Source organism: Henckelia pumila, chromosome 2 (assembly GCF_033568475.1).
Source record: "Henckelia pumila isolate YLH828 chromosome 2, ASM3356847v2, whole genome shotgun sequence".
Classification (NCBI taxonomy): Eukaryota; Viridiplantae; Streptophyta; class Magnoliopsida; order Lamiales; family Gesneriaceae; genus Henckelia; species Henckelia pumila.
In genome coordinates this window covers 179,124,940-179,197,028 of record NC_133121.1, presented here as the reverse complement: position 1 = coordinate 179,197,028, position 72,089 = coordinate 179,124,940, and the positions used below count along the sequence as shown (strand labels likewise).

Here is a 72,089-nt window from a genome sequence, read left to right as displayed (position 1 = left end):
GAACTTCCATAAACATATCCTATCTCATTTATCGCTTTATTTCTTTTACGCATTTATTTACCGCATTTATTTTTGATTGCTTTAAGTCTTTCGCTTGCGTATTCGCATAATCACTTTAAATTGCTAAAGTTGTCAATAGAACCTAAATCTCCCCCCCCCCCATTAGGTTTTAACAAGTGGTATCAGAGCCACACTTTTGAAAAATATTTCAAAAAAGGCTCTATGGCAAATCTAGCGAGCGATTATGTTCAAGGGCAATCAATCAATCGTCCTCCTCTTTTCAATGGCATAAACTACGGATATTGAAAAAATCGAATGTCCCTATATATTCAATCCGTAGATTATGATCTTTGGAAAGTTACGGTAAAAGGTCCCTACAAACCAATGAAAGAGGTTGAAGGGATTAAAATTCCTAAGGGAATGGATGACTTTACCAAGGAGGACATGCGATTAATTTCTCAAAATGCTAAAGCTATGAATATTTTGCATTGTTCTTTAGATATGAACGAGTACAACCAAATATAGATGTGCTCCTCCGCTAAAGAAATATGGGATAAATTGGAGATATGCCACGAGGGAACCAACCAGGTCAAGGAAACAAAGATTGACCTCCTAGAGCTCAAACATGAGACATTTGAGATGGAAGCCTATGAAGATAGCGATGAGGAGAAAGCCAAAATATGCCTCATGGCTAAGGATGATGACATCGTCTCCGACAACGATGACAAGGTACCTTCCTATGATGAACTATTGCATGAATATCAACTCATGTATGATATGACTAAATCTCTTAGAAAGGAAAATAAAAACCTTAAAAATGAATTAGAATCTAAGGAGCATGAAAACCTAAGATTAAAGGATGACATAGCTACCTTAGAAAATTATTTTATAAATTCAATGTTAGTAGTAAAAAGTTGAATAATTTACTAAGCATGCAAAAATGTAGCTTTGATAAGGGTGGAATAGGGTATGGTAAGAAATCAATAGATTTTACTAGCCTTATTGCTAAAGCCAAAATGAGATCACCCCCTACATGCTCTTATTGTTGTAAAATTGGTCATGCTAGATATAAATGTAGATCATTAAGATTTCAATATGATCAAAAGAGCTATATGAAATGGAGGCCTAAGAGTACTTAACAACTCATCAGTCGGCATTATGAGATCATGATCTAAGGGAGTTCATCATAGACCGGTTTAAACTGCCGTGACTTGCGACTGGTCTTCCTGATAAACGCTGCTATGTCCAAGGAAATAGGTTTTCAAAGAGGTCATAGCCCTACCTACTACTGGGAGCACTCTTAGAAAGTGGCGATGATGTTGCTATGAGAGACTGAACTCTTAGAAGTCTATTTTGTATCTCTCTTTTCTAACACTGTGGACCCAAAAGAACTAAAGGGTACCAAAATCAAATTCTTGTAGGGAAATAGGAAAACTGTTCTTCCTAGCATATGGTATCTAGATAGTGGATGTTCTAGACATATGACGGGGAACAAGGAGCTGCTCCAATCGATCAAACCAAGGGAGAAGGGATCTGTCACCTTTGGAGACAACAACAAAGGAGTTATCGAAGGAATCGGCTCAATAGGTATTTCTAAATCCTGCTTAATTGATGATGTACTCCTAGTGAAAGGACTTAAGTATAATCTACTAAGCATAAGTCAATTGTGCGATAGAGGTTATGAAGTCAAATTCACTCCCCAACACTGCACTATATCACTCACATCTGACAAATCTATAAATTTCAAAGGATATAAAAGTGAAAATGTATACAAGGTTTCTTTAAATAATTTATCTTTATCAAACATCAAAAGCCTTGTATCCTTGAATGTTGATGACAACATTCTTTAGCATAAACGACTAGGTCATGTTGGTCGTAGTACCATAGAAAAACTTTTTAAACTTGACTTAGTTGTTGGTATGTCAAAAATCAATTTAAAATTAGATTCTGTTTGTGATGCGTGTCAACTTGGCAAACACACAAGGGAATCTTTTAAAAGCAAAAATTTTGTATCAACTTCTATGCCCCTTGAACTTCTTCACCTAGATCTATGTGGTCCCTCGAGGAACGCTAGCCTAGGAGGGAAGCTTTATGCATTTGTCATTGTGGATGATTTCTCACGTTACACGTGGACATTGTTTTTAGCCCACAAAAATGATGCCTTTGATTATTTTAAAACTTTTGTCAAACGAGTTGAGAATGAGAAAAATCTTTCTATAAAACAGATCCGTAGTGACCACGAAACTGAATTTCAAAATGAGAGTTTTTCAAACTTTTGTGAAGAGAAAGGCATCACTTACAATTTTTCTTATCCTAGGACTCCTCAACAAAACGGGGTCGTTGAGAGGAAAAATAGGACACTTGTGGAGATTGCAAGGACCATGATATGTGAGCATTCTCTACCAAAATATTTTTGGGCTGAAGCAATGAACACTGCTTGTTACATTATCAATCGTGTATCAATAAGGCCAATTCTCAAGAAAACTCCATATGAATTATGGAGAGGGAGAAAGCCTAACATTTCATACTTTCGAGCTTTCGGTTCCAAATGCTATATTCATAATAACGGTAAGGATAACCTTGGAAAATTTGATGCCAAATCCGACAAAGGTATTTTTCTTGGATATTCTACCTCAAGTAAGGCTTTTAGAGTATTTAATAAACGTACCTTACTTGTTGAAGAATCTATGCATGTTGTATTTGATGAATCTATGTCAATAGTCTCTCGCACTAACAATGATGATGTAGAATTACTCGAAGAAGAGATGGCTTCATCAAGTCTAAATGATTTAGATGTTTCTGTTGAGGAAACACCACTTCCAAAGGATTGGACGCTTCACAAAGATTATCCTATAGATCTTATCATTGGAAGTCCTTCGAAGGGAGTAACCACTCGTTCTTCTCTTAATAATATTTGCAATCATCTTGCTTTTGTTTCACATGTTGAACCTAAGTGCATTAATGATGCTTTATTAGATGATTCTTGGATTATTGCTATGCAAGATGAATTGAATGAGTTTAAACGTAATGATGTTTGGAATCTTGTTCCTAGGCTGCATAATAGATCTATTATTGGCACTAAATAGGTTTATAGGAATAAACTTGATGAGCATGGTACTATCACTATGTTGGAACACGGTCGTTCTCCGGATAGAAAAAGAAAGTGATACCCGGTGCAGCGGAAGTTTTAAAATTTTATATGGAACGATTCCATATCATGGGTATCAAATTCCTACGATTAAAATTGATAACATAAAATTTAAATCATATAAATTTTACCTTAAAATTTCGAAGCGATATTATGGACACCAACAGATTAAACTGCTCTTGTTGTATATCCCAGGAACTGATGAACGAACTTTTCTTCAATCAGGTCCACGAACAGAAGTTTAATCCCTCTGATAGACTGCACTAGAAAGTCTATCAGAAGTTTCTACGAAGAAAAATAATAGATTTGATCTGCTAATTCAGACTGCAAATTCAAAATTTGCAGACTGAAATTCTCGAACACAGTAGAGGAGGGGGGCGGCCGAATTCTCTAGAGAGAGAGAGAGCTCTAGGGTTTCGAATTTTTATGCCTTGATTGTGTCAATTTCTGTACTGCAATAACTTATTTATAATGTGGGCTGCTAACAGCTTAGGGCCCATTAGTCATAAGTTCAAGCCTGACAATCAAAGCCCGCATGTTCAGAAATTAATATAAAATTTATCGTGACTCAGATTGATAAACCAATTTCACCAATGTGCACAGAAACCATTTCTGCATCTTTTAAATTCAAGACAAATTTTCTGAATCCGAATTCAGTGGTTTCCAAAAATGTCCATCAATATGTCATTTTAGGAAATCTTACTCCCTCTACCTTTAAATAAGAAGTCCTACTTCTTTATCCACTAAATTTAACTCTTTAAATTTAATTATCTCAATGGGGATTAGAAATCCATTACTTGTGTGACCCTCAATGGTTCAGGGATACAGCTAGCCGTGGGCTCACAACTCCTTGTGACTCGGAACAATAATTTTCGACTTGCCCATCGAATCATGGTAAGAGCGTCTAGAAACATCGCCCCATGATTCCCTAGGTATCACTGATAGTGCCTGCAAGAACCATTAGATTTTGGTTAGCGTACAGTACGGTCCCTTCATCCATATATCCCAATCGAATCAACAACCATTGGTACATCGAGAGTCGTTCGAGATTCGATAACTATGCAATGCATCTTGAAGATCAAATAGTGACATCGCATGTGCTACTAGGAAACCAAGTAACCTAAAACACATCATGTACTCTGGCCAGAGATTCGTCACACTAATATCTCCTCAGATTGCATAGGATATCCACACTCGTAAGTGTGCGGTGAATCCTTGACAACAAAGCATCGACTCCTATATATGTCGTAACTGTACCCAATCCCGACACCTGATGACCCTAATAGAGTCGGTAAACGAGTCAAAGCACAGTACTAGCATATAGAGTCTCAATGATGTTTCAAGTAATAAGGACTAATGGTGTACAAACAAAACCGCAGACTATATCCACTCGATAAGTGATAACCACTTGGAAAGTCCGAATAGGGTAGTTCGATCATTCATCATATGAATATCCATTTGCATGCTTCGAACATCTCTATGTTTCATACCAATGAAACATGGTACTCGGCATCGCAAATGCTAGTCTCAATCTCGAGCGATCCTTATCCTTATTTGTGGACGGCTCAATTGACTAGGAACTGTTTAGAATATACAGTGAACATAAGATGTATTTCATGATAGTGATCTCTCTATATTCACTATCTCATCTTACTTTAGTATATTCAAGGTCTTTATCAAAATAGCAAAATTATATCATTATATAATAATAAGATAACGTGAACGCCATTTAAAGAACGTATATTATATTAAACAAAGATTGTTTACAAAAAGAGACTCTCAAAGCCCTTAGCCACAAGTTGGCTAACGGGGCATCAACTCTTTCACACTAGAAATAAAGCTAGGCTTGTAGCGAAAGGTTATAGTCAAGAAGAAGGCATTGATTATGATGAGACATATGCTCCTGTTGCTAGCCTAGAATCTATTCGCATGCTACTTGCTTTTTCTTGCTCTAAAAATTTTAAGTTATTTCAAATGGATGTTAAGAGTGCATTTCTTAACGGTGAATTGAAAGAGGAAGTTTATATTGAACAACCTGATGGTTTTGTTGATGCATTATTGCTTGATCATGTGTATAGATTAAACAAAGCTTTGTATAGTTTGAAACAAGCTCCTAGAGCTTGGTATGAAAAACTATCAACTTTCCTTCCCTCAAATGGTTTTTCGAGAGGAAAGATTGACATTACTTTGTTTACCAAAAATGTCAAAGATGATTTATTGATTGTGCAAATTTATGTTGATGACATAATTTTTGGTTCTACTAACGAAACTCTTTGTCAAGAATTCTATAAGTTGATGCAGGATCACTTCGAGATGAGCATGATGGGGGAACTTAATTATTTCCTCGGATTGCAAATCAAACAGTGCAAGGATGGGTTCTTTGTGAACCAAAGCAAATACATCAAGGAGATTCTAAAGAAGTTTGGGATGGAGAACACAAAATCATCATCCACACCGATGAGCATAGCAATCAGACTCGAAAAGGATGAAAATGGTAAATCTGTAGATCAATCTTCCTTTCGCAGTATGATTGGCTCCTTACTTTATGCTACTGCTAGTAGACCGGACATTATGTTTAGTGTTTGCTTGTGTGCACGATTTCAATCATGTCCAAAGGAATCACATTTGTTCGTCTTAAAACGCATTTTCAAATATCTTTCAAATACTCCAAATCTCGGCTTGTGGTATTCGAAAAATTCTTTCTTTGATTTAAAAGCATATTATGTTGCCGACTTTGGTGGATATAAGGTGGACAGAAAAAGCACTAGTGGAACTTGTTTCTTTTTAGGAAACTGTTTAGTTTCTTGGTTTTCGAAAAAGCAAAATTGTGTTGCGTTATCAACAACCGAAGCCGAATATATGGCTGCTGGTAGTTGTTGTGCGCAAATTATTTGGATGAAGCATCAATTGCTCGACTATGGCGTTTCTTTTTCAAAAATCCCTATTTTTTGTGATAACACTAGCTCCATATGTCTTACAAAGAATCCGATTCAACATTCGCGAACCAAACATATTGACATTCGTCATCATTTTATTCGTGACCACATCGAACGAAATGAAGTTGAACTTCAATATGTTGACACGTCAAATCAAATTGCTGATATTTTTACAAAACCACTAGATAAAAATACTTTTATTCGTTTGCGTGGTGAACTTGGCATGATTGATTTGTAATCACTTGTGGACATAAATAAATTTAATGTCATATTAAGGGGGAGCTTAATATAAAATTCGAGCAACTTAATTTTGGATAATACAAATTAATTGTATTTATTCAAAGTTATAAAGCTCACATTTTATGTGAAATTTATGTGTTGCATTTTAGAAATTATATTCAATTATCATGTTTTGCATTTACTTTTCCGGTCTTTTTGATTATCACAAAAAGGGGAAGAATTAATTTGGTTAAATACTTTAACTAAGGGGGAGAGTTAGTTCGGTTAAATGCATGGAAAATAAAATTGGTTATTTGATAAACAAATTTTTAATTCTCTTCTTAGCTAATTGTTTAATTTAGGGAGAGTTTTATTCATGCAATTATATTGTGCAAATTTAAATTATTTATTTAATATTGTACATTTATTTCTCCTATTTAACCAAGTTTTGTGATCATCAAAAAGGGGGAGATTGTTACGCCTTAAATGCATACAAATCTCGTGTTATGAGATTAATGTTTTTAATGCATTAACAAGTCTCATAATATTATGTTTTGATGATTACAAAACTCGGTTAATTGTTACTAACCATTTAAAGTGAGATTTTACAGATTAGATTTATTGATGATTAAATTCTTGGAAGCTATTTTGAAGCTATACATGTATTTATAAAGACTTGTATTGCTCATTGAATGAATGAAACATTGTTAAGAGATATGAAGAAAAATACAAGAAGAAGCCAAAGTATGGAGCAGCAACTTTCGAAACTTACTGGGAATTTTCTAGGCATTGAAATCCAATCTTCACCAGTCATAATCGTGATGAGGAAGTTTTACATGTGCTGTCAAAATTTGAGAGCAATCCAACGGCTAGATATGAAGTTATGATTTTTCCACAAAAGTTGTGCAGTACCTATTTCTGCAGAACTTGAAGTAAAGGATGAAGAATCAAATTCTGAAATTTACTGGACATGCTTGAGACATCCAAATCAAATCTCCACCAACCAAAATTAATATCAGGATGTTTTAAAACTTATATCAAAATTTCATATCAATCCAACGGCTATATATGGAGTTATGATTTTTCCACAAAGGTTGCGCAGTACCTATTTCTGCAGAACATGAAGCAAATGATGAAGATTCAACTTCAGAAATTAACTGGGATTGTTTGAGACATCCAAATCAAATCTCCACCGATCGGATTTAAATTTAGGATGTTTTACAACCTATGTCAAAATTTCAGATCAATCCAACGGATAGATATGGATATATGAAATTTTCAAATTTGTTGCACAGAACAAGTTCAAAAACTTGATGAAGTGACTTCCGAAAATTACTGGTCGTTAAAATCAAATCTTAACCGTTCAAAATGAAGATCCAGATGTTTTAAAGCTTCAGTTCAAATTTCAGATCAATCCAACAGTTAGATTGGAAGATATGATTTTTCCACAAAATCCGCTCAGTGTTGGAAAAACGTAGGCAGCGGCGCCGAACACTTTTTTTCACTCCTTGACTTCTTAACACACGCTCCAAGCACTCAAATCAGATTCAAATCTTTGCCAACTATAAATAGAGGCCATACAAGTTCATTTGGAGACATCCCAACTCATTTCTTCTCTCATTTGCAAGCTATCTTCTCACTATCAAAGTGTTTGTGTGATATATTTGAGAGTATTTGTAAAAATAGTTTGTGAGTTGGTTGTGCTATTGTTGTAAACACTTGAGTGTGAAGCCAAGTGTGTTGTGCTATCGTTTTAAGCACTTGAGTGTAAAGCCAAGTGTTTGTGTTGAGGCTATCCTTGGAGCCCTTAAGGCCAAGAGTATCGAGTTGTATCGGCGCGGTGATCGTGTCAAGTTTTACGGCTATCCTTGGAGCCATCAAGGCCAAGAAGTTGAAGTGCTAGTGAATCCTTGGTTAATCGATCTTAACCAAGAAGGGGAGACGTAGACGATTTATCGTCTAACTTCCATAAACATATCCTATCTCATTTATCGCGTTATTTCTTTTACGCATTTATTTATCGCATTTATTTTTGATTGCTTTAAGTCTTCCGCTTGCGTATTTGCATAATCGCTTTAAATTGCTAAAGTTTCCAATAGAACCTAAATCCCCCCCCCCCCCCCCCATTAGGTTCTAACAGTTACTGAAATGAAAATGCTTGAAAAAACATTTTCCACTTTTCACGCATCGAATATAACTCTATAACAACAGTATAGAGTGCGTGGATTTTTGAGATATTCTGAACTCATCGCATGTCTTCTTGTGGCGGAAAAGAACAATAGTATAGAGTGCGTGGATTTTTGAGATATTCTGAACTCATCGCATGTCTTCTTGTGGCGGAAAAGAACAACGAATTGTTAGTAAGAAATCATCAATCCCAACCACTGGTTCAACGACATTTCCAGAAGTAAATGTCGTAATTAAAAATGAAAATCAAAATCAAAGGCATAGACAAGATTTTTGTCGTGGACGAGGTCGAGGAAGTGGGCGTGGACGTGGACGTGAACGTAAAAATTATCACGGTCGTGGTCGTGGCCGTGGATATGAAAATAATCGAGATAGTTATTTCAATAACTCATTTCAAAAGAACGTCACGAACCATCCACCAAAAAGGCAGCATGAAAATACGAGTGAAAATGAAAATCACTCAAAAAGATCTGAGAGTGTTTGTTATAGATGTGGCACTCCAGGACATTGGCCACATATTTGTCGAACCCATGAGCACCTATGTAAGCTCTATAAAGAATCGACAAAGGGGAAAGGAAAAGAGACCAATTTTGTTGAAAATAGTGACCATTTAATTGGTTCAACTAGTTTCAATGCTGCAGATTTTTTGAATGATTTTGAAGACATTGATTAAAAGATTCGTGGGACTAGATTGTAATAAATTTGTATTTTTCATGCATTCTTGTATTATAAAGCTTGTTATATTTTGCATTTGTATTGTACTTAATTTTTATTTATTGCATTTTTGTGAAGTTTGATATGGAAAATGCTATGAGCAAACATGGAAATAATATCATGGAAATTTGCATACCAGATAGTGGTACAACACACACTATTCTGCGAGATGAAAGATATTTCTTGGAAATAAAACCAACGAAAATAATGGTGAATACCATATGAGGTCCTGTAGACTTGATTGAAGGTTGTGGTAAAGCACAATTTTTGTTACCAAATGGTACAAAATTTCTGATAAATTATGATTTATATTCACCACAATCGAAAAGAAATTTGTTGAGTTTTAATGACAAATATTCTCATGGATATGATACTGAGACGATAACTGATGGAAATTAGAAATATATGTGTCTTACCACATATAAATCAGGAAAGAAATATGTGGTTGAAAAATTATCAATGCTCCCTACTGGATTGCATTATACACATATAAGGCCAATCGAATCAAATATGGTGGTTAATAATTCTTCATTATTAACCAATTGACATGATCGATTGGGACATCCTGGTTCAATAATGATGCGAATAATTATTGAAAATACACATGGTCATCCATTGAAAGACCAGAAAATCTTTCAGAATAATAAGTTTCAATGTAAAACATGTTCTCTTGGAAAACTTATTATAAGACCATCGCCAGCTAAAATCCAAACAAAATCACCCATATTTCTTGAACGTATTCAGGGTGATATTTGTGGGCCAATTCATCTATCATGTGGACCATTTTGATACTTTATGGTATTGATCGATGCTTCTAGCAAATGGTCACATGTATGCTTATTGTCAACTCGAAATGTGGCATTTGCAAGATTAATGGCTCAAATAATAAAATTGCGGAATCAATTTTCCGATTATACAATCAAGAAAATAAGACTTGATAATGCTGGAGAATTTACTTCCCAAACTTTCAATGACTATTGTATGTCAATGGAAATTACTGTTGAACATCATGTTGCTCATGTTCATACACAGAATGGATTAGCTGAATCATTGATTAAACGTCTATAACTGATTGCTAGACCAATGATTATGAGAACAAAACTCCCTATTTCTATATGGGGACATGCAATTTTACATGTTGCGGCATTAATTCGCATCAGACCAAGTGCATATCATAAAATCTCCCCATTGCAGCTTGCATTTGGTAAAGAACCAAATATTTCTCATCTGAGAATTTTTGGATGTATGGTGTATGTGCCTATTGTACCACCTCAACGATCAAAAATGGGTCCTCAAAGAAAAATCGGTATTTATATCGGTTATGATAGTCCATCAATCATTCGATATCTTGAGCCTCAGACAGGCGATGTGTTTATAGCACGCTTTGCTTATTGTCATTTTAATGAAAAAATCTTTCCAATGTTAGGGAGAGAAAAGAAACACATCGAAAAAAAAATAACATGGTATGTACCATCATTGTTACATTTGGATCCAAGGACCAAACAATGTGAGAAAAATGTACAACAAATTGTGCACTTGCAAAGAATTGAAAATCAAATGTCAGATGTATTTGCAGATACAAAAGGGGTAACACAATCATATATACATGATGTAAATGCCCCTGCTCGAATTGAAATTCCAAAGAAACAAATTGAAGACACTCATGATGTCATAAAACGCTTGAAGCGTGGAAGGCCAGTCGGTTCCAAGGATAAAAATCCTCGAAAAAGAAAAGGCATAGAGAAGCACGATGATCATAAAATAAAAAATGGTGTTCCAGAAGAAACACCTAATGATGAAAATGTTCTGTCAGAACCACAAACTGACGAGAATCGTGAAATCTCTATCAATTATATTAATACTGGAAAAATATGGAACCGAAAAGACATAGAAGATATTGATGAGATATTTTCTTATAATGTGGCTTGTGACATCATAAATGAAAATGAGGATCATGAACCAAAATCTTTTGGTGAATGTAAAACTCGTCATGATTGGGCCAAATGGAAAGATGTCATCCAGGTTGAATTGGATTCGCTGAATAAACGTGTTTTTGGACCTATAGTCCTCACACCTGAAGGTGTAAAACCTGTTGGATACAAATGGGTTTTTATTCGAAAGCAAAATGAGAAAAATGAAATAGTCAGATATAAAGCTAGACTTGTTGCACAAGGTTTTTCTCAAAGGCCTGAAATTGATTATGAAGAAACGTATTCTCCTGTTATGGATGCAATTACGTTTCGATATTTGATTAGTTTGGCAGTGTCTGAAAATTTGGAAATGTGTCTTATGGATGTTGTTACAGCTTACTTATACGGATCACTTGATAGTGATATATACATGAAAATCCCTGAAGGATTTAAGATGTTTGAAGCACAAAGTTCAAAACCCAGAGAATTTTATTCTGTAAAATTGCAAAGATCATTATATGGGTTAAAAAAATCCGATCGAATGTGGTATAATCGACTAAGTGAGCATTTGATAAAAAAAAAATATGTAAATGATCCAATATGCCCTTGTGTTTTCATCAAGAAAACAACATTCGGATATGTAATTATTGTTGTATATGTTGATGATTTAAACATCATTGGAACGAATAAAGAAATTCAAGAAGTTATGATGTACTTGAAGGAAGAATTCGAAATGAAGGATCTTGGAAAAACCAAGTATTGTCTGGGTTTGCAAATCGAACAAAAAGAATGTGAAATTTTTGTTCACCAGGCAAATTATACAGAAAAGATCTTTAAACGTTTTAATATGGATAAATCAAATCCATTAAGTACTCCAATGGTTGTAAGATCATTAAACATAGAAAAGGATCCATTCCATCCATGTGAAGATGATGAAGTTATTCTTGGTCCAGAAGTATCATATCTAAGTGTCATTGGTGTCCTTATGTATCTTGCAAATTGCACTAGACCTGATATATCTTTTGCTGTAAATTTATTGGCAAGATTCAGTTCATATCCAACAAAGAGGCACTGGAACGGAATTAAACATATATTCTGTTATCTACGAGGAATGACAGATTTGGGACTTTTGTACTCAAAAGACACCAATCAAAGTATCATTGGTTATGCTGATGCTGGATATTTATCCGATCCACATAAGGCACGTTCCCAAACCGGATATGTATTTACTCGTAGAGGCACCGCAATTTCTTGGCGTTTACAGAAACAAACACTCGTAACAACTTCATCAAATCACGCCGAGATTATTGCATTACATGAAGCAAGTCGTGAATGTGTATGGTTAAAGTCAATGACCAAACATATTCAAATTTCATGTGGATTGACAGTAGACAAGAAGCCTGTGATACTATATGAAGATAATGATGCATGTATTGCTCAAATGAAATAATGATACATCAAAAGTGACAGAACCAAACATATCACCCCAAAATTTTTTGCCTACACTCATGAGCTTGAGAAGAATAAAGATATTGATATCTGTTACATTCAATCAAGTGAGAACTCATCAGATCTCTTCACAAAGGCACTTCCCACTACGATATTCAAAAAACATATATACAACATTGGGATGCGCAATCTACAGAATATGTGAAGAATCACTCATGTTAACATGAGGGGAAGTTTATGTGGCTGCACTCTTTTTTTCTTACTATGGTTTTTATCTCACTGGGTTTTTCTTAGTAAGGTTTTTAACGAGGCAATATAAAACACGTAATGAAGACAATCATCACCACAAGGGGGAGTGTTGAAAAATATATTATTATTATTATTATTATTATTATTATTATTATTATTATTATTATTATGTTAAATATTGAATGTTGAATGCTGAATATTGAGTTGTAAAATGTGGAAAATTAATGTGTGATGATCTAGATGATGATATATTAATTTTTGGACTAATCTTAAATGTGGATCTATAAATAGGTCTTCATTTGTGATGAAAAATACAATTGAATTGAGAGAGAAAAATATTGTAAAGTGTAGAGTTTGATATATTTTGAATTTTGAAGTTTTTATTTTTTATCAAAATTTTTTATTTTTTAACAACAAATATAATATTTTTAAATATTGTTATTTTTGTTCGTGGGAGGCTGAGGCCATAAAAGATGGCAGCCTCATGATTTTGAGTGCACATTCTTCTTGTCCCCTCTCTCGCCTGAAGTGCTTCTGCCACGCACTTGAAATCCTCTCTTCTCCCTCCCATTTTCCAACAATTTCTCTATGTTTTCAAAGGCCAACTCTTCAAGAAATCCTGAAACCAGTTTCGAAAATCAATTGGATTCAGCAGAAACTGAAAAGAGTTGAAGCAAGTCGGCAACTTTCTTGAAACATACCCCCAAAAATCCTTGGTGGGTCAGCATTTTCTTGCACCGAATTTCATTCTAAACCAACATTTTGGATCTGTCCGCGTCACAAAATCAGCTAAAGATTTGGTTTTTCCTCTGTTTCCTGATAAAAGAGTAAGTATTAAAGGCAGTTCTTGGAAATTTCTATCAAGGGTTTTGATTCAGGTTTCAGATGTTTGATTACTGGTAGCTAGCCAAAATGTCTTGGATTCAATCAGCGTTTGGAAGCAAAGTCAGTCCGATAATTCTCTTCATCATTGTAGTCTTAGCTGTTGTGTTCTTCATCCTAGCCCTTCTCCATTTACTCATAAGATTCCTCCTCAAGAAAATATCTCCAAATCCCACGAATTACCCAGAAATCTCCACTTCTGGTGCTTTTCAGAGACAATTACAGCACCTTTTTAACTTACATGATTCTGGTCTAGATCAAGCCTACATCGATTTGCTTCCAGTGTTTCTTTACAAGGACATAATGGGCTTGAAAGAACACTTCGATTGTGCTGTTTGTTTGTGTGAATTCTCAGAACAAGACAAGTTGAGGTTACTCCCATCTTGCAGTCATGCTTTCCACGTTGATTGTATAGACACATGGCTACTTTCAAATTCAACTTGCCCACTTTGTAGAGGTGTAATCTTGGCACCTGGATTTGCTTTCGAGAATCCCATGTTCTTTTGCGATGACTCGAAGGAAATCGAGTGTGGTAGCTCGAGATATGCAAGTTTTGTAGGGGTTCCTAGCTTGTTAAAGGATAAAGAAGATGACACCAATGCTGCTATAAGTGAAAAGAGGGTATTTTCAGTTAGGCTTGGGAAATTGAAGAGTGCAATTAGTGATGGTAGAATCAAGGAAAGTGAAGTTGGGGAGACTAGCAATAACAATTTGGATGGTAGGAGGTGTTTTTCAATGGGTTCATTTCAGTATGTGGTTGCTGATTCAGAGCTGCAAGTGGCCTTGTCCCAAAGGGAACATGAGGCTGAGGGTAGTAGTGATTTGAGGATTGTGAAAGGGAGAGTGGGGCATAGTGGGAATTTCACATCTCATGGAGATGCTGTTACTGGTGGTGGTGGGAAGAAAATTACTTGTGGGACTAAAGGTGAAAGCTTTTCTGTTTCCAAGATTTGGCAATGGTCCAAGAAAAGTAACAAATTCCCTAGTTCAACTAGCGCACATGATTCCATCTCCACTAATGTGTGAGTTTACATATTAACAATGGAGTTTTAGGTCGAACATGGCACGAGCGTGAGCAATCGTTCATTCGAACGAAAAAAAGAACATAAAAACCCGCCAATTTCAGTTCATCTTAACATCATGGCGTCCTATATCGTTGCCCCGTTCTCGAATTCTAGGACATGTCTTGAGATGATCAAGTTGAGGTCATTCTTTTAAGGATAGTAGACTAATTTGCTCTGTTTTGCTTCGATTATTCTTTTAGTAGTAAGTAGTTAGCGAAGCCATATGTTATGGATCCTTTGTTATGTGTGTTTCTTTTACTTTTTGTTTTTTTTTACCTTCTGTCATGCTTTATTTTAGCTTTTATTTTGGTTTCTTTTTATGCAATTGTATGTATAGTGAATGATGCATCTTTTTTCACATCCCACTATGTGGATTGACTTATGGCCAAAACTTTTTATCTTCAATTCAAATTACATAATATTCTCGTACACGCTCTCCGCTCTCGGTTCCCAAGCCTATGTTATAAGTTCGACTGTTCATGATATTATCTTATAAATCAGTGCAAACACGTTACAAATCTAATATGTAAAGATTAGTAGATATCATTTTTTTTAGACTTAAATATTTGCACCAAGGATAAAATTTCTTGTTTCTTGATTTTTATTACATCCCAAAACATGACCATAAAAAATTCCCCATGCCATCATCTCACTAGTCTTAGAAATATATAATCTTTCTAGAAATTTTAACCCTCTAAACCATTCAAGTTAAAGTGGGGTGATGTAGCATAATTAGATGCTACTTTTTGGTAAAATAAAAAAATTGGGTGTTTCTGGAAACAAAACTTAGTCACCTTATCCACTCACTACAACTAGAGTGGCATGAAAAACTAAGGTTGGTGGGATCTATGAAAAGTGGTAGGAAGGCACTCTTGTGATTATGGGAGACATTGTTGGACATATGGGGTCAGGAAATAATGGTTCACCTCATAACTCCTTTTGTGAACTCGGTTGATTAGACCGACGATGATCGTTACTCTAGTCTAATAGAAGATTTATTCGAATTTTTTGTATAATTTTTCAAAAATATTACTCTAGTCTAATAGAAGATTTATTCGAATTTTTTGTATAATTTTTCAAAAATAATGATATTTTCGAATTGCCAAATCGTTATGACATTATTATTATAAGAACGTATAATTCGAAAATGTATTTTTGGCCCTCTATTTTATCTTGGATAGCAGTCATTTCACATTTGACTCATTTCATATTCGTATGGCTAAGCGATCTTGGAAACGATTGTTTTCTCCTTTTACACAAATAAAATAAAATAAAATTTTTGACGTATAATTTTCTAAAATTTAAATTTTGCTCCCCAAAATATCATTTATGCCACAAAAACAATAATACAACGCACATGATATAATTTTGGAAATAAAGTACATAATATATTTTAGAAACCCTTTTCAATTTCAATTTTTTTTTTCAGAAAATTACAAAAAAATTTGTGAGACCGTCTAATTTGTCAATTTTATGAGATTGATCTTTGATCTGATTCGGCTTATGAAAATTATTGCTTTTTATATGTGAAGTATTAAATTTCACAGCAAAGATATCAATATGTCTCATAAATATAGTTATGTGACATCGTTGTACAGGATACTTATTCAGATGAAAAATGAGAGATGTTGAAAAAAAGAAGTGTAAAAATTCCGATTCCATAGTTGAACGAGCTATACACGTTTGTTTAGAGGATTTCCATGACACAGCTCCTCCACCGATGGTGAACACATATCCACTTGTGGACTTAGAGTCTTTTGTGTCGGATATCCAATTTGCATCACAGTATCCTTCTAGTACGGAAGGATATGTGCTATAATGTAATCCATAGTCCATTGAGTACTTTAAGTATTTAAACACTCTTTCTAATGTTTTCCAATGATCATGACTAGGATTACTTGTAAATCTACTCAATTTATTTATTGAGTATGCAATATCAGGACGAGTACAATTTGTAATATACATTAGACTCCCAATTATCCTTGCATATTGCTGTTGAGATACGGGTTCACCTCGATTTTTGGATAAATGTAAACTTAAATCCACTGGTGATCTTAACGGTGTGACGTCATATGCGTTGAATTTCGTAAGTACTGTCTCAATATAATGAGATTGTGTTAGGACAATTCCTTCAGGCGCTTTTACAATCTTAATTCCTAAGATAACGTCTGCTTCTCCCATATCTTTCATATCAAAATGTTTTGTCAACATTTTCTTAGTTTTCATGATTATATCATGATTACTACCCATTATGAGCATGTCGTCTACATATAGACAAACAATTACATATGAGTCATGTGTGCCTTTTATATAAACACATTTATCACACTCATTAATCTTGAATCCATTTGACATCATTGTTTTGTCAAATTTTTCATGCCATTGTTTAGGAGCTTGTTTTAGTCCATACAATGATTTAATGAGTCGACACACTTTTCTTTCTTGACCGGGAGCAATGAATCCTTCAGGTTGTGCCATATATATTTCTTCCTCTAACTCACCATTTAAAAAGGCCGTTTTAACATCCATTTGATGTATTTCGAGATTATTTAAAGCAGCAATTGCTATAAGTACTCGAATAGACGTTATTCTTGTAACAGGTGAGTATGTGTCGAAGAAATCCAACCCTTCTTTTTGTCTAAATCCTTTGGTCACTAACCTTGCTTTGTATTTTTCAACAGATCCATCAGCTTTGTATTTTCTTTTTAGGATCCATTTGCATCCTAAAGGTTTGCTTCCCGGTGGGAGATCTACTAACTCCCAAGTATGATTTTGCATGATGGAATCTATTTCACTTTTTATGGCCTCTTTCCAAAGTGGAGCATCAGGACTGGATAGCGCTTCACTTAAAGTCCTTGGATCATTTTCTATAGCATAACTTAGAAAATCAGGACCAAAAGTTTTAGCTATCTTAGCTCTCTTACTACGCCTTGGTTCTTCGTTTTCATGAGTTTCCTCATTTGTAGATTCATGAGCTCGTTTAATAGAACTCGTTTCTTTCTCTTCCTTAGAAGGAAAGATGTTCTCAAAAAATGCAGCATTCCTTGATTCAATAATTGTATTTTCATGTATATCAGGAATCACTGACTTGTGCACTAGGAATCTATATGCACTACTGTTGTTTGCATATCCAATGAAGATGCAATCTACAGTCTTAGGTCCAATCTTCACTTGTTTTGGCTTTGGTATTTCTACTTTCGCCAAACACCCCCACACTTTCAAGTATTTGTATGAGGCTTATGTCCTTTCCACAATTCGTAAGGAGTTTCATCCTTCTTTTTATGTGGAATTTTGTTAAGTATATGATTTGCCGAAAGTATTGCTTCCCCCCACAAGTTTTGGGGAAGTCCAGAACTTATTAGCATGAAATTCATCATTTCTTTCAAAGTACGGTTTTTCCTTTCCGCAATGCCATTAGATTGTGGTGAATAAGGAGCAGTTGTTTGATGAATAATGCCAGATTCATTGCAAAATTCTTCAAACGGAGCAACATATTCACCTCCTCTATCACTGCGAATTTTCTTGATTTGTTTGCCTAATTGATTTTCGACTTCAGTCTTATAGGTCTTAAATGCTTCAAGAGCTTCATCTTTGCTTCTTAAAAGAAACACATAGCAGAATCTTGTGCAATCATCTATGAATGTAATAAAGTACTTTTTCCCACCTCTAGTTTGTACAAACTTTAAATCACAAATATCGGTGTGAATTAGTTCTAGAGGTATTGTACTTCTTTTCACTGTGTGAAAAGGTACTTTAGTTAATTTAGCTTCAACACATACTTCACATTTATAGTTTGAATCAATCTTAGTCCTTGGAATAAGATTTAGTTTTCCAAGTTTTCGCAAAGTGTTGAAGTTAACATGTCCTAATCTAGTATGCCATAAATTAGAACATTCAATCAAGTAATTCAAAGCATTAACTTTATTACTTTCAAGATCACGAATTACAGTCATTACATTCATTTTGAACAGTCCCTTTTCTATATATCCTTTTCCTAAGAACTGTCCATTTTTCATGATTACAACTTTGCCGGCTTCAAACACTATTCTAAATCCGGCTTTGACCAGTCTAGACCCCGATACAAGATTCTTTCTTATGTCCGGAACATGGAGGACATCGATGAGAGTAAGCTCTTTTCCCGAAAGTCATCTTGATCACCACTTTGCCTAGTCCAACGATCTTAGAAGTAGCATTGTTACCCATATAGAGCTCTCGTCCACTTATAGGAGTATACTTCGAGAATAGATCCTTGTCAGCACAGACATGTCTTGTAGCTCCAGTGTCGATAAACCATTCTTTGGGATGATCAACCATGTTAGCCTCAAAGATTACTGCTGACAAATCTATCTCGGACAAATCAATAGGCACAGATTTGTGTAGGACCACATTTGCCCGGTATTGATTGTCCTTCTTCGGTAAGCGACAATCCTTGGCTTTGTGGTTCGACTTTCCACAGTTCCAGCATGTGCCTTTCCACTTCTTATTTTTCCCTTGCATCACATCTGAGATATTGATGTAAGATAAATTTTTTCCACAGCCCATGGACGGTTGCATCCCTTCGATGTGGCCGCCGAAAAGTTCACGTCCGTTCACAAGGAAAGATGCACTGATTCGGATGAAAGGCCACACTGTTTCTGCATGTTCTGACATGCAAAATAAATATTTAATTTATTTGTCTAAAAAATTTAAACAGGTGCCAAGCCAAGCCCGTGGCCGTGCCGGCCGGTCGGACGGCGGCGCGCGTGTGGCTAATGGTTCGAACCTAGCCTAGAGCCGCCGCGTGTGGCTAATGGTTCGAACCTAGCCTAGACTAGGTCCGCTCCCTTTAACAAACATGGGTATCCCTTGGGACCCCAACCCATTGTTCAAACTTGGGCATTATATATTGTCATCCTTTCCCTTATTTTACCAATGTGGGATAATGAGCATTTATCTCATTCACCACTTTCCAACACATTTTCCAACAAAAAAAAGGGAGAAAAGTGAAAGCAATTTGGCGGGAAAGAATTTATGCAAAGTTGAAACAAGTTAAGTTTTCCCAAATACCTTTATTTCTTTACCATCCAATAGATCTTGGGAAAAAGCACTGGTTCTGTTTCTTTTTGTGACTGAAATCTCCTTCGGGAAAGATGGAATGAGATGGTTACTAACATCTATCTCATTGTTGTCCCACCAAAAAGAGGTGCAAATCTCTACACATATATATACTAGTTCTTTTGACAAGTTGTGTGCACACATATTGCGTGATCACACATTAAATAATTTTTTTCTCGACGGATTGAAAAATTTGTTATAGTTGAGTCTCAAATTTGAGATATTGATGTAAGATAAACTATATATAATTTATTATTATACAATAAGGTTTAACACGACGTGTAATTCTAAGCGTACTAAAGTTTATTTACAGTATAAACTTGAACGAGTATAAATGGGACGAGTTTAATATAGAGTTAGGTTTCATTGTCATCCTTACTTAATAGAAGTGGTGTTTTTAGGGGGGAAAAATATGATTAATTTGTTTTGGTGGATTTCACAAAATCAGAGAAAACTTCACAACCCCACTTGATAATGAAACCCAAGCAATCATCATTTTTTAAAAAAAAAAAATCATTCAATCATGATATATTGATGGAAGTAGAACCAATTTAATTTATTTAAGATAAATATTTCTATCTTAGAAGACTAATAAAATCTTTGAGAGAAGCAACTTTGAGAAAACGACCTTTGAACCAATAACACACACGTGCATCCATCCATATGAATCAAATGTGATATTTATTTTTCTTTAATTCTTTCTTCCCTGTTGCATACGCTTGATTGATTTGTCTCATATGCTGGCAAAATTTGTATGTTATTGGTTCAAGACGATGGGGACAACGAGTTCCATGTGAAGAGCAGTGAGTACAAGATTGGAAGATAGTGAGGTGGTTGGCACCACCAGTTCTTTAGGTCCATGTTTTGTGCTGAGAGGGTGTGCAAATTGTCTCAATTTTTGGCATGTATCTTCGACAATACGAGTACCAATAGGGCGAGTGATTTTTTTCACATGGCAGTGAGAACTTGTAGCGTTAACTTTTTGTTGCGCATTAGACAAACATTCAGACTAACACAATATCAGACTAACATAATACCATACAAATCACGTTAAGTTTTTCAATTTTTACTGGATAAATATCTGTGTTAACGCAACAACTTATAAATCAACACTAGCTAAGTAAATTGTACTGTGTAAGCACTATGCAACAAGCTTGCTTAAGAGAATATTAGTAAGAAAATTGAACTTTTGATCATTGGACAAGTGTTCATTTACTCCAACTCGGACACCTCCTTCGAATTTTAGATGGATTGTTCTTAAATTAATGGATTTTAAATCTAAGAATACAAAGATAAACCATTTCAGTACGATAAATTTCAAATATCCTAAAAATAGAAATCATTTGAAATTTATTTCTAAATCTTTGCCACATCAGCATCTCTTCCTTCACATCAAATGATCCAAACACAACTGATGAACCTAATAAAGAAGATGACCTAACAAAGAGTTTACATTTTACAATTGATTTTTTTCCTCCGCGTAAGGTAGTATTTAAGAAAGCTTTAGGAAGTACTTCTTAATTTTTTCTTAACAAAATTTTCAATGTTTTGTTAAGAAAAAACTGATAAATGCTTCCTAAAAGCTCTCCCAAACACTACATTAGATTATTCAACTCTCCCCTGCTTTTGGCTGAAAAATTTCACCTTATCTGTATAGACACTGCTCTAAAAATGCATGTAAATCTCCTCTAGATCTTATCATATATTGATAAATTTTCACCTTTAGATCTTTCTTGAAACCATGCCTGTACAAGTAAGATCTAATTTACTTTGCTTGCCCTTATCTCTCGGTCAGCATCAAATATTAGCCACAATATACTCAACATTCTAGAACGTTAGGTTCTTCTTCCTCCCTTTCTTGTAAGACACAATATTCGAGTTTCGTCCGACTAATACTCCAAGCTGGATGACTGACTTCTTGACACAACCCGTTCGGGTGCGATCAAGGATTCTTGCTTTTTGTTTGGCGAAAACAAACGCCAACCTCAAAATTTTAAATTGCAGGGAATGAATTTATGCTGGAAAATATAGTCGGCCACGCCAAAGAAACTTGAAGAGAGGGAGCAATTTGAGAAAAGTGGATTTTTTAAAAATCATAAAAATTAAATTTTCAAACTGAAAGGGGAAGGCATAAACCCATGGATCCACCAAACCAACCAGAAGACCCTACATAAATCCATGCGGGTTCCAGAAGATATAAGGGCTCCCACCGCACTCGGTGTAGCATAAATTTTTCCATGAGCTTGAGAATAAGAACGATAGTGATGTTCCCTTGTAAATCCAAGAATTCCATGAAATACGACAAGAGTTGATGATCCAATTGACAAATCTATATTACAAATAAGCGTTTCAAGGAATACATCAAGTTAATCAAACAAAATCAGAAGCCATCGCTCAACGAGGGAAAAATTGGTACCTCCTCCTACGCATCCTAAAGAAGGCCAATCTTTGATGCCACAATCGGTTTTAGAAAATTTTCGTATACAAATCACAAATGTACATAAAACTAACTCAATAGAACGCCAAGGGCCTTACCGCCGGGATAATTTAATAAAATACTCAGCTTCAAAACATTGGGATTAATTAGAAAGTCGCTTCACCTCGATGACAAGTTACCAAGAGTTCATGCATATTATCGATGTCCATTCCAACTCATAAATCGCGGGGGAAGTTGTTGATTTGTCCTTCCTCCAAAATATCTTTGTCATTCACCTTGTAACTTATCCTAATGCGCATGATGAGGGATTTCTGAAAAACCAGAAATAGCAACCAAACAATATAAATATAAATCAATTCACATTGCATCAGCCTATGAATCAACTTATTATGATGGTTTCCACAGAACTTTTCAGACACATGGTCTTATATGACAGAAAACATAAGAGTTAAGTTAGATGAGTGGCAGAAGATAAAGAAGAATACATATAAATCCATGCACGTACCTTGCCATGCTGGCTGTTTGAAACTCGCAACTTCTGTGTGATTGATCCATTCCCACTTGCAGGAAGTGTAACGCTGCTAGCTGGTTCCAACTGTAGTTGAAGAAACTGTGGACCAAATAAACAAATATGATGTATCGATGGCCAGAAAATAAAGGCTAATCAACCCACATTTCCACTAGACTAATTTTTTTTTAAAAAAAAATAGAAGATGCAAATTCTGCATGTAGCCAATTTTGGACTACATAACAAAAACAGGGTTTGAGGCAGAATGACCGAAAGGAGAACTATTGACACAAGAGACCATAACCAACTAAATATTCGACAGCTATTGAGCTGGTCATGTAGTGTAGGTGAATAGATTAAACACCAAGACATAAGCAATGACAACTCCACATCATGCAAAATAAAGAGCATGCAAGGAAATAAAATCTGATGTTAAGGCAAGATAGGATTCATATCATTTTCAGTCTGCCGCGAAGACAGCGGGCGAAGGAGACAGTGGAACAACCAGAAAAACGAAGTGAGATAGAAAGTTCAAATGATCGATCCCTTAAATTACCTTTGGGACAGCAGCCTGGAATATAAAATTAGAGAAGACATTGGGCAACTTGTTGATAAATTGAGCCTCAATTACAGTTGTCTGTGGGTTCCCAGATTCCTTTGAGAAGCTGAAAGTTGCTTTCAAGGAGCTGCTTTCAAATGCAACAATTGATGGATAGGTAGAGTCGTTGCCTTTTGCAACTGAAAGAAACACATCAAGCAGGACCATACTAACTAAGCCAATGGGTTCCATAGATAGATGAATCAACAATGAGATAGACTGGTGGAACGTACCAGGTGCAGATGGGTTGGATCCGAAACCATCCAACAAATTCATCACGGAAGAACTTCCTAAAGGGGAGGAGGCTTGTGCAGAAGGGGAAGCCAACTTATCTAACACGTCCAATGAACTTTTGCCATTTTGACCAGATGATAAAATATCAAGAGCAGGCGAGCTACTTTGAGCTGGAGGAGTTCCGATGGACAAAAGGTCCAGCAAAAGATCAGTGCCACTCTTTTGGATTTGATTAGTTCCTGAAATTTTGAACGCAAAAACAAATCGATTAATAAGAAAAGATTTCCACGAGAAAGAACTCTAACCAATTTTAAGACTCTGACAAGTAAAACTTCATTCTGCAACAATAATGCACATTTCTTGACAGAGCTAAAAAATTGACCTATGATATTGAATAAATATTTCATGTGTGTTGGTTAAGACGCGGAACTCTGTATCATGTGGTTGTCAAAAAGAAAAAAAGTCATGTACTCTAGAATCTACCGCTCAACTATTTTTTGGTTTTTAAAATCCCCCAACAAGTGAAAGTAAGTGACCGATGTCTTTGATGCACGAACTTCAAAAGACACTTCACAGATCATAAATTGCAAAATATCTTCGACTAGTTCAGAGCACTCTTAGCTGGCCATTGACTCGCATTTGCACTAAAGCAAAATCAACCTTGCTGTGAAGACGCTGGTGACAGATCGACACCAAGAAGATCCTGAAGAAAATTTCCATCAGACGGGCTAGCTGCTGGAATGTCATCTGAACTAAGATCAAGCAAATCAATAAGAGGAGCTGAAGTTGGTTTGGCAACTCCGTTTGGAAGTTTAAGGGCAGCTCCTTGTGAAGTTGAAACAGCAGGTGGTACAGAGCCAGCTCTCCTCCCACTGTAGGTTGCCTCGTCAAGTACTGGCATCCTTTCCACTAGTGAAGACCTAAACAAAATTCATCCAGCATCCTCTATTACGGAGAACCGAAACATAAGTTCCTCAATTTACAACAAAACCTCTTTTATACCTGATTTTTGAATGCTTCTCAATCAAAGAATTAAATTCCATCGCTCTCTGTTGCAGTTCAAGTACAAGGCATCCTTTGTATTGAGAAATTATATCATTTATCCTCCTGATATTAGATAAATTCTTTCCACAAGTTAATTACAAAAGTATAGACACGTGCTTTTTTTTAATTACAGTACACACATTTTTTTAAAACTGCTCATTAAGTTCAGAATATGATAGGCCATATGTGATGGTGATCTGAACCCAGAAACGTAAATCATATCAAATAAAGGTCCGAACAAAAACTAAACAAATAGGTAACATGAGGAAATGTGTCAATCTGTTATCTTACAATTCGATCACTCAGAATGGAGAGTATGGTAAATTCGCCATATTATTTTAAGTTGCATCATTTGATATTTTGAGAACTTAAATTTTTGGCGAAATTCTGGACATAAGATAAAAATTTTGTCGGCATCAGGATTTTTTGCGGCAAAATTTATCAACCTGGGGGGTGGGGGCGTGGGGGCGCTTTTCAGCTAATTAATTTTACAGGGGAGGTTTTAGCTACATATTTAATAACACAATGAATTTGCAAATGAGGTTTTTAGCAAATGTGTAATAACACGTGGTCTTTCTGCAATATAATTTGGAAACTGTAGATATGCACCATAGATTAGAGTCTATCAGATCTTGCAAAAAAAGTATGAATGACATACTTCGAACATGAAGGAAAATGACTTGACAGTTTCAACAAAGAAATCAAGCACATGGCTTGAGTTGTGAGATCCGAAGAACGGCGTCCAATTGCAGTTTCAACAATATCCACCGCATCAGCCTCAGTTACCTGCTCCAGAAAATAAAATTGTTAAAATATATGAAGAAATTCTGCTGTCAGAGCAATACTAACAAGATTGATGCTGCTGTCCCATGACCTTACCATGATATGACACATATGTTATTCAATATCATGTCCAAGTGTGTGGCTCTCATGGAAGGAAATGCCAATATATGGTTCTAGCGTTAGATAACCAACTGACAGAATTGTCAATTTAAGGATAGAATGTCAATCTACTTTCACATTGGTTATATCAACAAGGTATGCCAGAAAGTGTAAAATATGTAAAAGGCCCAGAAAACAGCCAAAATTATTTACAATAAAAGCATCATGGTAAAAGGAACTAAGCCACACAAAAGCTACAGATTGCGCACTTCAGATCCATTAAAGGTTCAACATAACACTGCGACAAAGAAGATAATTCTTCTTAATGATCTCTCAATGGAAGAGCCGCTTGGACATGTTTTATGAACATTGGTTAGAACAAGGCAAGCTGACTAGTTTGGCTACATCGCAGATGCATACAAAGGGTACAAGTTCGATGCAAGTTTTATGAGCAGTACTTCGAAATTTAAAATGGTACAAACTCACTGTGATGGGGTCTTCCATATCAAGAACTCCACTATTATGAACCAACATCTCCCCATATTCTCCGATGCACCAAACAGTAACTCGAATGAGAGTTTCCTGGTAAAGACATGGCAGAATAGTAAAACACAAGTCAAAGTACTTGATCAAAAGCCAATAAAAATTCACAAAGCCTTAATATCAGCCGAATTTGGACATACCTGTTCACTTGCTGTTTGTACAGCCTTGTACAAAGATCTCACAGAATACCCATGCAGGTTAGAAGCATTAGTAATTACAACAATAAGAGAATGCCACACTTCATCCTTCACAAAATTTCCAGCCTGCAAGACATATAACACCCATTGACTCTCTTCCTGAGAACACATCATTTATACAAGACACATTCAGATAGAATGGGCCAGGCAAAGCCCTCCCTTGACAAGACATTTGACCATAGCAAGTCTGGTAGATGTGGGTTTAAAGAATAGAGACTAGAGAGAAGCCCATTATTGAGTATGTGTATTCTAGAAGACGTAGGAAGAGTGCATGTGGGGCAGAGGAAATATAATGTATAGGGGGTGACAGAAAATCATTTAGTCACTTTTCTTGTCGTGGGTTTATACTAGCTATCGCTAGCGAGTGAGGCGAATACTTGTATAGAGCCATAATTCTATCAAGGGAATATATACATACCATTACCTACATTTATTTCACAAAACCCGTCTCCTTTGATTTCTTTGAACTTAACAGTGAATATGGTTGGTGGTAGCAAAAGTTCAGCATTTTCTCAAACCTTAAAATCTCCGAGAAAATTTAGTATTATCACCATTTTGAATGGGACTTGTATCATTCACACCCCAGAATTGAACCTGTGCACTGAACATGTTTCATCTCAAGCATCAACTTGAGGAATGAATCTTCCGATTCACAATGACAATAATCATTCAAGCAGTTTTGTTATGCTTAAAAAGCAACTCCAAATTAACATCCTGTTATATAGCGCTTGCATTTTTTATACACCTACACAACTCCTATTTGTAGAGGTTACAATTCCTCCACTGGCGGGATTAGAACATTATTTCTTTCTGTCAATCGTCAAGACAAACCTCAAGCTTAGAGCCAAAATTTGAGTACTATGAGTACCTCTGACAGCACCTTGAGCATTTGATCAATATACCATATTTTCTCTGGGGAGAACCTGGAGCACCACCACAGAAGGTTAGATTAGGCAGCGAATAGCTTCAATAAACTGGAAAAGGAATAATAGATTTGTAGAATTTTCTATAAATGATGTCGATTCAATGCATCTAATCACGGATGGTGAAGGCCATAAAACATTCGTGAAATAATCGACAGCACGGAGGCCCTAATACAAGTTACAGAAATGGAAAGATAGAAGGACGAAGTAAGGCTTTAAACTAAAAATTTATTTCTGGAAAGAGAGAAAAGAGCAGAAATTTCAGTTACTTGATTGCATAGCAATATGCCAGTGCAAACCATGTTGGGGCCATTGAGGCCTACCTACACCTCTACACGTATTTCTACACAATTAGCGCCCCCCCACCCCTTGATTTCCTTGGTCCCGTCTGTGTCTAAATTTTACCAAATCTTTTGGGATCATGCCATATTCTTGTAGCTTGGAATTGAAATAAAAAAACTCGCATTTAGTTCATATAAAAATACCAATTTAAACTCCCGGAATTATGACATTAAAAACCTCACATACATGGAGCATACAGGAAGATACAAGAAAGCATTGATCACATTACAAGCCCAACATCGTGGACCGAGGAGAGTAAAACTTGATCATAAATCTTTACACGTTGGACTTACTTCTCAACAATGGAGCAAATTTTAGACGTTAGATCTCCCTTGAATTCTGGGTCACTAATTTCAAGATAGTCAATCAAATCTTTCGTCAAAGATTTGACATTACTTTCATTTACCAGAAGGTAAACAAGCTCGAGAGCTCTTTTACGGATTGAAGCATCTGAATCCTGACCCAAAAAAAAAAACATACATGATTTGCTGAAAGGATAGATTTCGATCAAAATTGCCTACACTGAGAAAAGGAGAGAACATTCATTGATACAAATTTGTCACATGGGGTTTGCTGGAGGGAGAGTATCACTAGCACAAAACTAAATTCAAGCACAAAAAATGCTTGACTCATCCAAACATGTAGGAATAAAGTAATACACAACCAAGTCGTCAAACCTTATAGACCATATCTAGAAGCTTCAAAGACAAAAACAACGGTCATGGGTGAATATAAATATCTCAGAAACGCCTTACTCACTCTCACAAGTTACAACAGATGAAATCAATTGAACTATTTAAGAGAATTGAAAGTTAAAAATCCTATATGAAATGGCAGCCACAAGATACCTTCACACATTCCAAAATTGTAGCTCGATGCCTTTGCACTGCTTGACTGTCCAAGGAAATAGCTTTCATCAACATGTTCAATGCAACATACCTGATACAACAGGGTTTCATATTAGTCGGAGAAAAAATGATCAAGAAACAAGAAACCACATACCAAGGTTCTTTTTGACAGCAAGACTAAAAGAAAGATCCTCAAGAAGAAATAAACTTCAGAAGTTAGATGCCAATCTCTTAAATTAAGGTAGGATGAGAGTTCTTCCTATTCTAACTTACCTGGTTGAAATAGAAAGCATGAATGTGTTATTTTCATATTATCTCATGAGAACTTGGTTGAATGATCACATCCTAGTAAAAAAAAAAGATTAATAATTCCAGCTGATTCATACTAATGAAAACAACTTGTGGAACTCAAATGTAAAGCAACCTCAAATTCATTGACTCAATAAAAAATAAATTGGGTCAAACACAATGAATGAGGACAACCTGATATTGTTGTCGCGACTGGACAAAAATCTTCCCAATATATTGATAGCTAGCACCCTTAACCCACTATTATCTTCAATGCTCATTATTGTAGCGACACATTCATAGAGGATGGCATTCCCTGCATTTTTGTTTGATTCAGTTTTTGTTGCCACCTACAATTACAGGGAAATCAAAACTGAAACTTTGATCTGAGAACACAGCATCCCTTGCAAAACATTAAATTGAATGAGTTCAAGTGTTAGTCAACGACTCATAATTTTTTCCAACAATTATCATTATGAAAATTTCAGAGTGGTAGACTAATAGTAGATCACGTTCACTTCTCTGTAATTTTCTTATTTTTCGTAAGAAGTCGAGGCACAGAGTATTTGACGAAGTTTATGTTCCCAAATCTATCTGCCACTCAGATTTTAACTCTTTAACTATGAACAATAAATCAAGATTCGAAGTAAGACCTAGAAATTGAGAATTGACCACAAAACTTCAAACCGATTAGAGGGAAAATTTGCACCGACATTCAATCGTACATGATTTGCCTCCATGGACAAAAATATTTGCAATTTTGCACCGCATTACAAATTTATAAACCCATCACTAATTCATTCTGCAGCATGCTAAAGTTAGTAATTGTGAAGCACATTAATGGATTGGTCTCATGTGAACTAGCATAGACTGTGAGAAATAGCGTCTAAAGACCACTCTTACCTGAGCAAGAATATCATTCATCGCATCACTGGTATCAACGTCTCCTTGGCCCAAAACGGACAAAAGCTTGAGCAATCTAACATGAAGAAAAGGATCTGTAATCCCTGAAACATCGTACTCTGGTGCATATGGACTGTTCGAAAGATCCTTAAGAAGTTTGACCAAGCCATCAATGCATTTCTAAAGCCACCCAAAAGGAAAAGGTAATTTGTAAAGTAGGAGAGTTTTTCACATTTTCTTTTCTAAACAAACTCCAGGGTAAATATATAGCTGGCTAGAATTACCGTTCTGAAATACTCGAGAGCCTCAGTACTGATTTTACACATATCCGTACAAAGCTGGACTCCAGTTACTAACACTCCATGGTGCTTCTCTTTCAATAAGGCAGCAGCAGGATTCATAAAATTTTCTGCTAGCTCTGGAACTTTCTTTATAATCCTTATAGAGCATAATGCTGCCTACATCATAGAGAAAGTAGGATTTCTAATAAGCAATGATTAAGGTCTTGCATGAAAGATTTGAGAGAAACATAAACAAATTGAATGATAAATTGCTATAAAGTGGTATCATCTTCATTTTTTTAATGAATGATAACAGTGCGTATAAAACAGATCTTGATATTAAATACATTAACAAGAATTTCATATATCAAATTCAGTGTACTAATTTTAGGAATTTCTAATATCAACTTCAGCTTAGCAGAAATCAGTAACTAATGCCTAGAGCTAAGAAACTTTCTTAGATAAATTTGTGTGCCCATGAAAGCAAACAATTATTAGTCTTATACTCCGACAATAACTGTATCCTGTAGCTACTGCTGAGCCCAAGTCAGACAGCAATAAGCATACAACACTGATGTAAATTTGGAGTTTAGCTTCAGAAACTACACTCCTTTGCCGAAAAACAATAATGATCTTTTTTATCATTCAGCAATTTGTTCCAAAATTATTATTCATAGGAATATAGAGTTCAAAGTTTTATGCCACTGTCATAAAACATAATTCCATAATCGTTTAGATAGTTTCTAACTGAATCTTTAAATTGAAGCAAGGACTTCTTAACTTTCAAAAAGTTTAACTCAACATTTAGTAATTTTTTTGTTAATAAAAAACCTACTTTCTTCCTGATATTAGGATCTCTAAACTGGAGCAATCTTTCAACTTCTGGAGCAAGATCACGAGCCATTTCTGCTGAGCAGATATTCCCCAAGGCACAAAGAGCAAGTCCGACGATGTACTGGTTGGTGTGATTTAGATCTCTGTGCACAAGTTAAGGCATCTGAACATATAGAAACTTTACTAATATATGCAAATAAATGAACCATCGGTAAGGACTTAGCTAAAATATAAAATGCAGAAGAGACAACCATGCCCTTTCACATGTTAATTAATTATTCTTCCCATTAGGTAGTGCAAATCCAAGGAGAAGTTAATAGCTTCAAAGCAAACAAAATACAAAGGAAATTAAATTTTAAATGGATACTGTTTTATTGAGTTGGTAACAAGCATAAGAACTTCCTGTCTTTCATCAAGAAGAAGCATTAGGCCAAGATATCCTATTCTCTTCTCAGGGAATCCTGAATGTGCAATTAACTTCAAGCATTCCATTTGACCAAAATGTGTTGGGTAACCAAGCATGTGTATGAACATGAGCTTTGCCAAATTGCGATGCCTATAATCTTGGTCACTTTCACTAATTGCGGCTCGAATAGCAGCACATTCTTTTCTCACAACAGCACGTTCTTCTGCTGCAGTTTTGCATGCCCGGATTGCCCGAATCATGTCCCTTCAGCAAAACATCAAGGGTAAAAAATTATGTCTTAACTCATGCCACAAAAAATAATCAGCCATAAGAAAGAGAGGGGAAAAAATCATCACAAGAAAACAAGAAGGCAAGAACAATGGCATAGACCAAGGAGGATGTGGAGATAAGATGGAGGGAAGATAGTCCAAGAAAAAGAGAGTATAAGAAGAAATCATTTGCCTCAGTAATCAAAGTGACCATCAAATTAGATTAAAAATTTGTCTGATTACAGACTAAGTTTACTTTTAAACATCTGCCAGTCCTGCCTGAAGACTTGGATATGTTACAATAAGAAACAGTACCAGTAGATTTCGGCGAAAATGAATTCCAACTAACTAGCCAATTTCCTTAATCTAGATTAAAATCCTACTCATCCCAAAAAGCCTCTGCTGTCATCATAAACGGTAGATCTCTTGCTCCTTTTGAGTCTCTAAACATGAATAAATATTGAGTCATGAATGTGTGCTTCACCGATACATTTTGTAGTTACTTCAATTTTTTTTTACAGCCAGCGTCTTTGTTGTTTGCATTTCCTCGTCACAAATGATATACCCTAAAATTTTCCAACATGTGGTATTGATCTTTCTCAGAGCAATTCAGTAACACATAATGCATCTGCTTGAGTGTCGACCTCCTCAAAGGACACCTCAAAAGAGTGATCACACCCATCATTTTACACATGTTACAGTAAGAATGATGCCGCTTTTCCAAAGTTGCAGCAAATTTCAGGGGACACCATGCCGGTATTTTTTATCCCATCATTTTTCTCTTTCTCAACATCAACAAATACTACTTAATCTACACATCCTCCTCAATTCTTCAGGAACAGCATGCAGAAATCGCAGGTCACTTTAGCAGTTAACATGCAATCCTAATATTCAGATTTCATACTGCATGTACTCGATTGCCGAAATATTTTTCAATTTATTGATCAATTAATCGTTTCACTCCTACTATTATCCTCCTCTTCCGACAACTTTCATCCAAGCAGTTTTTAAAAATTTGCTACTATCGAACAGAAAACAAACACCACATGAAAGGTTTTATCCACGTCCTAAGCAATGATAAAGAGGATTGGCAACACTAAACCCGAACATACACAGACTTTAACAACTCAAATCTCCAATCACGCTACAGCCATAACTAAAATAAAACAAATCCCAACCATCACAACGAAAATCAATCCAAAGTACACTTATCCAATACACAGAAGGCGGAAATCGAACCAACCTCAAGCGAGTGCCCGAGGAGAAAGGATTCATGATTGAATCCGTTTTGAAGCCCCGCGATAATTCAACTAGATCCAGTTGCAATTCGGAATTTTCACTCGGATTAAACTTGAATATCACCGAAAACTTTCTCAGATCACAAGGAGACGAAAAACGCGAAGCTGGAAGATCTGGAGATGAAAAGGGGCGAATTTCAGCTGCTTCGAATCTGGAGAATCGTAGTGCGGAATCAACTGTGCTGAAATGGTGGAAATCGCTCTGTAACGCTGAAATCAGAAATGCACACTGAAATTTTCCACGCTGTCTGATTGGAGAAATATCACTTTTTCAAGTCGCATCGGTAAATAAAAATATATTTACTTATTTTTAGTCGAAAACTGATAATAAATTCTATCCAATAATATTTTTTCATTGAACGAATTAAATATAATACATATTGTAAAATTGATTTATGACAGAGTCTCATATAAGAGTTTTTTTTATATATATTTAAAGTAGTCTTAGATGAATATTAATTATCGTGTTCAATATTATATAATTCATTATATCGAATTGAGAAAGTTGACTCATGTATTAATATATAAAATAATTTATTTATTTATTATTATTATTTTAATATGATGCAATTGAATTTGAAATTTATTAATTAGTGAGGAAATCTAGTCAATTGATTTATTTTTTAGATAACTATAGTATCTAATTTGAGATGGGTGTAGGTTATAACCATTTTCATATGTTAATTTGATTCTATAAATTATGAGGTTTGGAGTTGGATTTTGATCTAGAATTAGGAGGAGAAGAGAAGCTAACCCAATATTTTGGTTGCATCTCAAATTTCGGCTTTATTTATTAATTTCACATTTTCTAATGTAATCTTTCAACGTTTTTTTTTTCTCTTCTCAAAGTACTGCATTATCATATTATATTCTAAAATAATATATTATATTTAATTTTAAAAATATTCTAACAACAAATAAAGAACTAAATAATTAATATTCTTAGATATTGTTTGTTGCATTTGATGAAGGTGGATAGAAGCATATTTTTTTTTTTGTATTAATATCTTCATGAATGAAAATGTTACAATTATGTTATTTAACAATCATAATTGATTTATTATGATATTGTAAAATGTAAAACAATCATGCAAGTTAAAAACATATCAAATTATATATTATTAATCTTTATAAATTAGCCATCTTATTTTATCACATATATTACTCATCACATTCATGACACCATTCCAAACGATAATTTATATGCAAGGTTCTAACAAATGAGAAACTTAGAGATCAAATTTCGAGTTTTTTAAATTTGCGCGAGATTAACACGAGTTTAAACATAAAAATGGGTTTCAATTTTTTCATTAATTCAAAAAATAAATAAAATGATACAATTAGCATAAATTTAAGATTAAATTAAATTAAATTAAAAATTTAAAAAAGATTAAATGAATAAATTTCTGGTTCTCAAGAACATAAAAATATTAAAATTATATTGATTTAACAGTTTCCTACAATTCTATAAAATAATATAATAAAAATAAGTTTATTATCAATTAATATGTCATAATTATTATATTCATGATTTTTTTTTTTTATATACTAGTATATTCATTCGAAAAAGATAAATGGAATCTTGTGTTTAAAAAATTGTTGTTTAAAATTTAAGTGAGATTAAACATCGTTTAAACAATTTTTTAGAACATTACTTATATGACATAAGATCTATTGGTTAAAAACATGCATATTTCTGGATAAATTTTGACCGGATAATTAATAATACATTATTATATTCCTCTAATATCTATTTTTTCTCGCTATGTTCATCAAACTTTTCACGTCATTTACGTAATCACGTTCCTCATCTGTCAATTTTTGTTCGAAAATTATCCTTATCATCCAACTCATACGTCAATCGATAACAGAATTTGCAAGTGCAGATTATTACCTTGAGTCGAGGGAGCTTCAAACTAAAATCTTATTCTTCATACTCTCACATACCAAGCCATAATTCCCAAATTTGTCGGCATAAAAATAAAGCCAATCATTTTAGCAAATTAAGACTAAAATCAAACGAAAAAAAATAGACGAGAGGGATCATGTATATAAACAATTGCATAAAATAATACATAGGAAAAAAATTTTGTACAAGAACTGAAAATTGATGGTAAATTTTTAATTCTAGATAATTCTGTAAAATAATGGACTCAAATTACTAATATTAACGGAAAAATAATTTTATGCACCGCAACAAACATCATAAGAATTTTGAACCATGATATAGAAATACAGCTCATGAACTAGAGCTAAATCATAATACAATTAAGGGTTTTGTTTAGTATGGTTGCTAAGATATCTACTATGGTTCAATCCGCACTTAACGTCCTCATAAACATAAAAAAAGCAAACACCATGTATATAATTAATCACAATAGTACGTAAAATTATGGCTATATCTAACCAATTTTTTGTATCACTCCGGCACATCGCCTAAAGAGAGAGGAATGATTCGATCCGGCCCGCGTAGGAGCTCAAGTCCTTTTCAACCCTCCGCACAAAACAGCTGAACCTTTACAAATCAAATGCTCACCATGCACATGCCATGGTAAATATGCTATCTGGTATTTTATTCTCCATAGTAACATTATTCATTCTCAATAATATTGGACTCAGATTAACGGTAAACCCATATACGAATACAAAGACAGTTTGTTATAACATTAATTTTGTTCTTGTCATAACAGGACACCAACAAACATCCGCTTCTAAGGTAAATAATGCGACACCAAAGATCTTGACGGTGAACTCAAGCATCGAAACTGAAAATAACAACAATCATAAAAGAAAACAAGCATATGACACGGCCAACAGAACAAGTCAAACGGATATATTTCTAATTAATGTTAAACAATGCAAAAGAATGGTGCTTTCTTATAAATCAAGAATCCCTTTATACATGTGCAAACCGATACTAGGGATATGTATATACAAGTATTTACATACATATTGGCCTATCCTAAAGACTTTACACCATCCATCTAAAGAGAAGTCCTGAAAGAACCAAACTTAGTGAGTTCTTGAAGCTTTCATTATCTAATGGTAATCACACACCCACTGTACATCCGACTGTATACCTTAGAACTACAATTTTTAAGTTAGCTTAATTATTCGATTTTTTTCACTTAGTCAATGACACAAAAAAGCCCAGGAAAAAAAAAACAAAAAAAACAATTTACCCAACTTACTTTGCATTCATCATAGAATAGCATCGAATGCAACCTGGACGAGTTCGCTAGGCAGATCAGGCGTTAGATATGAAACAGTGGAGAGGCCTCTAAGGAGTCTAACAACATCAGCAGTATCATCAAGATAATATTTAGCCTTGCTCGGTTTTTGCCCCACTGTGCAAGCAAAGATCTCTGGAGTTGAAGGGAGAGACGAACCAGATACAACAGCTAGTATGCTCTCAAACATATCTTCATCTGATCGATCATCTCCAATACACATCACGAAATCTGGTGCATTGCCATTTTTCACCATCATTGAGAGGACCTTTTCAGCAACCAACCCTTTGGTCACCCCCTGCAAGTTAATACTCAAAATCATCAATTTTCAGTCTCATGGTGGTTCATTTTTATTGTGTAAAATACCATCCCTCTGATAATTGTATAAAGCACTATATTTATATCATACTGGTGTTCTAAACACTCAATGTGAGTTTTAGTAACTAAAATGCCACATACTTTAACAATGGTAAAACACATTAAATTTTTATATACACAATACTGAAGTATCATACACATAAGAAATTATACACGAGTGACATTTATGTGGCACAAACTACTAGTGTAATTGAAAAATCTGCACTAGAGCGCACATCAATGTTGTGACAGAGAGTACCTGTGGTTTTACTTCCACAATATGCAGTCCCCTTCGAACAACTGCAGGTTCATTAGCAAGAACATTTTCCAAATGCTCCAATAGCTCCTTGGCCTGGCAGGAGCCAAAGTCTGGGTCTGCATCTTGATGGTGCCACACCAATGCACTCTCTTTAACTTCCATAAATGACCCATCAGTCGCTTCTGTGTACAGATTCATAATGGGTTCCACAATTTCTTTCCAATCAAGTTCAGTAGTTAATGACTCCCAATCAGAGGTTTTGTTCCACCTGAAATGAAAGCGGAGATCTTTAGACACAAAAACACATGCTTCAAAAGAAGGAAAAACTAAATATGATTCTGAGCTTTGATTTTTTCCCATTTAGGTAGATCCGTTTTATCACACCTCATAAAGTAACCATGTTCAGCAGCAAGTCCTAATTTCTCGCATGGGGAAAGCCAATCGCTGAGTGAATTTTTTCCTCTCCCACTAACAATGAACACTATGTTGTTAGGATTGTCGCAGAGAGCATTAAGCACGGTAGCCACTTCGGGACTTGGGGACTTAACCGCTGAGGACTGAGGAACTATAGTACCATCATAGTCTAAAAATAGTACTCTTCTGCTTGTCCTCTTGTATGCTGAAAAAACCTGAGCGACAGATAATTTCCGAAAACTTGGAGAAAGTGATATAGTTCTGTACCCTAGGCCTAATCCTATGCCCCAACAGAGCTTATCATAGTGTTCTTTGCATGCTCTTTCCAAATCGAGCATGAAGCTGCGAGCCCAATAAGCTACATCATGAGAACTAATGTACCGATAATGCTTCTCATGCCGAAGTTGTTTTTCTGCCTCCGGTATAGTGATCGCCATATTCATGGCATCAGCAACAGATTCAATATCCCATGGATTCACCCTAATAGCTCCACTCAAAGATGGTGAGCAACCAATGAACTCTGATACAACAAGTATGCTAGTTCTCGGAGATTCCATTTTCATGCATGTAGCTTCATCTAAAGGAGAAGATCCTTGCCTGCAGACTATGTACTTATATGGGATTAAATTCATCCCATCCCTCACGGCATTAACTATACAACATTCTGCCACTGCATAATAGGCAGTCCTTTCATAGAGAGCAGTATGACGGTCAATCAAAATCACAGGTTCAGAGTTAGGAGAACCATAAAATGCATTTATTCTTTTCGCAGCTAAGTAAGTTTCCCTTTTTGCTTCCTGAACATCTTTTCCTGAGCTCCTTGCGGGGTTCACGATTTGAACCAACACTAGTTTTTGTTGCAATTCCGGATGTAGCTGCAAGAGCTGTTCAAAAGCTAATAACTTCAGACTGATGCCTTTGAATATATCCATGTCATCAACACCAAGAATCAATTTCTTGCCCTTAAACTGCTCTTGGATCTCTTTAATTTTATTCTGTGTAGAAGGGAGATTCAAGACAGATTCCAGCCTACCCATATGAATACCCACAGGTAAAATTTTTACATACACTGTTCGACCAAAATAATCAAGCCCGATATGCCCCCTCTTTGATTCATAGCCCAAGCCTAGCATTCTGCCACAGCATGACAAGAAGTGACGAGCATAGTCAAATGTATGAAAACCAATTAAATCAGAATTCAGTAAACCTTTCAAAACTTCATCCCTAACAGGCAGTGATCTATATATCTCTGATGAAGGAAATGGGCTGTGAAGAAAAAACCCGAGCTTGACCCGATTGTAACGCTTCCTCAGAAATGTAGGGAGCACCATAAGATGATAATCATGAATCCATATGAAATCATCTTCGGGATTGACCACTTCCATGATCTTATCAGAAAAAATCTTATTTGCAGACACATAGGCCAGCCACAACTGTCTGTCATAACGATCTGCATGGGTAGGGCATATAGGTAGCATGTAATGAAAAAGAGGCCAAAGTTGTTGCTTACAGAAACCATGATAAAACTTTTTCTGTGTATCATGAGGTAGAAAAGTAGGAACACAGTTGAAGTCATTGAGAAGTCTCTTTGCAATTTCTTCCTGCTCGTTGGCTTCGATTTCAACTTTGAGAGATCCAACATACAAAACCTTAGTCTCAGGTGGAAATCCATCCTTCAGTTGGAACAAAAGTGAATCCTCATCGAAACTAAAGTGCCATTTGGAAGTTTCATCATCCTTATGGGTATGCAAGGGTAGAAAGTTAGCCACTATGATTTTCCGCTCACGGAAAACAGATGACGAGCCATCAGAATCAGTGTCACTGTTCCCACTACCATCAGATAAAATATCAGGAAGTGTAGTCAATTTTGGGAGAGCTCTAGGAGTTTGAGGAATATCCAGAAATTCTCCAGAAGCCAACTCCAAGAAGCTTCCACAAGATCTTGATGCCATCACATTAAGAATTCTGCCCACTCAGTTCTTCTGCAGGATTTTTTAAAACACAGCTCATGGATATTTGGAGGAGCTGACCGAGGTAGCTGTATTCACAGACCTGCAGAGAAAAGTTTGCTGGCAACGATAACAAGGCTGTTTAACATGTATATCAATGCATAACAATCGAAAGAAAACCGCACAAGCAGAACTCGAATTGTTACACCCACAGACTAAGTAAAAATAGTTACAGCCTAGGAAGGATTTTATATATAACAATGTAAGTAGTCAAGTCTACCTTTCAACAATCCGAACTTAAGACTTAAAAACTTATATGTGTTTTCTCTTATACAAACAACAAACAAAATGTTGAGCGTGCAAGGTGCAAATATAGGATAATCCTATGAATTTTTGGATCAAAAAATAGCAATTAACGAGTTATAACTAACATATAACTATCGTTCCATTCTCTCAAAAAAAAATATAACTATCGTTCCAATTGTTAACATAAAATTAACTTTTCTCATATCTAAAAGTAAATGTTTAATCTAAAATTAGATTAAAATACTTATTCAAGGCATAATTATTTTAATTTGGTATCCGCTAGTTAACCAATAAAATAAGATTCTTATTTATTAATTTAACTTTATATAAAATTCAAAAACAATAGTTGTAAATATTCACATTCATTTAATAGAAATATAATTTGACGTTTTCAAAAATAAAAAAGAAATATAATTTGACAAATATTACTATTTTTATTGTAAAAAAAATATTTGAAGATTACTGTTTATATATATATATATATATATATCTATTAAAAAAGAAATTCAGGCATAATTTTTCGTAAAATTTAATGATTTTTAAGTCAAGTTTATCAAGAGCACTTTACAGAAACGAATGGTTTTTCAGATTAAAAATAATTGCTATAATTTTTCAATATCAATTTTTTTAAAAGCTTTTTTAGAAAAAAATTTCTAAAAGAAAATATATCATAATACATTGAGACAAATGCATATCTCGTCAGATACACGCATGTAGATATATACAGTACAGTCCTCGAAATGAATCAAATACACAGTTCAGAGTATATCACTAGCATTTCCAGAATCAGTAAAAACGCTATTATTCACATCAAAAAGCGTCATTTGCAAAGGTAAAACGTTCAGAGCAAAGTCAGCTGAAACAAATTTATCCTTCCACTTCTCTCACGAAGCTCGAATCACTAAACTTCTACACAGAACGAAAAAATATCGATTTTTTTATAAAAATTATATATATATTCGCTTCATAATCAGAAAATATACTCAAAAAACAACAAACAGGCTTCGATCTTTCATCATGCTTACAGAACCGATCGATAAAACGCGAACGTTTTCATCCTACCACGACTTCATTTCGTATCGTATCGTTCACGCAATGTATGGGAACCTCGGGAGTAAACAAAAACACAAACACTCACCGGAGATCGGGAAACGCCGTCCGAGGCAGCACCGGCGAGCCGTTTCGGCGGCGAAATCTGGAAGGAAAAATGTAATAATGAGGATTTTGCTGGTAAGCATATCAGTTTATATCTAGAGACTAGAGAGAGGTTTTATGCGGCGAGCACAGATATAAAGTACAAGTGCTAAAGCGCGGAGTACAAGATCTTACTTGTAATAAATTAGGATAAAAATAAATAAAAATGACGTGGACAATAGGACGAAGAAATGGATAGAGATGAGGAAACTTTACTATAGTTTACTTCCAACTAATCCCCAGTTTAGAAGTATAATTACTACAGAAGCACCCCTGTACTTTCGTTTTATTTCAACTTTGCCCTTGCATTTTTTTATGAGAATCCTTCAATTTATTCAACGTTAATATAGTCCCCATTTGGTATCAAAAGCCAGACAAAAAAATTATTTTTTCTTAAAAAAGTGTTTTTTCAGCCAATAAGGTGTTTGGATGACAAATAAGTGCTTAAAAAAGCACTTTTCTAAGTCAAAAAAGAGCTTTTTTAAAAGCAAAAAATTATAGCTTAAAAAAACACTTATTTTAAAAAATCTCTACAAAATCCAAACGGACTCATAAAAAAAATGGTACATCTTTTTTTTTTGACAGAAAAACTTTGTTTATTGAATCAAATCGTCATCACTCAATAATCGAATTAAAATTAATTATCTAAAATATCTTTCAAAAATAAAAAAAAAACAAATATTTATCTCTATTTTAAACTTCATTTGTCCGTCATAATCTTCATTTTTGTGATTTCATTTTATTTTTAAATTTAAATTGATTTGAAACAAAAATATAATACATGTATACAATAAATAATATTTATATTTTAATGACACACACAACTCAAGTTATTTCAATTTTAAATTGATTTGAAACAAACATATAATATATGTATATAATTAATAATATTCATATTTTAATCACATATGCAACGTGTGTGTATGCGTGACTAGTTATTAAAAAATATACAATACAGTAGTTATTAAAATTTTCAAATTTAAAATGATAGAATATGGGTGTTATTGGCAAATAACAAAAATTAATATCACGGATCATTAACATATTGACGCTTAATGATTATCAAAATGATATAGGGGTAATATTAACAAATAACCAAAAATTCATATCCGGGACCACTACTCTCCCTATATATGCTCGCGCTTAGTATAGTTGTAAATAAATTATGATAGATATATTAGGAATGTAAATATAAATATATAATTTTTTTTATAACAAATATGTTTACAAATTAATCGATACATTGGTTTGTTATATTTCACAAACCCGATGTACAATAATTATTACAACCCAAAAAACCCAATACAAAAACTGCATTTACTAAAATGTCATTATGAATTCAATACAAAATCTCAACAATTATTACAACACAAAAAAAAACCCAATATAAAAACTACATTTATTAAAATGCCATTATAAATTTAATACAGAATCTCACGATATAGCGATAAAATCTCACGAAAAAATTGATGTAAATATATACGATATATTTGTTGTATATTTAACATTATCATTTTCCTTTTCATTCGTTTCAAGTATATAGTCAACTTTTCATATTTATTATATTTTTTCTATTCTCTTACTAATTTACCTTCATCATAAAATATATGATCTTTTTATTAAAACATTTATTAAATATAAGAGTAAAATTAAAATGTTATTTCCAAAACTTACTTTTCCAAGAATTTTCTTAACCCGAATGAAAACACAGGCAAATAAGAAAATTCCCATTTGAAATACAACTTTTCCAGGCATTTCGGTGGTAGTTTTTTAATTATCGAGAATTATTCATGTAAGATCTAGGAAGGTTCCAAAGAAGGAAAAAGATAGGTGTAAAATTTGACCACAATTTAGCGAAGATTTGGTTGACCTAATCAATATATTTATTATCCACTAAAGAAAATTAATGGGTCTTAATAATTAATAATGATATCCTTCTAGGTCTAGCATTTCATTCCCACCTAATCTATTAAAGAAGTTGAATAAGGAGTCCCCTAAATTTAATTTATCGGATGGATTGGATTGGGTATGTAGGTCGAATAAGTTCGAGGTACATGTGCTTCCCACATATAGTACTCAAGTTATGTTATACAAAAATGAAATATGTTTCGATTAAATGGACTACATGAAAAAAATTTTGTGATTTTTTTGTAGACCTTAGACTAATGACACTGCTCGATCATGTAGCACCATGAACAGATGTCTGTTAAACATGTTTGGATTAAAAACGCTACCATTTGGGACGCTTAAAAGAACCCCTGGGATCATGTTGTGTGGACTTGAAAGATTCATCTGTTGTAGAATAACGTGACGGTCACAAGTTCAAATCTCGGGGTAATTACATATATTATTCCTGTGAAATATCGAGAAATCTACTATATATAAAAAAAGAAAAAAGAAGCTCTATGTATTTTAATCTTGAACATATACCTCCCAATATTTTTAAATTTTGAGCACACAACCCCTTGCCTGTACATGTTTTCAAGGATATTTGTGTACAAAAATTGAAAACACGAGCTCGAGGGGTTTATAATCATAAGAAATTTTCAGCAATATCATGATTTCACATGAATAATATATGCAATTATCCCTCAAATCTCATTGAAATATGAAAGACTTAAATGAGAGTCAGCTCTAAATACGCATAAGTTATTATTGTATTTGGATTATTTATATTATATATTTATCTAGAGGAAGAAGTGAAGAACCAGGGGAATACTACACATTCTCCAATCCTCAGGATTAGTATGACGAAAGCCCGGATATATACCTGGATTTTTAATTTATTTTATTTTAAAAAAGTTCTTGTTGTGACTCTATAAATACTTATAGATAGCTAAAAATTATTTCTTAATAAAATGATCGATTAAATAGCCAGTAATAATTATTTTTGTTATTAGTCTGTAATATGGGGACTAGGAAATATTGTTAATCGATGTAAGGTATGTGGTTACTTGGCGATCAACATCAATCGATTAATAATGTGGTTATTTGCCCTATATGTAAGAAACTGTCTTTTTTCTATTAAAATTGTTCTTATGTGATATAGATATTACACTTTTATTTTTTTTTCTTTTATTTTTTTTTATTTCGATATTTCAAATCGTATTTTAATCGCTCGATAATTTTTACAACTACGATATTACTCTTATTTGAATATAAATCAAATTAATTACAAAAATAATATTATACAAACACGCAACGCTTGCATCAAAACAATAGTTTGAATAAAAGAATTATGTCAATAATCGTCATATCATGATCATAATTATAATACTCGTATTAGCTTAATTTTTTTAAAAAAATAATATCCAATAAATGATATATTCTACGTACAACTGATGAGGCAAGAATCCAAAATGACGTAGTTAAATAATTAAAATATGAAATACAATAATTAAAATATTAATGTATTCTAATTAAGAATTATATAATTGTGCGACATTTGTTTGTATTATTTACCTGTAGTATAATTATAAGCCCGTTTTTTCAATCGACGAAGTTTAAAGTGTATTTTACTTCATTAGCTACTAAGCTTTATAATTATAATAAATAGCGATATATTACTTCTATAATAATGATCGCCGAAGTAAAACCAAATAATTTTTAGCAAATTTCTACTAGGCACCCTTTAAGATCGAAAACATAAATATTCGTGTTACAAAAGAATTATATTAATTGGGTCGAATAATTCGATGGCGTAGTTGTAAATAATGATAAATGGAGGTATCATTGCAAAGTACAAAGTCGATCGAGTCGGGAGAAAGAGATGCGATTTCCGTTCTCCTTCCTCTACGGAAGTGTCGATGCCATGTGAATTGGCCAATTAAAAAGAGACACGCCATCCATGAATACTACCCACATGGGTGACATCGACATTTCGGGGACATCGTACGGACACTCGTTTTGTAAAAATATTTGAACAATTAAAAAATAGATGGATTATTATTTATTTATTTTTTAAAAAAGCTGAACCTATATATAGCTAAAGCCTGGAGGCGGCTTTGTCTATGCTAGCACATGGACACTGTCCATGTGCTAGCATCCAAGGGCTCATTTTTTTTGGGATTTAATATAATCTCTGCCCATGTGTTAGCATTCAAGGGCCCATTTTTTTTGGGATTTAATATAATCTTATTTGAAATGAGATCATATCAAATTCCAAAAAACATGGGTCGTTGGATCCCCATTCGGGCACTGTTCGAATGGGGTAGCATAAACAAAACCTCATGCTGATTGAATTCTGTCATCTTATTTCGGGTGCAAAGAGTCACGTGCTTTTGTAATTAAGACCGAATAAAATAGTTGTACGATCTTATTTTTTTAAAAAAAGTTTTCTTTTTAATCGATTTTTGTAATTACTTTGATTTAATTTATAATTTATAAAAACAGATGATATTATAATTATCAAAATTGAGCAAGAATATTATGATACTCTCTTCGTCCCATTTATTAAAATTTGTTGGTGTTTTCACACAAATTTAAAAAATTGTTTGGAGGAGAAAAATTTTAAAAGCAATTTCTCGTTTTTATCTTATTTAATTAATATTTTAATTGGATAAACTAATTATACAAGTTGTTGATGATATTGATTTAATAGAGATAAATTGATAGAGTATGAGATATACCACAAAAATGGGATAGATGAGAAAAGAAATATAACTTAAATGAGTGAGACAAAAAGAGCAACGTGCTTATCTGACTTCTGAGCATACATATGACCCACAAATGGTCATACCATCATATCAAATTGTTGGTATGATATGGTCTAACGCTAGATAAAATATAGATTATGGTTGATTTCAATCTATTAAGAATATCATGTCTTTAGACAAATGGTCGAATTTTGGTCAATTTTTTTTAAAAATTAATTAGTCAAAATTTGGATCTCATGTCTTTAGAAAAAATGATGACATTTGACTCTACCATTGAGGTAATTCCTTTATTAGTGATGCAAATGAATCGGTTTGACTTGCAATTTTTTCAAGTCGGTTTAAAAAAAATATAGATCCACATTTCAAATTATCGATTTGGGATACATTTGAACATGTTCAATTTATTTTTTTTTCACATGGAACACCGAACAAAAATTATTTTTTTAATAGTTTCAAGCCACTCACAAAATTTAATGTTTTATTAATATAATGTAATCATAATGTTAAATAAATTTGTTTCGACATTTTTAAATATTTTTTCCTGAACAATAATTCAAATGATTTGTAAACCTGTTCGAATATTTCAAATCGAACTCGAACTCGAATTCTAATTTAAAATGAATTCGAGTATAACTTTTCCTAATATTCTGCACATAATTAGAATATTAAATAATATATTATAAATACATGTAGATCTTATCATACATATATTGTACATCTATATCCATGGCATCGGATGGAGCAAATAGTGCTTGAGTATTATATAATGTTCTAAAAAACGACGCCTAGGACCGCTTAGACGGTAGGCGGGTCACCCACCGACCACCACCTTGATTTTCTCAAAATCGATGGTTCGAAGCGGTGCTGAAAAATCGGCCGCCTAGACACCTAAGCGGTTTGTTTGTTTTTTTTTTTTGTTTTTTGTTTTTTTTACCGGTTCCATCGTCATTCATATCACCGGTTGTATTTCTAACGAAGTCGGCCGAAATGGGCAAGTTGGACCTCGACCCAAGCCCAACCGTTTTTATTTCTTTGAAAATGGCCTTGAAAATGAATCATGGATCCATGTATTGATCCAGTCCAGCTAAAGAATGTGATTATCAAATGTAAGTCCAAATATCACAACGTACAAGTCCAAGAAGATTGTACCTCTGCCTCCATTATCCCCACCCACTGCACTGCTCAGATTTCAAAAACTCAAACTTCTATTAATCCTTTGGATTGGAAAATCATATTTAAAGTGAAATACGCAAATTTACGGCTCACGTTCGTCTCAGGTACGTGGGATTTGTTGTAGCACTCAGCGTGTTTGTGGAATTGCCTGATAGAGTTTTCTTGTTGCAGCGTTTATCATTATAATTTGGCGGGTTGATCTAATTTCAACTTTTCTTCAAGTTTCAGGTGCCCATCTGCGTATTTATCTTCTGGGTTTGTGTGCATTCGGTTTGCGGACAGGAAATGAATTTGCTTTCTTGTGGTGGCAATAACTGCGTTTCTAGCTTTAGTGTTCTTGCTTCTACCGATTTTTTGTTGAAGATTCCGAAGCCTTCCACCAAGTTATCTGAACTGGTAGGCTATCATGAATGAAGTTAAGATTTTTTTTTCCTTACTAGCACTTGGTCGCGGTGAGATACTTTGCGGCAGAACATTGGATTTTTGTATTATGGAGTATTATTTGTTGGATGAGTGTTTGGTTCTTATGATTTGAATTGATGCAGGGATGGAAACAAAGAAAAGTTTGTGAGCCTAACATTTGCAGAAAATCAAACATTGTTGGTTATTACGGTCTGAAGAAACCGCCTTATAAACTTGTGAGATTTGTTGCACTTGTTAGACTTCATGTGTTCAAATCTTCTTGCTGAATACTGGAAATTAGATGCTTAAAAATATTGTATACGCTTGAACAAATAATAAATGCTTCTATGTTTTTTTAATTTCATATTTCACGTGAACAAAGCACTGTTGGTGAGTGAATCTTGAATTCTTGATAGCAAAAGTTGGCAATGGCTTAACATTTGTTTATTCGCCACTTGTTGGTGGTGCATTCTCTATCTCAGTCATGCAGTTGATAAATTTTTTCTTACATTTTTAGGATGCCCTGGAGCCATACATGAGTCAGAGAACACTAGAGGTACACTGGGGTGCTGAGCATAATGGTTACGTGGAAGCGCTTAACAAACAGCTTGAGAAGAATGACGTACTTTATGGATGTACCATGGATGAGCTCATCAAAGTAACTTATAACAATGGCAATCCCTTACCGGAATTCAGTAATGCGACGCAGGTATATTATCTACATTGATTTATATGTTAATTATTTGCTTTCTTTGGTTATGAACCCTTGTAAAAAAGGTAAATTTTGTAATTGATGGCTGTGGTGTCTTCCCAAGGGAAGATGCTTCATTCTTAACTAAATAAAAGTTTTTACCAGTTTTATGAGGTACCATTATTTTCTTTTCATCGAAGTGAACTGTATTTCTTTCAATCTAGTTTATAAATCTCATAATGCTGACATTTAAGGTTTGGAATCATGATTTCTTCTGGGAAACCATGGAACCTGGAGGGGGTGGCATGCCAACACTGGGCCTACTTCAGCAGATTGAGAAGGATTTTACTTCATTTGCTAATTTCAAAGACAAGTTTACACAAGCAGCGCTCACGTTGTTTGGGTCTGGCTGGGTTTGGTTAGTCTGTAAGTCCTGTTTACTCTTTTTTAAATTAGGCTTAGATGGGATCTGCAATGATGTCTCCAATCAAGATGCAACAAGTCGGTTGTGATTTTCTCATGTGCAATTTTAAAAAAATTACATATGGGTGAACAAATAGTTGGACATTTGGTTTCGAGTTGCTATATTGTCGTACGTCCCAGATCACAAAGGCTCATACTTACCATTTCCTGCTACTGACTACAACATTTGGACAGCTATAAACGCAAAGATGTTTAGATACTAACATGCAGATTTAGATAGAAATTTTCTTATTAAATTGTATGTATTTAGATGTTTAAACAATTTATTTCCTTTTGCTTTTGATATAGTAGATATGACTATGAGCATTTGGCAATGTTGATTTTATCCACACCTGGCTATACCCACTATACTTGTATTCTCAATAGGGATAATTGCATGCAATACTCATTTGAAATTATGAGATTGATGAAAATCTCCTATGATTATTTACCCCCTGTGTTTTCAAAGTTTGAGCACACATACCCTTGAAAGCACATACGGACAAGGGGTTGTGATCTACATTTTAAAACACAGGGACATAGGTGCTTAAGATTCAAAAACATAAGAAGCTAATAGATAATTCTTTTTTCACATGGGTTTTTAGGAATCTCGGGATTTCACATGAGTACTGTATGCAATTATCCCTTCTCGATATTTCGAGTAATACAATTTTGATTTACGGATAAAAAACGGAAATTATTGCATACTAGAGTTTTATTATATTATTATCTCATGGCTATGATGAAGTATAAATATAATACCATTTCAGACAAATGCAGGATAATTTTCATCAGTGGGTTTTTTCAAAGTTCACATCATATCTTCGTGTTGACACACAGATAGGCCTTTGATTTGTTTTGATTGTTTCTATTGTAAGTTTGATATAAAAAAAATGTAAATTTTTGGTTGACGAAAATGGAACGCATTGTTTATGTACCACTAATTCTTTTTATCGAGCTCGAAACTCACCTCCTCTTCTTCTGTGACCTCATTGTTTCGTTGTTGCAGTGAAGAGGGAGAAAAGATGTCTTGCAATTCTGAAAACGTCAAATGGCATCAATCCTTTAGTGTGGAATGACATTGTAAGAAACTTTATTAGATTTCTACTTCAATGACCTTATTGGTTCTTGGACATTTCAATTCTTACCGGTACTGCATTGATATATCTTGACTGTGCAGCCAATCATCGGTTTGGATTTGTGGGAGGTATGAACATTGATTTCTTTGACAAACATTTTTTCTCCCCTACATTGTGTTATCTTGATTTTATTCCCTCTGGCTTTGCACTTTGCAGCACGCTTATTATCTGGATTACAAGGTAAGTTGGTGGCTTTCATATTCTCGAATTTTAATTTCCTGACATCCCTTTTCCAATATAACATGTCCTGAGCTATTTGGTTTCTTTGATGATCTTTGAACAGAACGATAAAGCCAAGTACGTGAACACGTTTATGAATCACCTTGTATCTTGGAATGCAGCAGCAGCACGCTTGGTTCGTGCCCAAGCCTTTGTAAACTTAGGCGAACCAAAGATCCCAGTTGCGTAAAACACTATTGCTATCTACCTTCCCTCATCCGCCAATCCATGTCATTTATTCCCAGAGCAAAAAGGCTCCCAGGTTTTGCTCTCTCCTCCAACAGATACTATAACTTCAGAATGAATCATTCGAAGACAGAATGATGCTCTGATAGACAATGCTCCGATGATTGGCGATCCTAGCTGATATATGACACCTGACGGTCTGTTGACATATAAAATGGGAGAGTTTGAGAAGACGAACTAAAAGAGTATTGTATTTGGGTACATCAGATTATGGTATTGTATTTTGTGGAGACGGATACTGATATTATGTCTTGTTAAGATTTAAGTAATTTTGTTCTGGATAGTTTTAATATATGTATTTTTTCTTATATAATGATGCCCCTACATAACATGCTTTCATATCTTTCTCAAACATTTATTACATTGGTTTCCTTCATAATAGAATATGGTGAATTTGTTGGGGTCGAGGTATTTAAGCTTTTTGAGAAGCATATTGACTATGACGAACCAAATCGGTTTCATGTCCAAATTCAGGAATCTCAGTGATTATCAAATCGACTCTCAAGCTGTTGGCTTTTCCCTAGGAAGCAGAATCAAAACACAAAGCAATGAGTTTCATCATCATAAAAAACAATTATTATTTGTTTGCTATAAAAATGGTATCTACATTGGTGGGTGTTTTAACATCCATCACATCATCAAAAACATAAAGTTCACATGATACATATTTATTATATTAAAAATTCTTTTCACCCACGTTCATTTTAACATTAACTTCTATTTTATGGATGTCACCATCCACTCATTCATCTTTACTCTTGTTTTATATTAAATGAATAATTTTCAATTTTATTTACACTCTTTAAATAAATATTTTTTTAAAATAAATAATATTATTAATTATTAAAAAATAAATAATATTATTGATTTTAAGTATATTTATTACTTTAGAATCAGATTTATGAATTTTTTTAATTTAAAATTGATTTGTTTTGAAAAACGAAACGAAAGCTGAAAATTAATGGGGAACCCATGTAGAATTATATATACCATACTTTCACATTGCTATTATAACACCACAATATTAACATCAATGTGGATGCTCTAAAGTTTGTTTTAGTGAGTACATTGTAGCATACAAAAGATAGATCTATCATTAAATACGAATACTCAAATAGTAAAATAACATTCAATGCACTTGTATAATTAATCTTTTAATAAAAAACGGAATGCTATGACGTGTACTTTTCGTGTTTTATTTTAGTACATTTAGTAAGTGTTTGGGAGGTCTTTTAGGAAACACTTTTCAAAATATTCTTTCTAGAAGCTCTTTTAAACACCACCTTAAACATATATAGACTATTTATGCAGACATATTTTTGTGATTATTAAGCATATGCTTTATCAAACCAGGAATGTGAATTTCCTTAAAATACTTTCTCCAATCTATTTTCGTCACATCTATTTCAAAGTTAAGTAGCTCTTCTTTGGACATTTCTCGCAATAATTTCTGAGTATTTCCAGTGTGGAACCTGCAAAAACAAAACCCAAATAATAATATATACTAGCAATGCTGCATACGCATTTATGTGTGTAAAATAATAACTACATATGCTTAACAGGTTAGGTTAATTAGAAAAAAAAGAGAACTGAAATTGGCAAAGAGTGTTATTGAAGATGTGGGGATAGTGAGTAAAAAACATGGAGAAAACAAAAAATTGAAAAGAAGGGTATTTTGGGTATATTGAAAAATAGACCATGACACCAAGTTAGTTATTCTAATATGCCTACACTTAATAAATAGTAAAAGATTAACGTCTCAGATCAGCAAGCAACTGTACAATCATGATTTTGTTTTTAATTTATTTTTGTTTCATAAAATTTGTAATTAAATCATAAAATAAGAAGATGGGTGAAAAACAAAAAAAATAAATCAAAGTTTTTAAATTAAAAAAAACTAACTAACTAAGGAGTAATGACATTATTGATATATTAAAAACGGGAGTTGATATTTACACTCCATTTTGTGTTATTTACACTCCACTTTATGTGTAAAGTGAACTAAAAACTTATTCACAAATGGAGTGCAAATAACAAAAAATGGAGTGTAAATATCAACTCCTATTAAAAAAAGTCTCATTAAATTTCAGATACTATTTATCTTCTCTCCCTTAATTAATAGTGTGTATGTATATACATATATATACATATGGATAATTACATATAATACCCCTATGAAATCATAAGATTGTTGAAAACCCCATATTACTAGTAACCCCTCGTGTTTCGAAATTTTGAGCACAAATATATCTGAAAACATATACGAACAATGAGATGTGTGCTCAAAATTTGAAAACATAGGAAGATATATTTTTAAGATTAAATAACACAGGGAGATAATAGATAATTCTTTTTCCATAGGATTTTTTAGCAATCTCGCTATTTCATAGAGTCGAGATATTGTATGCAATTTACCCATGTATATATGTAACCCATATTTGATAATAAGGGACGTGTAATTACAAATCAAACCAAGCCAAATATTTGACTCGGGCGTGCAAGCTCGAAATAAAGGTTTGAAAGATTTAAATATAATTATGTAATAGAACTATGCTAACAAAATAATTTGAACTCGTATCCAGTTTGAAAAAAAAAAAATTGAACATGTTTGAGTACTGCTCGTATTCGATAAAAAAAAACTCTTATGAGAATGTCTTATGTATTAATTTTGTGAGACGAATCTTTTATTCAGCCCGAGTCATGAAACTGCATTATATTTATGTCAAAAATATTAAATTTCACTCTGTATATGGATCAGATCTATCGGTTTCACAGATAAAAATCTGTGAATCAAGTAGTTGTTTTCAATCAAATAATTCCATGAAGTACCTTGATTTCATGAATCCGGAGAATTCATACATCTTGCAAAGTTGCTCTGCGTATGCAACCCTCGCCTTGCATCATTTTTCAAGTAATTTTTCATCTGTCTCGACTGCGCCATTTCTGATGAACTGGTGATGCTCCCATATCTCACGTCGGGTGTATTCAGAGAAGTCATTAAAATTGTTGAAAAACTTAATTTTCTTAACCACATTGCTTTCGGATTCCGAATTCACCAACGATTTTGAAACGAAGTATTCGTGAAATATTTCGAAAATATTGTAAGGGATATCATGGTTCATAAAAATTATCAGAATAAGATGTTGTCACTAGGTGTTGACAACATCCTACACAACATGCAGCGGAAATATTAAAACGTGAATAGTAACATCAAACCAACAATAAAAATACTCAAAAGTAAATATGCACAATTACTAAAGTAATAAAAGGTTGCACACACAAAAAAATTCAGATGTTGTAACAAGGTGTTGACAACATCTTCAATAACACCTTGATTAACATGCATAAGAATTTTTGAAAGCATGAATACAATAGATAAGCAACCAAATAAATCAGACTCAAATACTTAAGCAAGAGTATAAAATACTCTTGCAGCTCCTCAGGGCAAAACTTTCACTAGAAAACATATCAAAGAGTTTTACAAACCCTAAAACTAGTGAATTATTTCAAAAATCAATTTTCTCAAACATGTGAGAAAATAAAGAATAAATAAAAACAACTCCATTAAAAGTCTACTGAAAGTAGAACAAGAAAACCCAAGATAGGAGTTGATCCTTGATGCCAAAATACGAGAGCAACATAGCTTCGATCACCAATCTTCAATGCTCTCAAACCTTTAAGGCATCTACGAAAAACAACGACCAGAGCTACTACGAGTCCTTCATCTTTTCTATGATTCTCCGGATCTTCTATGCGTATGCTGAAGTCTCTCACAATGTACGCTCAAAGCTCTCTTGGTCGTCTCTCTCTCTCTTTTATTTTGTACGCTTAAATCTCTCTTCTACGGCTTGAGATCTTTCTTTTCTGCTCTCTCTCTCGTTTCTCTCGTTTTTCTCCAAGCCGCTTGATCTCTACGTCCTCTTCTTCTATTTAAGCGTATCTCAACTTATCTCCAAAAAAGCTTGATCTTGTTTTCTTAATTCAAACTTGAATCTACAATGATAAGGAAACAAAGATAAGTTAGGAGATAGAGATATATTATGATAAGTTCATAATATCTTCTACAAAATAATTAACCCAAACCATAGTTTAAATCTAGAAATATTATATTATCTCAATTCAAATCAAAGTAATTCCTATTTTAAAATATATCAAACATATAGATAGGAAACAAAATATTAACTATCAATCCTAGAAAGGCAAAACATAATATTATAATCTTTCAAAACATGGAAATATATCAAGGAACAATTATCCTTTCAATCTCCCCCTTTTTGCCTTTTGGAAAAAATATCTAAAACCAATTTAGCAACTCCCCCTGAATATTAATTCTCAGAACTCCCCCTCAGTTCAAACGTCTCAAATCAGTTCTCTCCCTGAATTTGATCTTTCAATTCTGAGTGTTGTCAAGAATGTTGGCAACACCTGCACACAACACTTGGCAAGATCAAAAAATACTTAATACATTTTCAGAAGTGAATCACAAAACACATTTAATCAATTCAGCACACATCACAACTCTTTTGAATATCAATTCTCTCCCTGAATACGAAAATACATTCTCTCCCTTAGTCACAGCTTGGATGTTGTCGAGGATGTTCCCAACATCTCCTCACAACACTTAAGTCAAAGCAGAAAAAACTTATAACAAATCAGAGAGTCATAATCAAACATGCTAACATTGATTAGAACCAGATCAGAGCAAAAACATAAGACAAATTAGATCAGAGCAAAATAAACTTAAACCACAAAAAAAAAAACTGAAACCGATTGCTCTGTGACGATCTATCATTTGCTTTGCCAGAACTAGCTTCTTCTCCTTCAAAACCAGAGTCACTATCTTCTCCATCAGAGCTAGAGCCACCAGATTCAACATCTTCTCCCCTTTTTTGTCCAGAAGAGGTACCTACACCAAGAAAAAATTCGATATTGAGACAGAAGAGCTTTATAGTAAGCAATGTCTGCTTTGGCTTGTAAAATCTTCTGTTCAACATGCAACATCTGCGATTAAATAAAGACATAATCCAGCTGTTGAAGTAGGAGGGACAAATATGGCAGTGGCAGGGGAGGTGCTGGCAACATCTGCCACAGCATCTGCAACAGCACCTGTTTCTGACCAAGGTAGGTCCAATTTCATGTTACCTCTAAGTAATACAGGTGCAAGCTTCAGGACCTCAACAACAGCAGATAAAGGCTCATCATCATGTTTTTCAAAATATTGAGATACTAGCACAACAAATATCAAAAAAAGAAACATTAGCATGTAAGATACCAACCCACAGTTTGCATATTGCATAACTGTAGTAAAACACAAGCTTTCCAAAGTTCAAAGCTGCTCCAGTTCCTAAAGCAAACAACACACCAGCTTGTTGTTTGGTGACAAACGTGGAATTTGTGGACGGAGTCCAAGTTTGATTGCAGTCTTGTAAATAACATAAGCTATCTTATCAGAGCAGGCTGCACATCTTCTTCCATCTCGGGTGGGTTAAAAAATCCATTAATCACAGTAGGACTAAACTCGAAAAATATGAACCCTTACATGAATTTTCCCAAATTTTGCGAAAGAGGGTTCGGCACAGCTTTAGTCAAATTTCAGTAGAATTCCAAGACCAGGGTCTACAGTAAGGAGTAGCATATGTCACAGTAGAGAGCATATTCCTGAGTTGGAAAATTCTTACCAGATTTTAAGCGCCATATACTTCCAAATCAATGGCGGGGTCCTCAAAGAAGTCATAATTGGCATAGTGTTGCCAATCGTTTGCAGCATTCTCAGTATAAAAAACAGAGGAATATGATTGGCTTACTCGGTAGTCTTCATCCAAGGTGTTGTCCAGGGTGTCAGCAACACCTACAGAAACATCTTCTGCAGAAACAGCAACAACGGCTTCCTACAGAAAGATGCAACAACAGTGACAGTAGCCAGAAAATTCCGAATTTTGAAAAATTTTACCATATTCAAATACTTCTCATCTAAGATGTCAGCAGGAATGACAGCAGCATCTGACGCAACATCTTCTTCAGAGGCAAATTCCTCAGAGCCTTAATCAGAGAATGCAAAGGATGGATCAGCAGCAGTAAAAATGACCATCAAAGATGGATCAGCAGCAGTAACAATGACCATCAAATATCTCAATTTTAAAAAAATCATCCTCTAAGATGTTGTCACAGATGTTGTCAACATCTGGCTCAACATCTTCTTTGTAGCTCATCTATGTTTGAATATCAGTGAATCAAAATTCTTCTCTGCCATAAAATTTTGAACAGTTAGAATAAGAAGAGAAGAATTTGACAATAATGCAAGGACCGACAAAATTCTGTAGAAGTGATAATGTGGTGAGGGTAAGCAAAGAGTAACAAGACCATAAAATATTCTGATGATAAGATCAAATCTAAACACCAAACCCTTCACCTCTTAATCACTCGGTCGCAGTTAATGTTCCTTAACAGTCACAATTGCCAACGCTAAAATGGAGTTTGAAATCATTATGGCAACAAATTTCCAAATTAAGGCAATAAATCAAGCCAATTATTTTCACAAAATTTTCATAAAGAAACTCCACATCTAAATAAACTCCACTAAAAACACTTTCAATCACAAAATAATTCAAAATATTAGTGGATTGGGCAAATCACTAAATTTTTCTTATTTCGAACTTCAAACTTCTCAGCAAGATATATTCACCATAAAATAAATATGCATGTCTTATTTATGTCTAAAACAGAGTGTAACAATGCAATAAAATTCAATCACATGCAAAATAATATGTTGACAAGTGAGGTGTTATCCACGATGTTGGCAACATCTTCCAGCAACACTTCAGGATCAATTTTTTTTTATTATTTCCAGACAGCCATTAAATTCATTATTACAGAAGTGGTAGTCTGCACACTAAAGGAACGATCTTCAATGGACCCCTTTAGGTAGCTTTTTCCATTTGCTTCTAATTTTCAATTAAATTTGATGATTAAGATGATCTCTTTTAACCATTTTGTTATTTTGAGTTTCTGAATTTGCGAAATCACTTTTTACTTGGGACGGGATCATGGAATACACGAACATCCCTCCACTACTTTGTGATTTAGTCAGAACTCTTCTTAAATTAAATCTCATTAAACTGTAACACAATTTGCAAATAATCCTGAGTGAAAACTGGTCAATGATTACAAAGTATCCAACACATCACAAAACAGAATGAATGCATGAATGCAACATGCCTAATGAACCTAAAAATTCACATGCATGAAAAGGTGTTGTCGCAGGGTGTTGGCAACACTCCAGACAACATCTCAGTTCTGTCTATAATGCACACATACTGAGAGACTTCCTTAGACTGAAAAATCTCTCAAAATCCAATGCTTTGGTGAAAATATCAGCTAATTGGTTATCCGTTCTAATAAAATCAATACAGATCATGCCTTTCTCGACCAAATCTCTAATGAAGTGATGTCAAATGTCTATGTGTTTGGTTCGAGAGTGTTGTACTGGATTTTTGCATATATCAATAACGCTTGAATTATTACAGTACACATTCAACTAAGCATGATATCTAGCCCAGTAGCACAAAAAACAAGATACTTCCAATTATGCTTCTGTAGAGGGTGTTGTCAACACCTTCGACAACATCTTCCCTCGACAGTTTTTTACTTGACCTCATCGGTGTACACATATGTTTACAATTTTCATTCAAAAACTTTTTCTCAAGATTTCTAGCATACTGTATTTGACACACAAAGATTCCAACATGCATTTGTTTCACTTGCAAATCCAAGAAATAACTCAACTCACCAACCATACTCATCTCAAAAGTAGACGACATGCACTTCACAAATTCATCAACAAGTTTTTCACAAGAAGCACAAAAGATTATGTCATCCATATAAACTTGACAAATAAGAATATTACCTTGAGACTTTTGCACAAACAATGTCTTATCAACTCACATCTTTTGAATTCAAGATTGAGCAAGTATTTGGTTAATCTTCCATACCATGCACGTGGTGCTTGCTACAATCCATACAGTGCCAAACTTTTTGGGTTCACTGTTTGATACAAAGCACAAAAATCTTACCTGAGAAAACGTGGAGTTCATGAAAATTAGTCCAGCCATCTTTTGATAATCCACATTTTTTTTCCTTTGGGTTTGCATATCTCCATGCACATCACAATGACCTCACTGTCTTCATCCTCATTCTCATCATTAACCTGTTCAAGTTTCGTTTTTGAAATTTCAGTAGGAGGTGTTGTAATACCTGAGACAACATCTGATTTTCCAGAATTTTCAAACAGATCAAAAATTTCATCTTCGACAGTTTTCTTCTTTAGATCTGCAAAGTCATCAAAAACAAGATTAATAGACTCAAAAATTGTTCGAGTTCTTAAGTTAAACATCATGTAAGCTTGAATATCCAAAGAATAACCTAAGAACAAACACTTGTCACTTTTAGCATCAAACTTTGCAAAATGATCAATATTATTCAAAACGTAACATACACAGCCAAAAACATGAAAGTACTTAAGGTTCAGCCTTTTTCCCATGAGAATTTCATAGGAAGTCATAGTAGAACTATTCCTTAAGTATACTCAATTTTACGTATGACATGCTGTGTTTAAGGCTTCTGCCTAAAAATGTTTTGAGATATTTTCAGAACTTAACATCACTCTAGCCATCTCTTGCAAAGTTATATTCTTCTTTTCAGCAAATTCATTCTGTTGTGGGGTTTTGGGAGCAGAAAATTCATGATAAATACCTTTCTTACCACATAAATTCTCAAAAGAAGAGTTTTTAAACTCCTTACCATAATCAGTGAGAATTCTGGTCTCCTTCAAGTTGTGAAGATTCACAATCCTTGTAAGCAAATTCTTAAAAACATCATATGTATCTGATTTTTCTCTCACAAATCTTACCCAAGTATATAGTGAAAAATCGTCTACACAAACAACAGAATATGTCTTACCTCCACAGCTTTCCACATCCATTGGACCCATCGAGTCCAAATGTACAAGCTGAAGACAGAGTGTTGTCTCAGATGTTGGCAACATCTGGTGCAACACCCTGGTATGCTTCTTTTTTACATGCCTCACAAATAAATGATATTCCAGATTTTGAATTAGACATACCTCTAACAACATCAAACTTACTTAAATTCTTCAAAGTCTTGAAGTTTTCATGTCCCAACTTTCGATGCCAAAGGTTAAATTCATCCATCTTTGTATGTGTACAAGTCATCTCTTCTTCAAGTTGGTAGCGATTATCAGATGACCTCGTATCTGTCATAACACACATGTTAGAACTATCAAAAACTTTGCATAGTTTCTTATCAAACTGCACATGAAAGTTATCATCACAAAGCTGGCTAATGCTTATTAAATTTGCAGTTAGTCCTTCAACATGTAGCACGTTGCGAAGCTTAGGAAGTCCAGCAACTTTCAGTGTGCCTTTTCCTGCAATATTTCCCTTTGAACCTCCTTCATAAGTCACTTTCCCACTCTTTTGTTCAACATAATCTGTGAGAAACTCTCTAGAACCTTTCATATGATGTAAGCTACCGTTATCAAAGTACCAATCACCTGAAACATTAGTTTTCGAAGCAATATAAATCATATAGCAGTGAATATCAGCTTTTGGTACCCAAACCTGTCTTACAGTAGATCTGTTTCTGGAGATGTTGTGGGAGGGTATTGGCAACACCTTAGGCAACATCTTTGATGCAGATCTCTATCTGTAATATTCTTGCAGCTTAAAACAGTATGATTTGATATGACCAGGTCTATGACAGTAGTGACAAACATACTTACGTTTCCTTCTGGGCTTTAAAGATGCAGCAGGTTGTGGCTTTGGTTTTGGAGGATCGGTTGTTGTGACCTTTTCTGTTAAGCTTCCTGAACAACTACTTTCTTTGACAAACACAGGCTCTTTTGAGCATTCACCAACCTCAAATTTACTGTTCTCAAAACCTAGTCCAGCCTTATCATCACTTCCCATCATGAGCAAATAATCAAGCTTAGTTGTGCTTGAGTTGAATTTAGCCAGTGTAGCTTTAGCTTTCATGAGTTCATCCTTAACCTGACTCAATTCCAGATCCTTCTTACTCAGCATAACTTCAAGCCTTGATATATCAGCCTTGAAATCAGAATTTTCCTTTGAAAGAATATCATTCGTTTTATTCCTTTCAATCCAATCAGCATGTAGCTCTTCAAACATCATCCAAGCTTCTTCTATAGACATTGTCTCACCACCTGCATCAGTATTACACACATTATCAGTAGTAAAAAAATTTAAACATACTGACCTTTGGGAGATGTTGCGGCCAGGTGTGGAAACACCTGCGGCAACACCTAAAGGATTGACTTGCATAATCTTCTTTCTTCCCATCAAAGCTGTAGGGATGTGTGGCTTTCTTCTTCATTATGTTCTTTACCTTTTTCAGAATATTCACCACTCAAAGATGTATTCATCACTTTCCGAACCATATTTGCACATTCATTGGCATAATGACCATAGCCTTGACATTTGTGACAATGCACCGTGTCAATCTTCTTTGCAGTAGGCTCTTTATTTCCTTTCAACATAAATAGAGGCTTTTGAGGATTAAGAAACTTCCTTGGAGATTGATCAGACTCTTCTATTCTCAGAGTTTTGTTAGTAGCCGGAAAAAGTGGAGCTTTGAGTTTCTGATCGGTCTTCTTTGTCTCCCTTATCTTCTTCAGATAATCACCAAACTTCTTTGTGATGAGTGACAACGAGTCATCTCCCAAATCCGATTCAAAGACTTCTTGAGGTTTGAAGAATGAGTTTGCTATTGTTGACTCCATAATATTCCTGAAAAAAATAATCCAGAATCAGCTCTTAGTGTATCAAGAGTAGTCTCTGATATCACTTGTAAGGGATATCATGGTTCATAAAAATTATCAGAATAAGATGTTGTCACTAGGTGTTGACAACATCCTACACAACATGCAGCGGAAATATTAAAATGTGAATAGTAATAGCAAACCAACAATAAAAATACTCAAGAGTAAATATGCACAATTACTAAAGTAATAAAAGGTTGCACATACAAACAAATTCAGATGTTGTCACAAGGTGTTGACAACATCTTCAATAACACCTTGATTAACATGCATAAGAATTTTTGAAAGCATGAATACAATAGATAAGCAACCAAATAAATCAGACTCAAATACTTAAGCAAGAGTATAAAATACTCTTGCAGCTCCTCAGGGCAAAACTTTCACTAGAAAACATATCAAAGAGTTTTACAAACCCTAAAACTAGTGAATTATTTCAAAAATCAATTTTCTCAAACATGTGAGAAAATAAAGAATAAATAAAAATAACTCCCTTAAAAGTCTACTGAAAGTAGAACAAGAAAGCCCAAGATAGGAGTTGATCCTTGATGCCAAAATACGAGAGCAACATAGCTTCGATCACCAATCTTCAATGCTCTCAAACCTTTAAGGCATCTACGGAAAACAACGACCAGAGCTACTACGAGTCCTTCAACTTTTCTATGATTCTCCAGATCTTCTATGCGTATGCTGAAGTCTCTCACAATGTACGCTCAAAGCTCTCTTGGTCGTCTCTTTCTCTCTTTTATTTTGTACGCTTAAATCTCTCTTCTACGGCTTGAGATCTTTCTTTTCTGCTCTCTCTCTCGTTTCTCTCATTTTTCTCCAAGCCGCTTGATCTCTACGTCCTCTTCTTCTATTTAAGCGTGTTTCAACTTATCTCCAAAAAAGCTTGATCTTGTTTCCTTAATTCAAACTTGAATCAACAATGATAAGGAAACAAAGATAAGTTAGGAGATAGAGATATATTATGATAAATGCATAATATCTCCTACAAAATAATTAACCCAAACCATAGTTTAAATCTAGGAATATTATATTATCTCAATTCAAATCAAAGTAATTCCTATTTTAAAATATATCAAACATATAGATAGGAAACAAAATATTAACTATCAATCTTAGAAAAGCAAAACACAATATTATAATCTTTCAAAACATGGAAATATATCAAGGAACAATTATCTAAATATATCAAGTAGGTTTCTTACGAAACGGTCGTCTCACAAATCTAAATCCATGAGACGAGTTGATACAATTATATCTATAGTTAAATTAATAATATAATTTTAACACAAAACAATAATTTTTTATGATTTGAATAGGATAAAAAATTCGACTCATAAAATTGATCCTTAAAATTTCTTTATATTTATTGTGTGAAGAGGAAAGGCACCTAATTATTTGAGATGGCATGGTTCAACTTGATTTCATCACAAACAATATTGTATTATCTCAAAAAAAAACAATATTGTATTACGTAATATTAATTAAAAGCTCTTTTTTTTTTTAAAAAAAAAACCATGACGGCAACATTTAATGCCGGTGTTTTAATTTAAATAAGGGTTATGCTACATGTACACGGAAAGTTACACGTTGGGTTATACGTTACACTTGACATTACATAAATATCCTTGATGTATTTTGGAAAGAATTTTTTCAAATAAAGTAGAGGGATAATTTTGTAATTTCATGTAGAATGTGTAACCCAATGTGTAACCTTTTATGTACAACATTTCCCTTTAAATAATTATCTGATAACTGTAAGTTCTAATTAGAGAGATTGTGTATAGACACAACCATGGCTATATATATTAATTCAATATTGATTTTCTAAAATTTATAAATTTTTAATTGAAATGTAGATGAAATTATAAAAAAACTGACTATAATATTTTAACATCTATGTGCCATTTCATGCTATTAATAAAGTTCACGTACCAACGTTCATGCATACAAAAAAAAAAAGTGAAAAAAATTGTTTTGCTCTTTTAAATTATGACTAGGTGGATTAATAGTCGATATCTCACATACATCTCAATTCTCAAATTAAAAATTAATTATAAACCATTTTTTATGTAAATTAATGCAATATTTCATATATTTTTCTGAAAACAATATTATTCAATGGTTCACTAGACTCATGACTCCACCCGATCCAACCCAACTCGACCTATTTTAGCATTAATATATATAATTAGAGGTATCCTTGCTTAGGACCCTTAGTCCCTAGCTCCCTTTTCCATGGCCCCTGCCTATAAAGTTCGATTAATCTTCCACGCTTATAAACCTCTCACAATTTATAAGTGCCACATCCAACGTCCGCTTTTTACTATATTGCGCAAAATTTGCAAGTTCAACACATGTCTATAATATTAATTGTGCATACTAATTAATTATATCACAGAAAAGTCGCGAGTCGATCCAAAACTTGCATGTTTATATATCTGTAACATTATATTAATTGTGCATACGGGTTGAGCGTAATTAATAGTATATATATTATAATATATAGCAGCGGCGAAACTCAAACAATATGAGGGTATATATATATATATATATAGACTGGGCTAAACCTTACAAGTGTGATTTGATTGCTTTATAAATTATAAGCAAGCTTCAGCCAACTTCCTCGTCCACTTATTTACAAAAAATTAACGTCCACTTGGTATTTTTTTTTAAAACATTTCACGTCTGGTTTGGATAAGTACTTGCAAGTGTTTCATACAAATTTTTTATAAAAAATTGTTGCGAGAATAAATATGTGTTTGAACACCTAATCTATAATTAAAAATATTTTTAGAGTTGAAAATGTGTCTAAACAACTATTTTAGGAAAATAATATTTTGTAGTTATATAAAAATCACAAACATGTTTGGATAATTATTCTATAAAACCCTTTTAATTCTTGTTTAGCCCTCGTTTTCTATTTTAAAAACATATCTCCATTGTTCTATAAAAATTATATATACTTAGTCTTAGATAGCAATTTTTCAAAAAAAAAAAAAAAAGGAGAACAAATTCAAAAATATTTTATAAAAATATTGTACCAATACATATTTTAAGTTTTTTTTATCACTTGTAAAACATTAAAAATATTTTTAAAGTATGTGTATATAAACCGACCTAAAAATATTGTACCAATACATATTTTAAGTTTTTTTTATCACTTATAAAACATTAAAAATATTTTTAAAATATGTGTATGTAAACCGACCTCATTTTTCTGATTTTTCATACCCTGCCCACTGCCAGCTGTCTACGGGCCGGATTCATTAATGTTGGATAATAATTTCACACTTGTATTAAATCAATTGTTTAATTACTATTCGATTTCAAGAATTGAGAAAACTCTTTACCACACTGCATATTTTTCTGTGTCTTTGAATGTCTGTTTTCAGTTATTTGTTGGTATATCGTTGAGGTTTTATTTATTATTTTCCCATGCATTGTGGGAATTAAGTACGTAGATGAATTTCTATTTTCAAATGCATCGCGATTCGTGCGTAGCAAATTTTCTTTGTGCTGATTCATTGATTCTATCAATTTCATCAATATAGATCAATGTAATTAGGCGATTAAAAAATACTGAGTTTGCTGATTACTCGTGAAGTTTTTGAGCTAATAACCCAAGTAATTTAAGTTTTATAGCACATACACCCTAACTCAAAATTTAGTCAAATAAAAAAATGAAAGGACAAAATTGCTCCTACTTAATTAAATAAATAAATAATTAAATTAAAACTCGAGTCAATTCAATGGCAACTCTGAGGGAGGCATCTTGGCGATTAATAATTTTCATCACTGAGTTGTGAGATATCATCAAAACACTAAAACTCACAAAAAATTCAGTTTGGCTAAATGTTTCATTTCAGCTTACATCTTTTTTTCCCAAAAGCCGCCTTTATGGCGGGGTTAGGCCGGCGGACCCATACCCGTTTATTAGATATAATAAAGATACATCTTACATCTTGATTCTTGAGTTAACAACTTCACAATGGAATAAATATGTTAGAAACACAGTAACAAGTTTTGTTATCATCAAAATCAAGATTGCTTGTATTTTCCAACCCAACAATCTATCCCTTTTTTATTATCACAAAAGTTGGATAAAAATATGAACATTGAAACTCAAGTAATACAAAAATTATATTTTTATCTAACATATTTCTCCCTTTTTGTGTAAATAAAAAAAGATACAAATTAAGCACAAAATTTTCTCCCTCTTAAAATTACAATTAGCTCTCCCCCTATATTTTTTAAAGTTTGAAATTGATAAAAGTAGACGGATAACTAAAATATTTTCAAAAGAAGATATTTTCAAAATATGCAATGCACAAAAATTTTCAACACAAATAAATCAAGTCGAACAACGTAGCAAGCATCATCAAGATTTGACAAAAGTAGCTCGAACTACCAGGCAACAGAAAGTCAAAATTGACATGCCAACTGAAAAATTCATAAATCATTTAAGCGTCTCTTTTTAATCCTAATGTAAGAGAAATGACTAGACATTCTTAATATCACAACTATATATATTAGCTCAAGTAGAACATCAAGATGATAGTCAAACTCACGTGCTCTCTAAAAGCTAATTTTAAAACGAGTGTACCGTATTTTCTTGACTATGTATGGCTGTAATCCGAGGTAATAATTCTCTTCAATCGATGAGTGCAACAGCCTTGAGCTTCTTGACAAAAACACCAATTCTTGTTCATGTCCTATTTTCTACCGCAACAATATTGTTCGACATCAACCAAGAAAATGCTTTTCCTCGTGTATCACCTGGATGAAAATTTTATACCGTTGTGATCCTCTATAAGTCTAGTTTTCAATGAAAGAAGCGGTTTTTCATTTGGACACTCGAGCAAAGAGTTATGCTATTTTTTCCAAAGTCGCAGCAAGCTTCCAGAAAACTCAACTATGCATATATATATTAGAAAAATAATAAAACGAATTTGAAAAATCAAAATCAGTTTCAAATGTTCTTTCAAAAATAACCCGCTCTGATACCAATTAATAGGATCGGTTTTGGGGATGGGGAGGGGGGGGGGAGGAAATACACAAGTTTAAAAAAATTTTGAGCTACAATATCTCGGTTCTTGAAAATTAAGCATCGATGAACTGAATCGAGTTTGGTTTTTGAATCAAGCGGAAGAAAATTGTGAGGACTTGGAGTTGACTTTGCATTAGTTTTATTCAACGGTCCAGATCATTCTATTAGTTAAATATTTGATCGGATGATCAAGATCTAAAGCTTTGACAGTTAGTCCGTTAAGTGAGCTAAGATCAACTTAAAAGGGTTTTTTCATCGAGAGTTCAGGGCACTCTCATTCTGATTGCTTAAGATCTAAGGGCTTCTTATCTTCGTGACTTGTTTTGTTCAAAATCCTCTAAGAACGTGTGAGGATACTTCTGGATTCAAGATTCAATTGAAGAGCATCTCGAATTGTTGCTGAGATCTTGAAGAAGTATTCTGTACTGGTGTTCTTGATCTGTTTCCTTTTCTTTCGAGCTTGTTTGTAGCTTGGATTGTACATCAGTGAGGGTTGTATTGAACATTATCTGATTTGCTGCTTAGTGAATTCATATGGGAATTATCCCAGAACCTTGGATGTAGGATTGGAATAATCCGAACCAAGTAATTCTTTGTGTTGTTATTTTTTTTGTGTTCGTTGTTGTTTATTCTTTGTTTGATTCTCGGCTATTAATTGTTCTTGGAAGTCTTGGTGTGATTGTGTGTTTCTGGTAGTCTGATTCTTCAACAAGTGGTATCAGAGCCAAAGATTTTTTTTTAAATATTGGGCTCAAGGCTGCGATCTCTTTGTATTAGAACTTCCTGTTATAAGTATCTGTCTTGTCTCTATTTGAGGATTTCTTGATATGGATGTCTACTGGCCAGGGGCATTCTTTAGCAATGTCTACTTCTAGATTTGAGGTGGAGAAATTTGATGGGAAGAACGATTTTAATTTGTGGCGTGAGAAGATGTTAGCTCATCTAGGAAATCTGGGCTTAGATGAAGCAAAACTAGGAGAATCCAAGATTTCGGATACAAAAGAGAACAAGGGCAGAGATATTAAAGAAGGCTAGAAATACGATTGTTCTCAGTCTTAGTGATCAAATTCTCAGAAAAATTGTTAGAAAGAAGACAACTGCTGAAATGTGGCTGAAGCTGGAACAATTGTACATGACAAATGCACTACCAAATAGAATATATCTGAAACAAAAATTTTATAGCTACAAAATGGATGAAAGCAAATCCATTGTTGAGAACATTGACGAATTCACTAAGTTGTTATCCGATCTTGAGAATATGGAGGTGAAGATTGATGAGGAAGACCAAGCAATCTTTCTGCTTAACTCCCTGCCGAAAGCATATGATCAGTTGAGAGATACCTTGAAGTATGGCAGGAAAACACTTACCCTTGAAGAAGTAAAAGGGGCTGCATATTCTAAGGAATTGGACTTGAAATCTAATGGAAAGCTTCAAAAGCCTGCTGGTGAAGGGTTGAATGTAAGGGGGAGATCTCTTGAGAGAAAGGGTTCGACTAGTAAATGGAGATCCAGATCGAGGTCTAAGTCAAGATCTGTAACGCCCCGTTTTTATCTTAAATGAGTTTATTTGAGATAATCGGAGATTCCAGAGTTCAAGAGACGACTTGTATTTGATCAGGGACTACTTTGCAAATTTCGAAATTTTCAGGGACTAAAACGCAAAAAATGGAATTGTTATAATATCTAGACTTTGACTAAGTCTCCCATTCTCCCTTCATCCCTCCCAAACGTTTCTCTCCCCCATTGAAGAACTCAACGTGAGTTTCAAGCTTTTGGATTTCCTCCCGAGCTCGATCCGTCCGTTAGAAATTATTTCTGAAGGCAGATTAGCGATCACGGCTGAGAGAGCTTCGTTATACCATTAGTTGAAGATCGTGGAGTTCCGAATTGGCAACTTTCGAATCGTTGAAGAGTTGATCGAGGTTTGGAGCATCGACGTTGTTGAAAAGAGGTATAAGATGACTTGAAATGGAATGGAACGAATGACTCGAATCCGACTTGATTCGAGTGTTCCGGAAAAATCACATACTTGCATGTTAATTGATTATTTGAGTTATGTTGCATTGCATTCATATTGAGCATATGAACCCTGATTTGAATAGCGGGCATGACGGCCCTTTTGATGATAGACGTTTTGGGAATTATATTGTGAGTGGCCTGGGTGTAGCTGTTTCACCTAGTGCTAGCATACTCCTTATAGTTGCACCAAAGTCTAGAGGATGGAGATACGTAGCACCACCTCGATCGGGAGAGTCGGTGAGTTGTTTACGTGATCTCGTCCTCGGGATCCCAAAAGCAAAAGCTGAAATATTTTGATTATCCGACTTGATAATCTCAGATTTAAAGACATGCATTGCATTTATGCATATGAATTGAGTTTTAGACATGCTTGTGGAATTGCATGGTTGTTATTTGAATATGTAGAAGATGATGCATTTCGTTTGAGATGTTTTTATGATATTGCATGTTTATCTCTTTTACTGGGAATATTATTCTCACCGGATTATCCGGCTGTTGTCTTGTCTTTGTATGTGTGCTTGGCAACAGGTGGGGCAGGACCGAGTCAGAGATCGCATGGCTAGGTGGTCGAGTTGATAGAGTGAGGCCTTGTTATTGTAGAAGTCGAATTTGAAATCGAACTTAGATTGTATTCGAACTCGATTTGTATTTTGGATTTTGGAACTTAGAATTGATGCATGTTCTACTCTTTCTTGTAATTGAATACTTCGTTGTTGGAAAGTGTTAGTTGGATCATGTCGGAGCCTTTCCGGGTGTTGGATTTCACTTTTGGAGCCTTATTTTGAGCTAAAACAGCAGGCCATGCGCTCCCGCGCCTGGTGAGGAGCGCCCGCGCGTTCTGCTCCCTTTATCGAAGGCCCGGGCAGGGCTGTATGCGCGCCCGCGCGTCACCCTGTGTAAAAAAAAAAAAAAAAAAAAACTTTGCTTTTAATCTTAGATCTTGTATGCGTAATTATTGTTTATTCTGAGATTAGATGATTAGAATCGAGGTCTCACAAGATCAAAGAGGACTTGTTGGTTGTGTAAGGAGAGACACATAAGAAAATTCTGTCCTCAAAGGAAAATGAATCAAGGAAAAGATATATCTTCTACCACCGATGCTGTAAATGTGATGAAAGGTTATGATGAAGCCGAAGTCCTGACTATCTCATCTAATGATCCAATAGATGAATGGTTCCTTGACTCAGGATGTACTTATCATATGTCACCAAGAAAGGACTGGTTCTCAGACTTTAAAGAGGCAAAAAATGGTTATGTTTTATTGGGAAACAATGAGTCATGCAAAATTCTGGGTGTTGGATCAGTCAAGTTGAAAATGTGGGATGGATCAGTTAAGATTTTGTTTGAAGTGAGATATATCCCTGATCTAAAGAGAAACTTGATTTCTTTAGGTACGTTAGATCATAAATGCCTAACATATAAAGCTCAAGGTGGCACTCTCAAGGTTGTAAAGGGTTCATTAGTTATAATGAAAGCCATCCTGAAACATGGGTTGTATGTGCTTCAAGGGACTACCTTATCGTCTGAAACTCATGTGACCACTTCTGATAAAAATATAACTTACCTTTGGCATCAAAGGCTCGGGCATATGAGCTTAAAAGGACTACACGAGTTGTGTAAACAAGAACTTCTTGAAGCTAAGTACATCAGCAAGTTGGACTTCTGTGAAAATTGTGTATTGGGTAAGACACATAGACTGAGTTTTAAAACAGCCATACACAAGACAAAGTCACCTATGGACTACATTCATGCTGATCTCTGGGCCTCTTCTAAGGTACCTCACTCACTTTCTAAATGCCAATATTTTGTTTCTTTGATTGATGATTATTCTAGAAAGGTTCGGATTAATTACTTTCTGAAAACCAAGGATCAAGCTTTTAGTAAGTTTGTTGAATGGAAAAATTTAGTGGAAAATCAAACTGGAAACAAACTTAAAACTTTAAGAACAGATAATGGTTTGGACTTTTGTAATCATGAGTTTGATGAATATTGTTCTAAAAATGGCATTGCTAGACATGGGACATGCACATATACACCACAACAAAATGGAGTAGCCGAACGTATGAATAGGACTATCATGAATAAAGTGAGATGTATGCTTAGTGAAAGTGGATTACCATCCAAATTTTGGGCAGAGGCAGCCTCTACTGCATTTTAATTGATCAATTTATCACCATTCTCTGCCATCGACTTTCTAGTTCCAGAATTTAAATGGTTTGGTATGAAACCAAATTACAAACATCTAAGGACCTTTGGTTGTGTAGTGTACAATCATTCGAACCAAGGTAAATTGAGCCCTAGAGCTAAGAAAGGAATTTTACTTGGATATCTTACTGGGGTAAAAAGATATAAAGTTTGGTTATTGGATAATCTCAAGTGTGTTATCAGTAGAGACGTTGTTTTTAATGAATATGCATTTTATAAAGCTAGCAAACATGCTCCAGATTTAGCCATCTCAAAACAAGCTGAGCAGAGTTTTCAGGAAAAAAAACAATTTCCAAAAGAAAAAATACTTCTGAGAATGATCAAGGTGGAGCTGATCACAAGCTATTCGAAGAATTTTTTGACATGAGTCATACAGAAAATGAGAGGTCACAGGATGACACTAATGTATTGGATGAAACCAAAGATGATCATAGTGATGATACACTCGGTGACAATCAACATGATGATTATCTATTGGCAAGAGACCGAGTTAGAAGAGAAATTAGATTTCCTTCTAGATTTGCTACTTCAGAATTCACAGCCTTTGCACTAAATGTAGCTGATCTGATGGATTTAGAAGAACCTACTACTTATAAAGAGGCTGTAAACAGTAAGGACAGGGCAAAATGGTTGAAAGCCATGAAAGAAGAATTCAGTTCTTTGATCAAGAATAACACATGGCTGTTAATTGATAAACCAAAAAAAATAAGAAGGTGATAGGCTGTAAGTGGGTATTTAAGAAATAAACCAGAAGTTCCAGGAGTTGAAGGTCCAAGGTTTAAGGCCAGATTAGTTGCAAAGGGATACTCACAAGTTGAAGGAATTGATTATCATGAGGTTTTTTCACCTGTGGTAAAACACTCATCTATTCGAATTTTACTTGCAATCACAGCAATGCAAGATTTGGAGCTTGAGCAGTTAGATGTCAAAACGGCTTTCTTACATGGAAATCTTGATGAAAAGATACTAATGGCTCAACCAAAAGGTTTTGAAACAGATCCTCAAGTTGGAAAAGTGTGTTTGCTGGAGAAGTCGATTTATGGCTTAAAGCAATCACCTATGCAATGGTATAAACGTTTTGATGTCTTCATACTATAGCAGGGATATATGAGATCAAAATATGATAGTTGTGTCTATTTCAGGAAGCTCCAAAATCAGTCTTTTATCTACTTATTGATTTATGTTGATGACATGCTTATAGCATGTAAAGATCTAAGTGAAATTCAGAAGTTGAAACATCAGCTTAACTCTGAATTTGAGATGAAGATCTCGGTGCAGCAAAACAAATATTAGGAATTGAGATTAGAAGGGACAGAAAGCTTAGAACTTTGACATTGTCACAAGAAAGATATGTAAATAAGGTATTGAATCTCTTCAAGATGGCTGAATCAAAGGCTGTTAGCACTCTTATTGGCGCTCATTTCAAGCTTATGGCAGTACAACAGGATCAGGAGGAATTAGAGGCCATTCATATGAAGAATATACCTTATTTTAATGCTGTAGGAAGTGTAATGTATTTGATGATTTCAACTCGACCTGACATCACCTATGGCTTGAGTCTTGTAAGTAGATTCATGAGCAAACCTAGTAGAGAACATTGGAAAGCAATGCAGTGGCTACTTAGATATTTAAAGGGAACCACACAGCTAAAGTTAACATACACAGATCACACTTTGAATTATTTTGGAGTCACTGGATACTGTGATTCTGATTATGCTGCTGATTTAGATAAAGGAGATCAATTTCTGGATATGTTTTCATAGTTGGAGGAAATGTGGTGAGTTGGAAATCTAGCTTGCAGAATATGGTAGCTTTGTCAACTACTGAAGCAGAATACATTAGCTTAACCGAAGCAGTGAAGGAAGGGATTTGGATCACTGGTTTTGCATCAGAAATGGGACTTAAACAAAAGGATGTTACTATCTTTTGTGACTCACAAAGTGCAATTCATTTATCTAAGAACTCAGTTTTTCATGAGAGGACCAAGCATATAGGTGTGAGGTTGCATTTTGTGAGGGACATTATATCAAGAGGTCTAGTTAAGATCCAAAAGATTGACACATCCATTAATCCTGCTGTTATTTTAACAAAAGTTGTGCCGGTGAGCAAACTCAAACATGCTTTGGGAATGCTCAAGCTAGTGGAGTAAGATTGAAGTACTAGATACTGGGATTTCATATGATTCACATCATGGAAACGAAGCAGTCAAAGGTGGAGATTTGTGAGGACTTGGAGTTGACTTTGCATTAGTTTTATTAAACGGTCCAGATCATTCTATTAGTTAAATATTTGATCGGATGGCCAAGATCTAAAGCTTTGACAGTTAGTCCGTTAAGTGAGCTAAGATCAACTTAAAATGGTTTTTTCATCGAGAGTTCAGGGCACTCTCATTCTGATTGCTTAAGATCTAAGGGCTTCTTATCTTTGTGACTTGTTCTGTTCAAAATCCTCCAAGAATGTGTGAGCATACTTCTGGATTCAAGATTCAATTGAAAAGCATCTCGAATTGTTGCTGAGATCTTGAAGAAGTATTCTGTACTGGTGTTCTTGATCTGTTTCCTTTTCTTTCGAGCTTGT

General features: G+C 34.2%; 4 protein-coding genes across 7 annotated transcripts; 2 read left to right on the top strand and 2 right to left on the bottom strand.

The window, feature by feature from the left end:
* Positions 1-13,317: 13,317 nt before the first annotated feature.
* Positions 13,318-15,132, top strand: LOC140883298 (RING-H2 finger protein ATL46-like). The gene has a single exon (XM_073289718.1). It carries the CDS (start codon positions 13,725-13,727, stop codon positions 14,718-14,720), a length of 996 nt encoding a protein of 331 aa, XP_073145819.1. The 5' UTR covers positions 13,318-13,724; the 3' UTR covers positions 14,721-15,132.
* A 6,997-nt stretch (positions 15,133-22,129) lies between these two features.
* LOC140880315 (AP-1 complex subunit gamma-2-like) lies at positions 22,130-32,767 on the bottom strand. The gene is made up of 18 exons (XM_073284654.1): positions 32,633-32,767; positions 31,082-31,384; positions 30,716-30,857; positions 29,884-30,057; positions 29,600-29,779; positions 28,892-29,046; positions 28,409-28,499; positions 27,854-28,017; positions 27,164-27,218; positions 26,239-26,361; positions 26,042-26,137; positions 25,332-25,459; positions 24,632-24,736; positions 24,290-24,549; positions 23,629-23,868; positions 23,354-23,535; positions 22,795-22,899; positions 22,130-22,600 (listed from the first exon to the last, which is right to left on the bottom strand). Exons 1-18 carry the CDS (start codon positions 32,662-32,664, stop codon positions 22,505-22,507), a joined length of 2,631 nt encoding a protein of 876 aa, XP_073140755.1. The 5' UTR covers positions 32,665-32,767; the 3' UTR covers positions 22,130-22,504.
* A 1,977-nt stretch (positions 32,768-34,744) lies between these two features.
* Positions 34,745-40,473, bottom strand: LOC140880316 (probable alpha,alpha-trehalose-phosphate synthase [UDP-forming] 9). Of its 2 annotated transcripts, none has more exons than XM_073284655.1 (4): positions 40,341-40,473; positions 36,918-38,999; positions 36,534-36,801; positions 34,745-36,215 (listed from the first exon to the last, which is right to left on the bottom strand). In XM_073284655.1, exons 2-4 carry the CDS (start codon positions 38,897-38,899, stop codon positions 35,889-35,891), a joined length of 2,577 nt encoding a protein of 858 aa, XP_073140756.1. In that variant the 5' UTR covers positions 38,900-38,999; positions 40,341-40,473; the 3' UTR covers positions 34,745-35,888. The 2 variants fall into 2 exon arrangements, with proteins under 2 accessions (XP_073140756.1, XP_073140758.1); XM_073284657.1 differs by having other exon boundaries at positions 36,918-39,016; positions 40,341-40,470.
* A 5,702-nt stretch (positions 40,474-46,175) lies between these two features.
* Positions 46,176-49,660, top strand: LOC140883805 (superoxide dismutase [Fe] 3, chloroplastic). 3 transcript variants are annotated; one of them, XM_073290393.1, is made up of 9 exons: positions 46,176-46,328; positions 46,453-46,620; positions 46,770-46,862; positions 47,144-47,335; positions 47,572-47,743; positions 48,789-48,862; positions 48,960-48,986; positions 49,075-49,098; positions 49,202-49,660. In XM_073290393.1, the coding sequence occupies exons 2-9, from the start codon at positions 46,510-46,512 to the stop codon at positions 49,325-49,327; spliced, it is 819 nt and encodes a 272-aa protein (XP_073146494.1). In that variant the 5' UTR covers positions 46,176-46,328; positions 46,453-46,509; the 3' UTR covers positions 49,328-49,660. The 3 variants fall into 3 exon arrangements, with proteins under 3 accessions (XP_073146494.1, XP_073146495.1, XP_073146496.1); XM_073290394.1 differs by having other exon boundaries at positions 46,447-46,620; XM_073290395.1 differs by lacking the exon at positions 48,960-48,986.
* Positions 49,661-72,089: the final 22,429 nt, after the last annotated feature.

What these genes read in the sequence shown, in the direction of transcription:
- LOC140883805 (XM_073290393.1), top strand. Translation starts at nt 46,510, where the DNA reads ATGAATTTGCTTTCTTGTGGTGGCAATAACTGCGTTTCTAGCTTTAGT. An exon ending in CTTTAGTGTGGAATGACATT is followed by an intron (nt 48,863 to 48,959) that starts GTAAGAAACTTT and finishes TTGACTGTGCAG; the next exon opens with CCAATCATCGGTTTGGATTT. An exon ending in TCGGTTTGGATTTGTGGGAG is followed by an intron (nt 48,987 to 49,074) that starts GTATGAACATTG and finishes TGCACTTTGCAG; the next exon opens with CACGCTTATTATCTGGATTA.
- LOC140880315 (XM_073284654.1), bottom strand. Translation starts at nt 32,664, where the DNA reads ATGAATCCTTTCTCCTCGGGCACTCGCTTGAG. An exon ending in ATCCTAATATCAGGAAGAAA is followed by an intron (nt 30,058 to 30,715) that starts GTAGGTTTTTTA and finishes TCTATGATGTAG; the next exon opens with GCAGCATTATGCTCTATAAG. An exon ending in ATCCAACCCATCTGCACCTG is followed by an intron (nt 23,536 to 23,628) that starts GTACGTTCCACC and finishes TGTTTCTTTCAG; the next exon opens with TTGCAAAAGGCAACGACTCT.
- LOC140883298 (XM_073289718.1), top strand. Translation starts at nt 13,725, where the DNA reads ATGTCTTGGATTCAATCAGCGTTTGGAAGCAAAGTCAGTCCGATAATT.
- LOC140880316 (XM_073284655.1), bottom strand. Translation starts at nt 38,899, where the DNA reads ATGGCATCAAGATCTTGTGGAAGCTTCTTGGAGTTGGCTTCTGGAGAA. An exon ending in GAACATGGTTACTTTATGAG is followed by an intron (nt 36,802 to 36,917) that starts GTGTGATAAAAC and finishes CTTTCATTTCAG; the next exon opens with GTGGAACAAAACCTCTGATT. An exon ending in TTGTGGAAGTAAAACCACAG is followed by an intron (nt 36,216 to 36,533) that starts GTACTCTCTGTC and finishes ATTAACTTGCAG; the next exon opens with GGGGTGACCAAAGGGTTGGT.